At 36.2% G+C, this 72089-nt stretch overlaps 1 protein-coding gene and 1 non-coding gene across 3 annotated transcripts; both read right to left on the bottom strand.

Moving 5' to 3' along the window:
* Positions 1–11919: 11919 nt before the first annotated feature.
* Positions 11920–12026, bottom strand: LOC148211461 (small nucleolar RNA R71). Its single transcript, XR_015791174.1, has one exon. It is a non-coding gene; the product is annotated as a small nucleolar RNA R71 (small nucleolar RNA).
* A 23037-nt stretch (positions 12027–35063) lies between these two features.
* LOC111021806 (Nucleoporin interacting component (Nup93/Nic96-like) family protein) lies at positions 35064–65107 on the bottom strand. Of its 2 annotated transcripts, none has more exons than XM_022298876.2 (16): positions 64864–65107; positions 64021–64149; positions 63393–63484; positions 63193–63259; positions 62489–62548; positions 48307–48396; positions 47356–47625; positions 46936–47031; positions 46679–46813; positions 44839–44892; positions 44666–44749; positions 42710–42796; positions 41726–42628; positions 40977–41158; positions 39893–40184; positions 35064–35625 (listed from the first exon to the last, which is right to left on the bottom strand). In XM_022298876.2, the coding sequence occupies exons 2-16, from the start codon at positions 64120–64122 to the stop codon at positions 35548–35550; spliced, it is 2592 nt and encodes an 863-aa protein (XP_022154568.1). In that variant the 5' UTR covers positions 64123–64149; positions 64864–65107; the 3' UTR covers positions 35064–35547. The 2 variants fall into 2 exon arrangements, with proteins under 2 accessions (XP_022154568.1, XP_022154569.1); XM_022298877.2 differs by having other exon boundaries at positions 64884–65107.
* Between the last annotated feature and the right edge of the window lie 6982 nt (positions 65108–72089).

The raw sequence follows: 72089 nt of genomic DNA, 5'->3' as shown, positions 1-72089 counted from the left end.
AGAATGGAGACCACTCATTCAGCCCATACAATGTGAGGCTTTGGAGTTAGTCAGAGAGTTCTATGCTGCTGTCCATCCCCAATCACATATAGCCATAGTGCGCGGGAAGGAAATACGGTTTGATGCCACTCAAATCAACTACACCTTCAACATTGAGAATATCAGAGACACTGTGGGCAATAAGATGTTAGTGACTCCGACTCTGGAACAGCTTGATGAGGCTCTAGAATGTGTTGGGAAGCCCTCTGCCACTTGGGATTTGACTACTCATGGCAAGGTACGACTAAAACCCGAGGATGTTTCCCTAGCTGCTGCAGGATGGTTATACATAGTCAAAAACAGAATTCTGCCAACGGAGCATGATGAGCATGTCACTCAGGATAGGGCATTGCTGGTTTATGCCATGCTAAAGGGCATAGATGTGAATTATGGAGAATTGATCAATACCAGTATCCATGAGTGTGCCCACCGGACACGTGGTAAGCTTTATCACCCACGTTTGGTCACTTCTTTATGCTTACGACAAGGTGTACAGCTCCCTGAGGATCAAATTAAGAGAGATGCCCCAATTGTGGAAGAGAAGAATATTCGGCGTATTATCGCCCATGCGTTACAAAGAAGGGAAGGTACTGGGATGTCTCCTACATCGGAGATCCGTCGTCTTCGAGAGGAGAACCAACAGCTGCGAGATCAGGTTCGAGAAGTCGTGCAACATATCTACAACTTAAGGGCTTCATTGGATTTTGCGGTTTTACCTTCATGGCCTCCAGCGCTAGCTGCTATCCTTGGTCATCCATCTCCCAGTACTGACACAGATCCTAGTCCACAACCTCCGACTTCATAAAGGGGAGGTTTCTTCTTTGCTATTTTTTGTGTTTTCTTCTTTTTGTTAATGATGTAGTTTGCATATTTTAGCACTACTACGCATGTTTTTTTGTATTGATTATGTTTCGAGCTCAGTTGAAGCATGAATAAATTAGTATCGTTTATCTTCTGATCACTTAAAGTATGCCTTCACTTAACCTTAGTTTAGCTTTTCACATGCCTATTTTGAAGCATCTGTGCTGTGCATGTGATTTCATGTCGATGATGATTATAAGAGATTGTTGAGTTTTCTGTTCTATGCCTGACTAAGCTTGGAGCTATTTCCTTTGTTTAGGTGATAAACTCATTTTCTTTTATGTCTTTTTGATCTTTACAAACTTTAAGCTTTTTCTTTGCCCCTATATAGGAAGTCCTTGTCCTTTTTATTGTTAAGCCTTTTTCATCCGATGCAAAAGTCTTTTCCCAGTGAGGACACTGTCTCTCTTAAGTTTGGGGGGGACAGTCGTTGTATCAGTCGTTGTTTCAGAAAGATAAAGTGTTATTTATATTTGAAAAATCGTGCTTTTGAAAAAGAGTCAGTTGGAAAGAAAGAAAGTGTTGAAAAGCACTTAGCTTAAAAACCGAGAAAGAAAAAAAAAAGAAAAAAAGGAAAAAAATAAGACAAAAGTTGCAAAAGAGTAAAAAAAAGTCTTTGTCAAAGAAAATAAGAGTGGGGAAAAGACTTGTGTTAGAAAGAAAAGAGCGGTAAAAACAATGAGAGTTAAAGAAAATGTATTTATGATTCCCGAGTTCTACTGTAGACACCCATTTAGTTTTAGGTTGGGTGTTGACTTTGAAAATAGCAGTAAAGATGGTGATAAGTGACTTCGTGTTTCTCATTGTCGTCGTTTTATGACCTAGCTGTTAGTTTCAAAGTCTTTCTACGAGTAGCTGTGGTTGAAACCGATGTTAGTGTGTGAAAACCTCAGGGGCTAGTAGCCGGTCTTTCAGATGTAAAAGTCTTAGTGTAAGGAGGGAGTGTGCAGATTCCTTAGGGGTATTTGAAAACGTTTTCTGTTTTTGAAAGAGAAAAAAGATTTTGAAAGAAAAAGTTTTTATCATTTCAAACTTGGTTTATAGTGACTAAGTTTACAAAGGCAATAGAATGGTAGGCTTTGACATCTTTTCCTTGAGACAATTTATGATTGAACATCTCGGTTGCTTTTGCTTTTCCTTGTCCATGTGTTAGAAAGCTGATTAAAGTTGCTAAGTTTTGCTTGAGGACAAGCAAAAAGTTAAGTTTGGGGGTGTGATTACGCTTGTTTACATGCGTAAAAAGAAGGTTTTAGATGCTGTTTTTACTATGTTTCAGCTTTGTTTCGGATTTTTCTCGATCGTTTGAGTTCCAATTCATGCAAAATTCATATACTATGGTTTGTCGATGGCTTATGTTGTATTTATGACATTTTAGGACCATTTGGGAGTGCAAATTAATCAAAAGAAGCGAAAAGACGAAAAACACCTCAGGAGGCGCCAGGCGCCTGGGAAGCCTGCAGAAAACTGGTTTTCTTCCAACTTTGCCCTTAATGAAACGCGTCTTCCAATGCGTTTTGGTGGTTCCAACCGATGCATACGTGTAGAAGAAGTGTTCCACTATCAGTTTGAGCACGATTTGGTCAGTCAAAGGAGTTGGAAATGGGTGATTCACCATCGTTTTAGGACCTACCTAACCAATTCTGCACAGCTATAAATTCCAGCAACTTCTCCACCAAATTCATCAAGCCTTGCTTCCTTCTCTTGATCATTTTTAGTGTTTCTTTGTTGCTTTCTAAGTACTTTTGAGTTGCTTTCATTAGTTACTTTTGGTTTTTAAATCCCGAGCACTTTACATTCTTTTATTGAGCTTGTTTTGTTACCATTTGTACTTAGTCATTTTTCTACTTATTCAAATATATAAAAACCTAGCACTTTGCTTATTCTCTCTTTGCCTTTACTTTATTTTCAGTTAAGAGAGTTGTGTTTTTGGAGGAAAGAGCATGTGACACTCTCCCTTGCTTGAAAGAGAAGGGCGAAGCTCTCAATCTCGATAAAAACTCTCCATTAGTTAACTTTTGTTTTTCACACATGCATTCCACATTCAACCATTTTACTTGCTGTATTTTCTTCAATATGTCTTTCTAAATTCCCGTCTCTAGCCCGGTTATGGATAGTTAGCCTTTTATGTCTAAAAAGAGTTGCTAAGAAGTAGTGTTTTTACTTTCCATTCATTGCTCAACATGTTTTCCCAAAAAGTTAAGATTTAGAGAAGGCCACTGTAAGTCTTAACAAGTCAATACTGAAAAGGTTGCTTATTTGCATTGTTGAGTGGTTAAACCGAGGAGAGGAGCGCCTTAGACATAAGGGTTCCGCTTAAGTAGCCTAGACATAGGACCTTAACCCGAGGTTGCGACTATTTCTATCCTAAAACTAAGATATATCTCATAATAGACATATTAGGGAATGTCTTAGGACTTTGAACTTGCTTAGACATAAGTCAAGTGAAAAGCGTAGTCGTTGGTTCCTAAAGTGAAATGCATATCGTCCTTAGCATATCCTTGATTCTTTGTTGGCTAACTTGAAGTAATTCGGGCTAGGTTTTATTATTCTAAGTCCAAATCCCAAATCCAAACCATTATTTGTGACCACTTCCCATTTTACAAGAATCACTCATTCCAACATTCACTATTCTTTAAAACTTTAGAGTTTGGAAATTGTTTAGAAGTCCTTGAGGATCGATACTTGGATACTCCATCCATTTTATATTACTCTGACAGGTGTGCGCTTGCATCTATATAATTGTTACCACGCTTAGCGCGTGCGTTCAGCATAAACACCCAGTCATGACCATCGTAGATTCTAAGTCCGATCTAAGACTGATTCATCTTCTAACCTTACTCTTGGTTGGAATCATTCGGTAAGTTAGTCATTTTTGTGAATGTTTGCAAGGATCCTAGAAGGACCTCAAGCTTTGTAAACCCGAGCAACCTTGACGCTTATCATTTAAACTATAACAAATGGTAAATATTAAAGAATTCCGACTTCTCATGCAAGAACGCTATTCTTCGATCACTATCTAAGCAGTCACTCGAACCTTCATCTGAAAGCATTTAGAAAATGGAAAAATGAGTAAAAAATACTGAATAAGCAATTACCATATTAAACATTGAAATTCATTTTTCCTTTCGAAATATTTGTAACAAACAAATAGATCAAAACTTTTAAAAGTCCTAAAACATTTAGTACAACTTTCAAACTTTCGAATAAACTAAATCATTCAAACATTCAAAACAATCTTACATTCATTCATACTTTCAAAATCTGAGTGGGAGGTTGCATTATTTGGGTAGCCTACAGAACATATGTGGTTACCCGTCGGTAACACCAATCAATCAGAAACTTCTATTAGAGTTGTCGAATTAATATCGACCAGAACAGAGTTACCGAAATAATATCGACCAGAACAAACAGAACGATTACTTAAGTGTGAGGCCATGTGAGTGAATAACACACACATGAATCTTCATTCCCAAGGAATGTAAAACCACAAAAGTGCCTTCCCACAAATAAGCCATAACGAAAATCAATCAATTCTAAATTAAGCTACTACCCCAAATAAGTGATGCAAGTCCAACCACGGATCCATTGAATGTACCCGAGAGACCAATTACAAGAAGCAAAGCAAAGAAGATTCAAGAGGTTTTCATAATACATCTTCAAAGGCTAGCTAATGCACACGAGGAGACAAAGATTTATGAGGCCAAAATTCTTTACAATGTTAATTTAATGAGTCAAGAAGAGAATGGAGCAAAGATGGCACAGGAAAAGTTGTCTATTTTGAGATGAGATGGCATAGAGGACAAAAAAAGTGTGTAGATTGGTGAACATGTGCCTTTGCAGATTGCACCTCTTGGGAGTTTATGATGTCAAAGTTTGTCAAATCTCATCCAAACATAAAGCGCCTCCTACATGTGATTTCCAAGACAATTTAAAGCAATTCTACGTTTTTGGATTCACATTTAGTTGTCTAGTTTGATGTGAAATCATGTTTTAATTTGCATGTCTTATTTTCTACAATTTGCATTAAATAGGATCTGAAAGAGTTTTGGTGTTCCTCATGTTGAACGACCATTTGGCCTATTTAAAGGCTTGTAATCACCTTGTTTTGGCAGATTAAACATATTGAAATTCAAGAACTTTTGTTCCTTAACACTTTTGGTGTTGCTTCTTTCAAATCTTGCTTTATGTTTGATGTTAAACCGATTCATTGGATTAGTCTCGATCAAGCTAATTCTGGGGTGAGGAGTGACCATCGTAGATTCTAAGTCCGATCTAAGAGTGATTCATCTTCTAACCTTACTCTTGGTTAGAATCATTCGGTAAGTTAGTCGTTTTTGTGAATGCAAGGATCCTAGAAGGACCTCTAGCTTTGTAAACCCGAGCAACCTTGGCGCTTATCAATAAGCAAAACGTTCCTCAAAACAAAAATATCTGGATAGTCCTATCAAATCAATCAAAATATCTTTCAAATAAAATGCAAAACATATACTTACTTTCAATATAAATTAATTCAAAACATTTAACTAATTTAAAACAAACTTTATCAATCATCCAAAACATCATTTCAAATATTTCACAACTAAACAAAATATCAATTTCAAACCTTTAAATAAGTCTAAACAAAACTTTATCAAATCATATAAGAATATTTCAAATACTTTGCAAATAAACATAATATCAATTGCCAAATTATTTTTCAAATCCATAATAAAACTTGAATTTCATATGCAAGTTATCAATTTCAAATCTTCATATCAAAACCAAAATAAATTTTAGTTTTCGAAGGGATATGACAAATTACTTATAACACCTTTCGAAGGGATATGAACACTTTTCGAAGGGATAGGACAAATCACTTACAATACCTTTCGAAGGGATATGGTAAATCACTTACCTCTCTCGAAAATCCTACAAATCTAACTTAACTTATTCCTTGGGTAGTTGTCAACTTGCCTAGAAACAACCAATATCCAAAATCAATCCTTACATCCTATCTAAGGATTTAAAATTCAACAAAAATACTAAGCAAATCTTATCTATCCAATATTCTCATTCAAAACAATTTTTTTATGCAAAACAATTTGAAAATTATGGATTTGGGGCTACAAAACCAGATATGAAAACTGGGTTAAAAAGCCTATAGATTCAACGGTAACAAATTTTAAAATTACAAGAATCGATATAAATCAATACGGACTAAATTTACAAAAAGTTTCTCAACAAAACAAGCTTAAAAACCATCTAAAAAACTGAAAATTTGGGGATTTTAAATCTGGAAAATTTTATGTTTTATAAAATAAAACTTTCAGGAATTTTCCACAAAACAATTAACAATTTACTGATTTTTATAGAAAAATGAGATATGAAAACTGTATAGAAAAACCTTTAAACCTTGGTAAAACATATAACTTTTCATGTAAAAATCATAACAATAAACTATAGTTTATGGGATACAAGTAGGTAAACTTTTTATGCAAAAGAAGTCTCAAATAGCCCAAAAACAGTCTCATGAACAACAAGATTCAAACCAAAAATGCTGGAAAGTTTTTAGGGCAAAAAGTCCTCAAAATCTTTTATTGTAAAAAAAAATACCTCAAAAACTTTTCCGAATAAACTGAATTAAAGAACTACATATCAAGAAACAATAAAACTAAAACAATGAGGAAGAAAAACTTACCGATTTTTTAGAGAAAATACCAAAATTATTCTTCTTTTCTTTTCTTTTTCTCTTAGACAGAAAACTAGGTCTAGCAATTTAAGAAAATAAAACCTACAGTTTAAGGTCTTTTAAAACAAACCATAAAGAAATCTTTTTTTTTAAATGATAACATAAAAAGATAAAGATTTAATAAAAATATTTCTTTTTTAATTCTAAAATCAAATTATCTTTTAAAAACAATTTTTAAAATAGAAAAGGTTGATCTTTGAGAGAATAAAAGGAAACGACTAAAAAAAATCTAAATATTATATTTTTCGGTTGTTACAAAAAATGTAATCCAATGCATTTTTAGTGATGAAGAGTAGTGGGGAGGAAGTAACCTCCACACTCACAAACTACCCACTCCCTTGCAAAATGCAATGAAATGGGTTATTTAATTAAGTTAAATAAAAAAAATATAATTTGATTTAATTTAATTAAATAATAATGAATTAATGTATCAATTTATCAAAATAAGTAATTAACTTTAATTAAATATCACATATTTAATTAATACTTTATTTGAATCATATTCAAATCCATATCTCTCTCATAACTTATAGTTTTAATGTGAGTCTCATGCCCATTAATTTTAACCTGTAGTTTTCATATGAATCTAATTCATAATATTTGGGGATGGAAACCAGGTTTCCAGGTGGAGGACAACGATACGTTGAAGGGCATGTCCCCAGATAGGCCTTTTTGCAGGTCCACATCGGAACCTTCTGAGGTGGATAACTTACTCACCATTTCTCCTATTAAAATCATCAATACTCAAGATAAACTGTTTGGGCATTCCACCAAAGACCCATAGTTGCATTCTTGTGCACTGCAGAACATTTTGGGTCCATGGATATTGACCATTAAAAGTAAGTCAATCCTTCACGAGTGTTCGTAACTTCAACTGGGTTAAATTATCGTTTTATCCCTGAATTACCCTTTTTTCTCCTTTGTAACTTTCAAATTTCTTCAACTAGCTCCAATGAGGACCACCAAGAGGTCTTCCTAACTATTCTCAGGACTTGGAATAGAGTGGTGGGACTCTTTTGCTAAAAGGAGTTATGTAAGCTTTTTCAAAACCATCAAATAGTCAAAGGTTCCCAGAGGTTTCATGTTTGAACAAAGGTCTTCTTAAATAGGCAAATTACATGCAACTCTTGCATGTGAAAGTTCACCAAAAGCTTACAACACATACTCCACTCATTCATGCCATGACTAAGTGTCAAAATGCATGTCTAAGTTCACCAAAAACTTACAACACACATTCCACTCATGCATCCCATGGTTAAGTGTCAAAAAATGGATTTTTTGAGATTATTTAAATGTTCCACTCAACAAGTTAGTGAAATTTTTCACCAACTTGGTTAGAAACATTATTTTAATCTTCTTAGTCAACCTTTGACTTTCTCGGGTCAAAGTCAACTATTTGACTTTTTCCGAAATCCGACTGTTTGACGAAATCCATGCCTCCGATTAGGAATCCACATTCATAATTTTAATATTTAAATACTATTGAAATATTTTGACCAAATTTCTCTATTGAATATATCAATTACTTAATCATATCTCATATGATTGACCTAATGTGTACGATTTGAATTATTCCTTCAAATTATTCTAAGTTTATTCCTATATGATCTAGCTAGAGGACCTTATTGACCTACAGATTATGAGCTCCAACGATATGAGATTAATCAGTTAAACTCTTTCACCTAGTTAACCAACATTCGTTAACTACCGGGTCACTCTACTAAAGCCCGTAGCTGCACTGTCTTCACTGTAGATATATTATGTCCATTTGATATAAAAATGATCGGTAAGTCAACCCTTCACAGGTTGTTCGTAATTACAGCTGGGTCAAAATACCGTTTTACTCCTATAATTACCTTTTGTTCCTTAAGTCTCACTAATCCTCCAATGAACAATGATTTGTAGTCCAACTATTAAATCAAAAAATCTTCTCAAGCCTTTTGATGAGGGTGAGGCCAATTGTTCTAGACCTAGATTAAGTCCTTAAGATAACAACCTCTCTACTATCCCAAAATTTGGTAGGAGTGAATTCTTTCTTGCATCCTATGTCCATAGCTATCTACCTGGTCTTACCCCTGATATGGGAGGCTTATTGAGCCAGTGCTGTTGAGCTGCTCTCACCCATGTAGATCTATGGATAATCCCGAGTAAACAGAAGTTCATAGTTAGCTAAAGATTAAGATCGAGTTACCTAGGCCATCAAAGTCGAGATAGTCAGTTTCAGACAGTAAACGGTGTTATAAAGTAAAAGTGACTATCTCATGATCCGGTTTTATGCAAACTCTTTGCACAGGACGCCCCCACTCGCATGTCTTCACATGAATGAATTAGGATCACATCATTTGTACTAGCTACAAAGTGGACCGCATCCATAGTGTCCCCATAATAAGGCGCCCAACCTTATTCCTATAATATAGATCATTTAGACTGTTAACTCAAACTTGATCCATATTTATGTCTGTACATAAAGTTTGAGTCTCATGTAACAGTCTAGGATCCTTAGTTTATTCGATTTAGATCTAGTAAGAATATTTTATTGGATCAATAACTACTTATTGATTATATATAACCTTCAATAACAATTTTATTGAATGATAAAAGTATGTCTGGTATTTACAAACTATGAGTTTCACGTATATAAAATATATACTGTATATAAATTATATACTATTATAGTTACATGACATAACCTCAGATGTTAGTTCGTTGGATTTGGGTTAATTCAACTTCAATAACAGCTTTATAGGATTAATATTTGTTTTACATTTACAAACCACGAGTTTACAGCAGAAAACCCAACAATCTTCCACTTGAACTAAACTCTAGTAGGATGTAGAAAGACTTAAATCAATGGGTGTTGTACAATATTATAAACTACAAAACAATAAACTAGGCCATACATTATTCCCTTTACAAATATCCCACTTGTCATATATATACTACATTGTACATATCTTGTAGGCCTAACTTTCTAGATGGCCCACGAACACTTTAGCCGTGAAAACCTTCGTTAATGGATCAACAATGTTAGGCTCCAAAGTGATCCTCATGACGATCATGTCCCATCGTTGCACTATTTCACTTATGAAGTGGTACTTTCTCTCGATGTGCTTGCCTCTTTCGTGACTTTGGAGTTATTTAGAAGTTGTCACAATACCAATGTTATCGCAATAGATGGTGATGGGAAAATTCGTATTTAGAACAACTTCCAAATCAGTTAAGAACTTTTTAAGCCATACCACATAATTTTGCTACTTCACAAGCGACAACGTATTCGACCTCTATTGTGGAGTCTGGAATACATCCTTGTTTGATGCTACGCCATACTACAACCCCTTCGTTAAGAGTGAACACTGATCTTGATGTTGATGAAGGGATCAAATCCGGTAGCAGAAGCACGCGAACGCGTGTGCTTCGATCTTATTTGAGAATTACACAAAAGAAAAAGATATAAGCATGATTAAAATGAAGTAGCGAAACATACCTTTGAAGACACTTCTTAAATATAAGCACCAACGTCACCACAAAGCCTTCCACGCTATCCTCTGGATGTTAAGAACTCGGTTTGTGGGAACCGTCTTGAAACCGAGAGAGAGATCGAGAGATCGAGAAAGCGGTTTTTCGCTATAGTTTAAGAAACTCATTTGATCGACTACTGGGGGACGAAAAAATAAAAAGGGGAGAACCACCTCCACTTTTTTTCTTCTTCTTCTTTTTTCTTTTATTTAATTTAATTAAAAAAAATTAATTAAATTAATAATTAATTTAATTAATTACAAAAATAATTATTAATTAAATTAAATTAAATATAATTTAATTTAGCCAAACTAACATATCTCATTAATTTAATTAAATCATATTTAGTTAAATTAGACTTAAATTAATGAACCATATTAGAATTAAATTCTAATATCCATCTCTCATAATTTTGAATCCAATTCGAAATTAACTTTATATCGTAAATGTATCAACATATATTATATCAATTGCATGTCATACAATTAACTTTAATTCCTTTTAATAAATTTGAACAATTAAAATTATTTTCAAGCCTAAATGTTCTTAACTATCATCTACGAGCTAGCAAGGGGACCTAGTTAAAGTTGAATTTTGACTGCATAAATGGGTTTTCGTAGGCCTATTTGACCATAAAAATAAACTCTTTCGCATCATTATTAACTAAAAAGGCTTACGTATTCTTAAAGTATAACATGCATAGAACATTTCTGGATAATTTTCAATACATGATACTTTAGGGAAAATATGACATAATGCGGTCAAAGTTGGAAGAAAATAACAGAAATCTATTTTGTAGGAAAAAGCTCCTGGCGCTTTTTTGTGGTCCACGTATTCAAAACGTGTGTTTCACTTAATGAAGGGCAATGGAGTCATTTCCAACATGTTTAAATCAAGCTAAAACCATGAGTCCATGTCAATGAGAGTTTGTTTAGAGAATCTCGACCCATTTTTACCTAAAATGGCGGGAAGTTCAACAAATTTAAGAGGCTATAAAAGGAAGCCACTCATCCAGCAGCAAAGCTTCCATTATCATCTCATTTTAATCGTCTTTTATCTCGTTATTAGCTGTAGAGTTCATTTGTAGGCTTTAGATTTACGTTTTAGTTGTTCGTTACTTGTATTTTCACTCTTTTACTTATCGTATTGTCTTTAATTCGAGTTTGTACTTTCCTTCTTCATTTATTCCGTTCTTTTAAAGTTCTCAAGTGAGTCTATACTCCCCTTTCGATCAAAAGAGAAAGGGTCAAGCTATAACGCCTTGTACACCCTTATTATTAATTTAAATTCAATGGAAAAGAGATATTCCACCTCGTGATCCGGTTGATCCACCTGCTGTTAACGGTAATATGAGGGATCATGCAAGAAATGATGAATTCAACCATATCCAGATGGCGGACAACAGAGACGTGGCAATGCGAGAATATGCCGCCACGGCTTTTCAGAACTTTGATTCAGGGATAGTCAACCCTATTCCAGCCCACGCAAACTTTGAGCTTAAACCAATGATGTTCCAAATGTTGCAGACAATTGGACATTTTGGAGGGCAGGAACATGAGGATCCACATGATCATCTGAAATCATTCATTCAAATTGCAAATGCATTTCGATTACCTGGTATAACAGACGATGCTCTGAGACTAACACTTTTTCCATTTTCTTTGAAGGACCAAGCTAGAGCATGGCTCAATGCATTTCCACCGGGATCCATCACCACATGGGGGTCGTTAGTGGAGAAGTTCTTAACAAAATTCTTCCCACCTACTCACCACGCTGATATCAGAGAGGAGATCATCTCCTTTAGACAGTATGATCGTGAACCTGTTCACGAGGCGTGGGAGAGATTTAAAGAACTAATCAGGAAATGTCCGAACCATGGCTTGCGGGCATGCATCCAGATAGAACATTTCTTTAGAGGTTTAGAGCATCCTACTAAGATGATGCTAAACAATGCTGCCAACGGAGCCTTTACAAAGAAGACATTCAACGAGATAGTTGACATCCTAAATGACTTAGCTTCACACAACGAACTATGGTGTTCGCAAAGATCTAGGGCAGCACCAAAGAAGCAAGATCCAGCTGGAGTTTTGGCTCTGGACATTGCGACCTCGATGCAAAAAGAGATGGTTACAATGAAGCAGAGGCTAAAAGAGATGGCATTGGGAATAAAAAATCCATTAGCCACGCCGATACAACCTGTGCAGTCGGATTATTGCACTTCTGCCCCTGTTTGCCAAGTCAACGATCTCATTTGTTCATTTTGCAGTGAAAACCATATTTATGATAATTGTCCACATAACCCTGCTTCCGTTTTTTATGTAGGACATGGTAACAATAGGAACTTTAACCCATATTCGAACACCTACAACCCAGGTTGGAGGCACCACCCTAATTTCTCATGGGGAGGTCAAGGAGGTTCGAGCGGTTTTAATCAAGGGCAGAGCCAGCAGAACAAGCAGCCCTATGTTCCACCTACACAGCAATACATCATACCACCGAAACGGCAGTACAATCAGAGAACACAGACTCCACCAGTTCAAAATAACAACTCAAATCTTGAGAATATGATGAAGGAGTACATGGCTCGAACCGACGCAGTGATACAATCCCAAGCGGCATCAATGAGGAATTTCGAGACCCAATTGGGACAGCTCGCCAATGAATTGAAGAATAGACCACAAGGTTCTTTTCCAGGCCATACTGAATTACCAAGACGAGAAGGGAAAGAACAGTGCAAAGCTGTCACCCTCAGGAGTGGACTGGCATATGATGGACCAACAATGCCAACAACAGATGTACAGATTCCGTCCACTGAACCAATTGTAAAGATACCAGAAAATCCAACAACACCAGAAAAAGAAAATATTAGAAAAGGTAATGAGGACACCCTGAGTGTTCCTCCACAGGTACAGCCTTCTTTTACCCCTACTCCCTCGTTTCCACAAAGATTAGTTAAGAAAAATAATGATTCCCAGTTTAGAAAATTTTTAGATATTTTAAAACAACTGCATATAAATATACCATTAGTAGATGCTCTAGAACAGATGCCAAATTATGCTAAGTTTTTGAAAGATATAGTTTCTAGGAAGAAAAAAATAGGAGAGCATGAACTGGTAGCCATGACAAAATGTAGTAGTGAAGCTGTAGGCAGCCCGCTACCCATGAAATGTAATGATCCTGGCAGTTTTACCATTCCATGTTCCATAGGAGGAAAAAACTTAGGTAGGGCATTATGGGATCTAGGCGCTAGCATTAATCTTATGCCATTATCAGTTTTCAAATCTTTAGGCATAGGAGAAGCTAGACCTACTACGGTTACCCTCCAACTAGCAGATAGATCTATCATAAGACCTGAGGGAAAGACAGAAGATGTTTTAGTCCAGGTGGACAAATTCATTTTCCCTGCGGACTTTATCATTCTAGATTGCGAGGCAGACTTAGACGTTCCCATTATTTTGGGAAGACCATTTCTAGCCACTGGGGATACAGTTTTTAATGTGAGGAAGGGAGAAATTACAATGAGGGTAAATAATGAAGAAGTTAAATTTAACGTTCTAGACGCCATGAAATTACCAGGAGACTTTGAAGAGTGCTCTGCTATAAATAGCTTGAATCCTATTATGTTTGATGAGTTTTATGACTTATTAGTTACAGAGATTGAAGAAGAGCTTGATAAGATAGCAGAAGGACCAGAAGATGTGGCTAATCCTATTGAAAAAATACAAAAAGAAGAATGCAAGTCGTTACTTCCGTCCATAGTGGAACCACCCACGTTGGAGCAGAAGCCATTGCCGTCGCATTTGAAATAAGCGTATCTAGGGGATAACGACACTTTACCAGTTATTATAGCTTCCAATTTATCACCTACTAATGAATATTCTTTATTGCAGATTTTGGAGAAGCACAAAAAGGCCATTGGATGGACGATAGCAGATATCCGAGGGATAAGCCCGGCCTTTTGCATGCACAAAATTCTATTGGAAGAAGATGCTAAGAACTCTATTGAGAGTCAAAGGCGGTTGAACCCGAAGATGAAAGAGGTTGTAAGGAAAGAAATTCTTAAATGGCTTGACGCCGGTGTTATATACCCAATATCCGACAGCAGCTGGGTAAGCCCAGTACAGTGTGTACCAAAGAAAGGGGGTATAACCGTGGTGGCCAACCAGGAGAATGAGCTCATCTCAACCCGAACTGTGAGCGGGTGGAGAGTTTGCATTGATTATCGCAAACTCAACAAGGTAACAAAGAAAGACCATTTTCCTCTCCCGTTTATTGACCAGATGCTCGACCGTCTGGCAGGTAAGGATTTCTATTGTTTTTTAGATGGATATTTGGGTTATAATCAAATTACTATTGCTCCAGAAGACCAAGAGAAGACAACATTTACGTGTCCGTATGGTACGTTCGCTTTTAGGCGAATGCCCTTTGGACTATGCAATGCACCCGCGACTTTTCAGAGGTGTATGATGGCCATCTTCTCTGACATGGTAGAAAATATTCTAGAAGTTTTTATGGATGACTTTTCTGTTTTTGGAAATTCTTTCGACGCCTGTTTAGTTAATTTGGAGAGAGTATTGGAGAGATGTGAACAAACAAACCTAGTCCTAAATTGGGAGAAGTGTCATTTCATGGTACAAGAGGGTATTGTTTTGGGTCACAAAATTTCCAAGCAAGGAATAGAGGTAGACCATGCTAAGATTGACATCATTTCAAAGCTACCTCCTCCTACAAATGTCAAAGGGATTAGAAGTTTTTTAGGGCATGGGGGATTTTACCGCCGCTTTATAAAAGACTTTGCTAAAATTTCTAAACCCCTGTGTCAATTGTTAGAACATGATAGACCATTTGTTTTTGATGATGACTGTTTAAAATCATTTGAAATGTTGAAAGTTGCTCTAAGTTCAGCTCCTATAATTATCGAACCTAATTGGGATTTACCTTTTGAGCTCATGTGTGATGCCAGTGATTATGCAATAGGAGCTATGTTAGGACAACGTAAAAACAAGATCTTGCATCCTGTGTATTATGCTAGTAAGACTCTGACCGGTGCACAACTCAATTACACTACTACTGAAAAGGAACTGTTAGCAGTTGTGTTCGCCTTTGATAAGTTTAGGTCTTACTTGATAGGCACAAAAGCCATTGTTTTTACTGACCATTCTGCTTTAAAATATTTATTTGCTAAAAAAGATGCTAAACCACGTTTGATACGGTGGATTTTGTTACTTCAAGAGTTTGATATTGAAGTTAGGGACAGGAAGGGTACTGAAAACCAAGTTGCTGATCACCTGTCTAGATTGGAATCCCCGCTCTGTGATGATGGAACTGTTATACGTGAACAGTTTATTGACGAGCAACTCTTGCGAGTTGATTCAGTTCCGTGGTATGCCGATATAGCAAATTATTTGGTAAGTCGAATAGTTCCTTATGAGTTCAACAAGCAACAGGTAAAGAAATTTTTAAATGAAGTTCGATGTTATCGTTGGGATGAGCCTTTTTTATATAAGCTAGGACCTGACAATATCTTACGCAGGTGTGTCGCAGAAGAAGAGCACGAGGCGATATTAGACGCTTGTCATATGTCTCCATATGGAGGACATTTTGCAGGACACAAAACCGCAGCCAAAGTTTTGCAAAGTGGGTTCTTTTGGCCCACTCTGTTCAAAGATGCACATAAGTTTGCCCAGGTTTGTGACAAATGCCAACGGACAGGTAATATATCTAAACGCCACGAAATGCCTCAAACCCCGATCCTGGAGATTGAAATATTTGATGTGTGGGGTATAGATTTTATGGGTCCATTTCCATCTTCTAATGGTAAGCTTTATATATTGTTAGCAGTAGATTATGTTTCGAAATGGATAGAAGCCATTGCAACTGCTACCAATGATTCCAAAGTTGTCATTCGTTTTCTGCAAAAGCACATTTTTACGCGTTATGGAACCCCGCGTTGTCTGATAAGCGATGGGGGGGCTCATTTTGTGAATAGGTCTATCCAAAAGTTGCTGACTAAATACAATGTGCGTCATAGGGTTGCAACAGCATATCATCCTCAGTCGAATGGGTTAGCCGAAATATCTAATAGGGAGATAAAAAACATTTTAGAAAAAACTGTAAATCTTAACCGTAGGAATTGGTCTTTTAAGCTTGATGATTCACTTTGGGCATATAGGACAGCATTTAAGACTCCCCTCGGCATGTCCCCCTATAGGCTAGTTTTTGGAAAAGCATGTCATTTGCCTCTTGAGCTAGAATATAAAGCATTTTGGGCTACTAAGAAATTAAATTTTGATTTGTTGACTGCAGGTGAAGCGAGAAAGTTACAATTGTTGGAATTAGAAGAACACAGGCACTTTTCTTATGAGAATGCTAAGTTGTTTAAGGAAAAAACTAAACAGTGGCATGATAGGCTTCTTCGGCCGAACAATCTTCAAGAAGGTGATCTGGTTCTGTTATTCAACTCTAGGTTGAAACTTTTCCCTGGAAAACTTAAGTCTAGATGGTCTGGTCCCTTTCAAATTTTTAAAGTCTATCCATATGGGGCAGTGGATCTAGTTGACTCTAAAGGAAATGTTTTTAAAGTAAATGGGCAGAGACTTAAGCCGTATTTTGGAGAACCAGTGGATAGAGGAAAAACCTCTATTCAACTTTCAGGTCAATAAATTTTTGCGAAAAATGTTTTTTCCTTCTTATCCGTTTTTGAAAGAACAAAAGTAAATGAAGGAAGTCTTTGTATCTTGTATTTTCTCTTTGTTTCATTATAACGTTTTTCTTATTAAGAGAATGTTTTTGAAAACGTTGAAAAAAAAAACAAAAAAAAGAAAGAAAAAAAAACGTTGAAAAAAAAAAGAATTACGCAGGCGCCTGGCGCCTGCCCTTTGCGAAAATAAATCACGCAGGCGCCTGGCGCCTGCCTTGTTTTCCAGCAGTTCGAATTTCGTTTTCCTTCACGGTTTGGGTTTTAATTTTCGATAGCATGGGCTTTATTTTGGGTCAAACATTAATCCTCTATGATTTAGCTTTAAAAACTTCTCTTCAAACTCAAATTTTGTTTCCCTAATCCTATTTTGTATTCAAATTTGTTTTCTTTTCCTTTTAGGTTTAGGAAACTTAGTTGAACTTAAATGTCAATCCCTTTCCATTTAGGATTTAGTTTGGGGAAAGCTTTAAATAGACCCATTGCTAAGCTTTACAACTCCACCAAAACCCACACAACTCTCTTCTTCCCCTTGTTTTTTCGGCAAAAACCCACTCCCTTCATCACCCTTGTTTTCGATTTTCAGCTACCAAAGAGAAGAAGAAATTTCCAGCATTTGCTTACATCTATGGCTTCCTCTTCTCAACATACTTCACTTCCTACCTCTTCTACTCAAGCTCCAAATGCCACAAGCATTCCTTTTCCACCATTGGAGAACTTCCAACACCACATAGGTTCAGATTCTAGGCTAGCTGCTGTTAGGGGAGGAAACCCGCTTCAAACATTTGAATGTCCTCCATCCCAAGCTCCTACACAACATCCTATAATAAACCCACATGGTTATGTTAATTTTCAGCAACTACCCACCTTTAATATACCTCAAAACAATGAGTTTAGGGCTGAAAATCCTCAACAACTTCCTCCAATGATCAATCCAGGTATGTACCAACCGTTTATGTTTAACCCGGTTCCTTCCTATCATTTTCCCTTGTCTCAAATGCAAATTCCAGCTAGTGTTCATCCTTATGGAATGCCAAACCCATCTACTCTATTTCCTAGCCTTCCACCTTATTATGGAATGGGTCATTGGGTACCTCCACATAATTATGGTATGATTTCACCTAGAGTTTCCCCACCACCTCAACTTCCATTCCTAGAAAGAGGACCTCAAGCACCCCAATTGAACCCTAACATATCGAGTACCTTCAACATGGGACAACTAAAACCCTTAGAGCCTCCTAGGATGCCAACCCCAACCAATATGCCAATGGATGCAGGAGATGAGCATGGAGGAGAGCAAGAGAAGAGTCATAGCCATAGGCTAGAGCCCGAGGTTTCGATAGGGCAAAAGAGGAAGGGCAATGAGGGTATGATAGACCCAGAAATTGAGGAAGATGGGAGTAGTAGGCGTCTGACGCCTAAGGATTCATCTATGGAGAACAGGGACGAGGAGCAGTTTTATTCATCTCCATTGATTATTACACCGGAAGATGGTAATGATGATTTTCTACTGGTTTCACGAGGACATTGTTCAAATATGCCGGAAACAGAGGATACCGAGAACGAAGTGGTGAGAACAGATACTCAGGAACCTTCCCCATTGGATACACCTACAGAAGGAGCGTTTTGTAGTCACCAAGAGTTGCCTACTGGGGCAACTGGATCTACTCCGTTGGCAACGGATGAGTATGTCACACCGATGGCCACTCTACCAGGGGTAAGGGATGCTCACACTATTCCTTTTAATACAGTTAACCCGTTTGGGTGTGATACAGGTAGATCCAAGGTTGGGGAGAATAGTACTCAAGAACCTACCAGCGAAGAAGATCTTGAGGACACGCAGACGATAAGAGAAATGTTCCAATACAAGAGGCGGGAGAGAAAGAGTTCAAAACGTCGTGCAGTTCAGGCTAAGAAGCCAACAGTGCCCGTGAATGAACCTAAAACGAGAGCTGCGAAAGCTAAAGCAGCTGAAGCTAAAAAGAAGGTAGTGGCACCTGGGCCAGTTGATACAATTGAACTAGACTTGTCTGAGGGAGAGGAGGTCGAGACGAAATGGAACGCGGCAAATTTAGCCACTCGAACTTCATTAATGAAATCCCGTAAGATTATGACAGAATTGGGATTCGATCTCACTCTAGGAGATGTGTCTGATGATTGGAGGGAGACCGCTAGAGACAAAGAGTGGAGACCACTCATTCAGCCCATACAATGTGAGGCTTTGGAGTTAGTCAGAGAGTTCTATGCTGCTGTCCATCCCCAGTCACATATAGCCATAGTGCGCGGGAAGGAAATACGGTTTGATGCCACTCAGATCAACTACACCTTTAACATTAAGAATATCAGAGATGCTGTGGGCAATAAGATGTTAGTGACTCCGACTCTAGCACAGCTTGATGAGGCTTTAGAATGTGTTGGGAAGCCCTCTGCTACTTGGGATTTGACTACTCATGGCAAGGTACGACTAAAACCCGAGGATGTTTCCCTAACTGCTGCAGGATGGTTATACATAGTCAAAAACAGAATTCTGCCAACGGAGCATGATGAGCATGTCACTCAGGATAGGGCACTGCTGGTTTATGCCATGCTAAAGGGCATAGATGTGAATTATGGAGAATTGATCAATACTAGTATCCATGAGTGTGCCCACCGAACACGTGGTAAGCTTTATCACCCACGTTTGGTCACTTCTTTATGCTTGCGACAAGGTGTACAGCTCCCTGAGGATCAAATTAAGAGAGATGCCCCAATTGTGGAAGAGAATAATATTCGGCGTATTATCGCCCATGCGTTACAAAGAAGGGAAGGTACTGGGATGTCTCCTACATCGGAGATCCGTCGTCTTCAAGAGGAGAACCAACAGCTGCGAGATCAGGTTCGAGAAGTCGTGCAACATATCTACAACTTAAGGGCTTCATTGGATTTTGCGGTTTTACCTTCATGGCCTCCAGCGCTAGCTGCTATCCTTGGTCATCCATCTCCCAGTACTGACACTGATCCTAGTCCACAACCTCCGACTTCATGAAGGGGAGGTTCCTTCTTTACTATTTTTTGTGTTTTCTTCTTTTGGTTAATGACGTAGTTTACATATTCTAGCATTACTACGCATGTTTTTTTGTAGCGATTATGTTTCGAGCTCAGTTGAAGCATGAATAAATTAGTATCGTTTATCTTCTGATCACTTAAAGTATGCCTTCACTTAACCTTAGTTTAGCTTTTCACATGCCTATTTTGAAGCATCTGTGTTGTGCATGTGATTTCATGTCGATGATGATTATAAGAGATTGTTGAGTTTTCGGTTCTATGCCTGACTAAGCTTTGAGATATTTCCTTTGTTTATGTGATAAACTCATTTTCTTTTATGTCTTTTTGATCTTTACAGACTTTAAACTTTTTTTTTGCCCCTATATAGGAAGTCCTTGTCCTTTTTACGGTTAAGCCTTTTTCATCCGATGCAAAAGTCTTTTCCCAGTGAGGACACTGTCTCTCTTAAGTTTGGGGGGGACAGTCGTTGTGTCAGTCGTTGTTTCAGAAAGATAAGGTGTTATTTATATTTGAAAAATCATGCTATTTTCTTTTGAAAAAGAGTCAGTTGGAAAAACAAATGCTATTAAAAAAAGAAAGTGTTGAAAAGAAAAAAAAAACACAAAACAATAAAAACAATAAAAAAAAATTGCAAAAGAGTAAAAAGAGTCTTGTTGAGAGAAAATAAGAGTGGGGAAAAGACTTGTGTTAGAAAGAAAAGAGCGGTAAAAACAATGAGAGTTAAAGAAAATGTATTTATGATTCCCGAGTCCTACTGTAGACACCCATTTAGTTTTAGGTTGGGTGTTGACTTTGAAAATAGCAGTAAAGATGGTGATAAGTGACTTCGTGTTTCTCATTGTCGTCGTTTTATGACCTAGCTGTTAGTTCAAAGTCTTTCTACGAGTAGCTGTGGTTGAAACCGATGTTAGTGTGTGGAAACCTCAGGGGCTAGTAGCCGGTCTGTCAGATGTAAAAGTCTTAGTGTAAGGAGGGAGTGTGCAGATTCCTTAGGGGTATTTGAAAACGTTTTCTGTTTTTGAAAGGAAAAAGGATTTTGAAAGAAAAAAGTTTTTATCATTTCAAACTTGGTTTATAGTGACTAAGTTTACAAAGGCAATAGAATGGTAGGCTTTGACATCTTTTCCCTGAGACAATTTATTATTGAACATCTCGGTTGCTTTTGCTTTTCCTTGTCCATGTGTTAGAAAGCTGATTAAAGTTGCTAAGTTTTGCTTGAGGACAAGCAAAAAGTTAAGTTTGGGGGTGTGATTACGCTTGTTTACATGCGTAAAAAGAAGGTTTTAGATGTTGTTTTTACTATGTTTCAGCTTTGTTTCGGATTTTTCTCGGTCGTTTGAGTTTCAATTCATGCAAAATTCATATATTATGGTTTTTGGTTGGCTTATATTGTATTTATGACATTTTAGGACCATTTGGGAGTGCAAATTAATCAAAAGAAGCAAACAGACGGAAAAACCTACATGGGAGGCGCCAGGCGCCTGGGAAGCCTGCAGAAAAACTGGTTTTCTTCCAACTTTGCCCTTAATGAAACGCGTCTTCCAATGCGTTTTGGTGGTTCCAACTGATGCATACGTGTAGAAGAAGTGTTCCACTATCAGTTTGAGCACGATTTGGTCAGTCAAAAGAGTTGGAAATGGGTGATTCACCATCGTTTTAGGACCTACCTAACCAATTCTGCACAGCTATAAATTCCAGCAACTTCTCCACCAAATTCATCAAGCCTTGCTTCCTTCTCTTGATCATTTTTAGTGTTTCTTTGTTGCTTTCTAAGTACTTTTGAGTTGCTTTCATTAGTTGCTTTTGGTTTTTAAATCCCGAGTACTTTACATTCTTTTATTGAGCTTTGTTTTGTTTCCATTTGTACTTAGTTATTTACTACTTATTCAAATATATAAAAATCTAGCACTTTGCTAATCTTCCCTTTGCCTTTACTTTATTTTTAGTTAAGAGAGTTGTGTTTTTGGAGGAAAGAGCACATGACACTCTCCCTTGCTTGAAAGAGAAGGGCGAAGCTCTCAATCCCGATAAAAACTCTCCGTTAGTTAACTTTTGTTTTTCACACATGCATTCCACATTCAACCGTTTTACTTGCTGTATTTTCTTCAATATGTCTTTCTAAATTCCCGTCTCTAGCCCGGTTATGGATAGTTAGCCTTTTATGTCTAAAAAGGGTTGCTAAGAGGTAGTGTTTTTGCTTTCCATTCATTGCTCAACATGTTTTCCCAAAAAGTTAGGATTTAGAGAAGGCCACTGTAAGTCTTAACAAGTCAATACTGAAAAGGTTGCTTATTTGCATTGTTGAGTGGTTAAACCGAGGAGAGGAGCGCCTTAAACATAAGGGTTCCGCTTAAGTAGCCTAGACATAGGACCTTAACCCGAGGTTGCGACTATTTCCATCCTAAAACTAAGATATATCTCATAATAGATATATTAGGGAATGTCTTAGGACTTTGAACTTGCTTAGACATAAGTAAAGTGAGAAGCGTAGTCGTTAGTTTCTAAAGTAAAATGCATATTATCCTTAGCATGTCCTTGATTCTTTGTTGGCTAACTTGAAGTAAATCGGGCTAGGTTTTATTATTATAAGTCCAAATCCCAAATCCAAAACCATAATTTGTGACCACTTCCCATTTTACAAGAATCACTCATTTCAACATTCACTATTCTTTAAAACTTCAGAGTTTGGAAATTATTTAGAAGTCCTTGAGGATCGATACTTGGATACTCCATCCATTTTATATTACTCTGACAGGTGTGCGCTTGCATCTATATAATTGTTACCACGCTTAGTGCGTGCGTTCAGCATAAACACCCAGTCAGTACACGTCTCATATCTTCAACTTTTTTAGGTGTCTTAGGACATTGTTCCTTAGACAGATGAATTCCATGCCTGAAAGGCAATAAACCCTTTTTGGAATTATGCATCGAATATCAAATAAGCCTCTTGTTGATATAATTTGCTTGAGACAAGGCTAGCGTTTTGTTCTTGCCATCCCTTAGAATTTGGATGCCAAGAACATACTGAGCTTCTCCCAAATCCTTCATTTGGAACTCAGTAGCTAGCCACTTTTTTATTTTAGTGAGGTATCCTACATCATTCCCAATGAGTAGGATATCATTCACATACAATACTAAGAAGGCTATTGTGTTGTTGACGATCTTCTTGTATACACAACGCTCATCAACATTTTGGTCAAAATCATAAGATTTGATCGTAGTATCAAACCTTATGTTCCAAGATCGAGATGCTTGTTTCAATCCATATATGAACCGTTTAAGCTTGCAAACATTTTGCTCTTGACCTTGTGCTATGAACCCGTCGAGTTGAGACATATAAATACTTTCTTCAAGATTGCCATTCAGAAAGACAGTCGCAACGTCCATTTGCCAAATCTCATAGTCATAATATGTGGCGATGGACAAAAGCATTCTTATAGACTTGAGCATAGCTACAGGGGAGAAGGTTTCTTCATAGTCTACCCCTTCCCTTTGTTTGTAGCCTTTCGCCATAAGTCTTGCCTTATAGATCTGTACCTTTCCTTCAGCTTCTCGTTTTCTCTTATAGATCCATTTGCACCCTATGGGTCTTACCCGTCGAGCTGGTCTACAAGTTCCCAAACGGAATTGAAGTACTATAGAAGAAATTGCTTACCGCAAGTGTACGGGTCAAGCTTTAATAAAGTGGTAAGTCAGTACCGATATCGTCCTCTGGATTGGGTTTCTAGATCACTCAAGTACCACAGATACAATTGCTCAATTTTATTTAGAGAATCAAAATCAAATGGGAGAATATAATCAAAGAAAATAAACATGCAATAATAAACATAAAAACAATGGGGAGAAAGGTCCTAGGGAATTGATTTCACCTATTGAATCTATGAACCAACTACTTAATTAATCAAGATTGAACAAATTATTAGTTCTATAGGTCAAGAACTCTCAAATCTCAACTGCCTCTCCCGAGCGCAAGCTAATTCTCCTTACCAATTAAGAAGTCAATATCCCTATCTAGTTTCTATAACAAGTAAAGGCTTTATTGAACAAGTCTTTTAACGACCTCTAAAGGACTTCTAAATCTCCCGATCTTAAAACCCTTTTAGTTATGCATCCCAGTTCAAACTCTAAACCACCTCTCCCGAGCGTAAGATTTCAAGTCTAAAATCAATCAATCTATGGCCTGTAGATTCAAGGCATTAAGCATAGAGAAGCATAAATAGAACATTCATAAACATTCAATCAATAAAACTAAACAATCAATGCATAAAGTTCAATCGCTACATCAATCCCCAAGATGAGAGGTTTAGCTTCTCATATTCAATGGAAAATAAAAAGTCACAATGAGAAGTCCATAACAAAACTAGAAAAATCAAGGGAAAGGAGAAGAAACTATGTTTGGCGTGTCAATTGTCCATCTCCGAAGCAACCTCCACGATCTCGAGCCTTGAAAATCACTTTTCTAAGCTCTTCAATGGTCTCATTGCCCTCCAAATCGGCCAAAAAGGCAAACTGCCATAAAACCTCTTCAAAACTCCCCCCTTTCAGCGGCTGCACAATCCTATTTTTATAAAAAGTTGTCGCGGCAGTGCCGTGGCGCTATATACAGGGTCATGACGCTACACTATTCGCAAACGCGAAATTTAAACTTCGGAGCGCTGCGGCGCTCTGGGCTAGTGCCATGGCGCTATCTCATCGGGTTTTTAGCTCCAAATCCTGTTGTTATTCCATCTTGGTCACTTTGATTCCGATTTTTCTTTTGTTTTGATCCAAATATGTCTTGTTTCCTCCCGATGCTTTATTCCTGAAAAATATATCTTATGTGCTTAAATTTGTCATGAAGAAATGAAAACTAACAAATAATTTCAATATGAATCTCATGAAATGTAGCTCACAAAGTGTGCTATCAAGTACATAGACTCCATTTCCAAGTCCATGGCTTTGACCCACTTGTCCTTGTTTACATCTTCCATTGTTTGTTTGTAGGTTAATGGATCCTCGACATCGTCATAGAGTATGCAACTTGAGTTTTAGTTAAACTCACGTAGCAGTCGGGTTGTAACACAATCCTCCCACTACGTCGAGGCACCCTTAATTCTTGAGGTCGATGTGACTGACGTGATGTGTTGGCTTCATCAACAATTCTTGTTGAAGGTGCCAGCTTGATCAAAAACTCTTATTGATGTGTATATAGCCTCTTTGGAAATCTCATTTATCACTACCTTACTTCATGGTTTATGATCTCGAACGTGGTCTTCTTCTAAGAAAGTGGCGTTTGTCGATACATATACTCTGTTTTCTTGCGAATCGAAGAAGATACAACCTCTCGTCTCTTAAGGGTAACCTACGAATAGACATACTTTTGAACGAGGTTCCAATTTCTTTGGGTTATCATGAGCACATGTGCCGGACATCCCCAAATACGAAAGTGGCGTAAACTAGCTTTATGACTCTTCCATAGTTCAATAGGTGTTTCAGAAACACTCTTCGAAGGAACTATGTTCAGAATATAAACCACAGTCTCCACTGCGTAACCCTAAAACGAGTTAGGCTACTTAGCATAGCTCATTATTGATCGAATAATGTCTAAAAGGGTTCTGTTTCTCCTTTCTGATACACCATTCTGTTGTGCTGTACCAGGGGCTGAGAGTTGGGACGTGATTGCATGTTCTATCATATAGTCCTTGAATCTCAAGTCCATATGCTCTCCACCCCAATCAAATCAAAGTATTTTTATGGTTTTACCTAATTGATTTTCAACTTCGGTCTTGTACTCTTTGAACTTTTCAAGGGCTTCGGACTTGTGTTGCATTAGGTATAAATAACCATACCTTGAATAATCATCTATAAAAGAGATGAAGTATTCATACCCTCCCCGAGTTTTAACATTCATCGGACAAAAAAGGTCTGAATGTATAAGTTCTAAAGGCTCTTTGGCTAAATAACCTTTTCTAGTAAAAGGTCTTTTAGTCATCTTGCCTTCAAGACAAGATTCACATGGTGGTAAAGAATCGTCTTCTAACTCGCATAGAAGGTCATTCTTAACCAACCTCTTAATCCTATTGAGATTAATGTGACCTAATCTTAAGTGCCAAAGATAGATATTTTATTTGGGAGAAACTTCTTGCCTTTTAATTTGAGTTTTAGCATTTTTAAACAACTCAGTATTTAAAACTGCTTTAGTAATGGTTGGTCTTAGCACATACAAGTTGTTTTCAAGTTTAGCAGAACAAATATTCACACGATTTCTAGAAATGAACACTTCATTCAAATTAAAGGAAATGGAATACATATATTCTAACAAACAAGAAATTGAAATTAAGCTCCTTTTTATTTTAGGAACTATGTACACATTATCTAATAATATATACAAATTATTGCTTGTAAACAACTTGAGCTCCCTTATCGCCACAATTGAGACGAGCTGCCTCCAGGAACTAATTCTCTTAAACGAACAACAAACGTGATTAGTGGCTCCTTAATCAAATATCCAGGCGGAGTCATCAATCTCTACTAAACATGTTTCCAAAACAAGTGAATCATATTTACCTTCGTGTCTTTCTTCTTCTCGACCAGGTATTTCGGACAATTGTGCTTCCAATGCCCGTCCATGTTGCAGTAGAAACATTCTCCTTTGTCTGCAACCTTGGCCTTGCCTTTCTTGGCAGCGGCAGTAGCGGAGTAAGAATTAGACCCCTTACGAGCAGCCTTCTTCTTCTTGAAAGTCTTACTTCCAGAAGAAGAGGGCGCAGACTTGGTTCCAGAGGTAGAACCTCGGTGGAACCTTTTTGAGGTGGCAACGTTTGCCTCCCCTTCCTGTCAATTGTTTTTCATAAGAGACTGATATGTCTGCAGCTCGTTTAAGAGTGTGGTAAGAGTGTACTCAAGCTTATTTGTAACCGCATTGCTGCGGAATTGCAGGAAACTCTTCAAAAGAGATTCCGGAATGAAGCTGACCTAACTCTGCTCGTCTATGGTGTGACGTTCGACTCTGCCATGTTGAAATGGACCATCAAGTTGAGAATGTGTCCTCGCACTGAGGAACCCTTCTTCATGCGATAATTGTAAATGAACTTAAGGGCTTCATGTCGAGCCTGTGAGGACGGTTGTCCAAACGTGCTCTATAGCAAGTCCATGATCTCCTTAGCGGTGATTGTGTCCTCGTGCTTCTCAGCAAACACATCAAATATGCTCGCCAAGATGTAGACTTTGGCCTTATCATTGGCCTTGATCCACCGGTCATAGGCGTTGTGCACCACCACAGTGGCGTTAGGCGTAGGAGCTTGAGGACAATCCTCTTGCAAGACGAACCTAAGATCATCTATCACTAGTATAGTGTTTAGGTTCGATTTCCATTGTTTGTAGTTCTCGCAATTAAGTTTTTCCATGGTTAAGAGTGCAATTATAGAAGTAGACATGCTGAAAATAAAAACAAACCTATATCAGTTTTATGCATTATCCTTTAAACCCAATCAAATTTTAGCAAAAGTAATTAAGCACCCTCACAAAATTGTTTTGCAACGATGCTTCAGTGATATAGAGCAACAACCACCGTAGAGCCGACAGCTACCCCTTCACTAATCTGAGACGTTCTCAACTAAATCTTATACTAAAATAACTCTTATTCCTACAATCTTCAGTCACCGTTTATTCGGTTAAGAAATTGTTAACTAGCTTAACAACTTCCCGTAAGTGTGACCCTCAATTTTTCAGACCTCAGAGGTCCGCTGTAATAATCTCGCCGTAGGGAAGCAAGATTTTGGAGCAAAACCTAAAAATTCCATATCCATTTCTGGAGTTTGCCTTGTTTCAATTCCATACAATGGACCCTCCGTAGGGATGATCGCACCGTAGGCCATGAATGAAATCCCAGTTACTATGAATACTATCTCCATTCACCTCGATATCGAACGATGCAAACACTTTCCGTAGGAAGGCTGCGCCCAGGGTGACACAAGCCCGAGCATGGAACTCACAGAACGTGAGAGAAAAAAAATGTTATATATACCTTGTATATCAATAATATACGTGGTATATTACACATTTTCTTTTGCTCCTACTTAGTATTCTAAGACTAGGGCATATTACTTAGGTAAATCTAGGCTAGGTGAAATTAACTAAGTGAATTTTTAGTCGGTCCAATATAACTATTTATATTGGAAGTTGTACATAAATGTTTTAGTTTATCAAACGTTTTAATAAACTAATGACATTATTGCATGCATATAAAATATTGACTAATTCAACCCCCAAGTCAGTTCCCAAGTAGAGGTGTTCCCTTACAGTCAGCTTAAATACCTCAACCTAGACAGAACCTTCCATAGATAGGGTTCCCTTATAGGAAATATTTTATATTTAGTCTTTTATAATTTCATTTTAAACCTAGTTAAAATAAAATAAAATACTACCCGCTAATCATATTAGAAGATATAACCTAAGGTCTAATTAATTTCAAACCCCTTTAAAATTAATTAACTTAGACTCTATGTTTGCATGCAACTCTTTATTATAGATTGTAATTTCTATCTACCAAATTTTTATAACTCTTATAAAATTTAAGAAATTAAACCTATAAACATGCATTGACGGCATACATTAATATAATAATTATATTAACTAAAGTAATGTCATGCTCAATGCAACTTTATTTTCATCTAATTAATACAACACTTATATTAATCAAATGAAAATAAAACAAGCATCCACACATTATAACATTTATAACTATATGATGCATGATTATACATACATAATATATATCAAATATATATATGATGCATGTGATGGGATGTAATTCTCGCAGCAGAAGCGATGATCATCGTTCATGAATTTTGAGAAACAAAAACCCATAAAACAAAACTTGAAATACAGGGGAAAACTTACGTTTGAAGAACTATTCTTCAACGATTTCTCGAACACCACCAATAGACCTTGCGTGTTATCATCTGGGTATCGAGAACACGCTTGTGGGAGCGCTTGATATGGAACTAGAGGGAATGGAGGATAGAGAGCTTGATTGAGAGGAATGCTTGAGAGATATTTTTTGTTCTGTGCTTAGCATAACCTTTCTACAAAAACAAAACAAAAAACTATGACGTGGGGAGTTACCCCCATCACTTAACTCCCCACTCCCCTGTATTTTTGTAAGGGAGTTATATATTAATTATAATTATATTAATATTATTAATAAATAATATATATATATATATATATATATAAATCAAATAAATCATTAACACTTAATTATTTATTACAAAAATAGAATCATATTCTATAGCATTTTTCTCCTATAACCTATAGTTCTAATGTATATCTTATGCACATTATTTTTAACCTATAATTTTAATATGAATCATATTCATATTAATTTTATTTGAATCTCATTCAAATAATTTCTCTCATAATATATAGTTTCAATTAGAATTAACTATATATTATAATATATCACTATACATATAATCCCTTGAGCAATTTGAACATTTCAAAATTTTCCAAAAACTTGATCTTCGTTTTACCTGTTATGAGCTAGCAAGGGGACCTAAGGGACTTACATATCAGATGTTCCAACGATGCGAGACTAATCGGTCAAACTCATTGACCGAGTTAATCAACATTCGTTAACTGCGGGTCACTCCACTAAAGACCCACAGTTCGCACTCTTGTTTTCGTGCCCATACGACCATTAATGACAAGTGAATCCTGCACGAGTGCTCGTAACTCAAGCTGGATCAAATTACCGTTTTACCCCTGAGTTACATCTTTCTTCTCAAATACCACTGCTCCTTTAATGAACAACCCGGTTATGGTTCGACCAATAGTCGAAAGTCCCTCTCAAGCCAGTGAGAGGGTGGTATCCCTCGTTCAAGTCCCGGAGTCAGCATTTAAGAGAACACTCATCTACTCCCTAAAGTCGGGGAGGAGTGAATTCCATCTTGTGAAGTTATGTTCCCAGCTCCCCGCTTGGTCTCGTCCATAAAATGGTAGGAATATTGAGTCGGCGACTCGGGCCACTCTCATCCATACAGATCAATGGACGAGCCCTCAGGGCAGGAGTCCATAACTCACTCAGGATTGAGAATGAGTTGTCTGGTCATTCTATAAAATAGCAATCTGTTAGTCAGTCGTTACATCTAAAGATTGGCTATTTCATGGTCCGGTCTTATACAACTCATTGTATAGGATACCCACACCGCATGTCTCCACACGAACGACCTGGATCAAGTCATCTGTAACATTTACGTTTGGAGTCTGTTAGCAAGTCTTCTTCCTCGAACACGGGTTTTGATTATGCACGAACAAACGAACACGAATGCGTAATTGAACACCACCACTTAGCAACCTCACTAAAACTCTAGGATTAAGAACCCGGATTGTGGGATCTTGATTCTTGGAGAAGGAGGAAAAATGGGAATTGTGTTTGTTAGAGAGAGACGTTCTCCAGTTCTATAGTGAAAACCAACCAACAACCAAAGCAAATCGCATACATTTGATATAAATTAGAGGTATATTATGGGGAAGAAGCACGACTTATTAACATGCATTGGGTTGACTCTTTTGACTCATCGATCTTGGTCGGATCCTATTTATGGACCACATCTCAAAATAAATTAATAAGAGGAATAGTTCATGTCTATTATAAACCATTGTTAGGTTCTTTTTCTTTTCAATGTGGGATCATAACTTAAGATAAAGCTATTCAATGGCTAAATTGCAAAATTTGACCAAACTATAAGAACCAAGTTTAAATTTTTTAAAATTATAGGAAACTAAACTCAAATTATAAGGACTCAATTGAAACTTTTAAATTCATAATGACCAAATTCAAATTTGCCCCAACCATGAGGATCAAATTTGTAATGTAAACCTAAATATTATGAGCTTCTATCTAATTGTGTGGATTATATTATTTTAATTAGTTATTATGTATCAATGCATTTTTTGTGTTACTACATAATATTACAATAAAATATAATAATATTTGATATCAATAATTATCTTTCTAATAAAAAATATATAAATCTTTGATTTTGTTTAACCAGCTATTATTTATTAATATCAAATAATTCGTTAAGATCAAATTGATTAGCAAACTATAAAATAATTTAGGATCAATTATCAAGCCGTTGTTCCTTTAATTAAAAATTACATTAGCATATTATGTAGCTAATGTTTTTTTTAATAAGAATTATTCAAGGAGTCCGTATAATTATCATAACTAAACGAATAACATTTTTATTCATGTCGATTTCATTAAGATTGATTTTCAGTTAAATTCTTTATCATTTTTATTCCTAATAAATAAAGAGAAATTTTCTTATAGTTGATGTCTTCAATTTTATTTTCCTTATATTACATATTTTTTCAAATTAATCTCTTGAGTTTGTGTTCTTTGTTCATTATTGGTATGAGTGTTCACTTTGGCATAACAAACTCAGAATGAGAAATCAATTCAAGCAGCCATAGTCGTAGAGCTTGTTGCGTAACAAATATTTTTGAAAATATAATAAAAAAAATTTGAAATTTTACTTATTACAAAATAATATTGAAATGGTGTTTCAAATTTCAATAGTATTAAAAAATGGTTAAAATACTATTTTTGTCCCTATATTTCAACTTTGGCTCATTTTTGTCCTTGTAATTTCAAAATATTCATTTAGGTCCCCGTACATTTAACTTTGGTTCATTTTAGTGATTGTACTTTCAAAATGTTCATTTTGATTTCTTGAATTTTAAAAAATTAAACTTTTGATCGTTGTTTTAAAATTTTTAATATGAAGTCATGATTACATTGTAATAAATATATTGAGTATAATATAGTGTAGAAATTGAGGAAATTGGGATTTCCGACTTGATCTATAATTCATTTGAATTTTTTACCTCTCTCTAAAAAAAAATGTGACCCCTCCCTCAGAGTGATTCCCTCCACCAATCTCTCACCTTAAACCTCACAATTTACTTTTAATTTGATAATATGGAAAAAAATATCAACATTTTTATTTAAGAATTAATTAACAATTGAGAACCAATAACGAAAATTCACAAAAAAAATCCTCTAAACATAATCCACATAAATTCTCCAATAGCTAAATTCTGGTACATTATTAGCTTCTTACAAAAAATATATATATATATACATATATATATATATTTTGCATGATCCAAGAATAAATACCCTAATATTAAAAAAAGAGATAATATCTTCGAGGACTATTTTAGAAACTTATTTACATAAATGTCTAAATTTTTATAAATTTACACTTTTAGATTTCTGTAGGTAGGATTTTAATTTAATTCCGAATTCATTGCATTTTCATTTATTAAGGGATTTTGATTTTTTGAAATATAAAATTGTTATTTCCATAAATTAATATCACAATCCATGTGGGTCCTATAATAATTGCCAATTCAAATTCCTTAACTCTCTCCTTCAAATCCCTAAAAAAAGATTTATTTCATCTCTCCTCCATTGTTTCCGATTTTCTTCTTCCTTCACGTCCAAGGTATCCCGTTTTTCTTCTTCGTTCACTGCCCAGCACAACATCCTTGTCATCTGCTACGGTGCTACAAACACTTTCCCTTCGATTTCTGCTATGGTGCACGGTGCTACAATAATGTTTCAAAATGGTTAAGTAACCTATTACTTCTTCTTCTTTCTTTTTGTTTTGGTAGCCCTTTGTACTTGATCATGTTAACGTAATTGAACTAATATATATCCACCTAAAACATGTAAAATAGTAAAGGCTCATTCTGAAAGTCAATATGAAGTCCTATAAGACATGGTATAAAGTATAATATATTGAATATATAATATATCCGATATAACATAGACTAAACCTTATGAGATATAAAATTTATCCGTATGTATTGATGTAAATCATTAACGGTATATATCCAATAGATTTTTTACTTTAAATCATCATCCGTATATATCGAGATACATAAATCTTGAGATATAATATATATCTTTATCTAAACACTATATATCACCGTACATACGTTACTCAGAACAAACGAATAAAGAAAAATATACTCGTATATACCAATGTAATACCGAAAGTCCTTTGTAAACTAGAGATATATTATATATCCTAATACATTTTCCATGGAAATTGTTTCACTGGTATATATGGAGATACTTTAATCTAGATATATATTATATATCCTAATCAGTATCACTATATTATATATACTCCAATATACACTGTTATAAAGGATAATAGCAGATAGCAAGAGATAATGGAACTAGAGAGTAACAGATTCTGTCAAAAAATGAAAACCTAAATTGAGCATATACAATAAGAACTATATACCTCGATTCTGTACAAAATTGAAACCTAAATATAGCATAAAATACGGTATAAGGAGACATGACGGACTGGATTGCTCATGCGACGGAGGAAGAAGATGAAATTAGAACTTACAGTGTAATGGGTTGACTTAGCCACCAGAAACGAAGGAAGCGTGACGATGTTGCCCTATGAAATGCGACGGAGGCCGCCGGAGATATCTTCTGCAAAGAATGGAGAAACACCCGCCGGAGAAATCTCTTGAGAAACGCGACAAGAACCTTGAAGGTGGAGAAACCTTACAGTTGCAGCAGTGAAGAGGGAGAAACCGACGGAGATGAGGAGGTTACGAAATCGTGGGTTTCTAAAAATCTCAATTTTGGAAATTTGAATTAACTTAATTTTAGGGATTTGATATATTTTAATAATTATTTACCAATTTCATATTTTATTAATGATTTAATATTGAGATGGATATATTAGTAATTTCTATTATGGGTACCATCTATTCCCTTCAATCCTTATAGGAATGAAGTGTTTTCCTTTGAGTGAGAGTTATACAACTTGAGTTATGGGGATAAGAATGAGTTTTTTTTTTCAAAAAAGAATAAAAAATAAACAAAAGAATAAGAAAAAAGTATTTAAATCATAGTCTAATTGATTTAATAATCTATGGATCTATTTGACATTAATTAGAATTCTATACATAACTTTGAATTTCCTCGAGCCGTACGAGGAGAAAACTTCTTATACGGTTCTGGGGGGGGTATTGTTAATTTACATCTATCCCAATGAGCCGTTTATCGAATCATTGCAATTGATGTTCGATCCCGAAGAGAAGGAAGGGATCTTCGTAAAGTGGGTTTTTATGATCCAATATATACAATAAAATATGGGTTTAAATAAATTGAATTGTTACTGTTACTAAGACTTTTTCAAAAACTACCCATGTCATAAGAGTATAGATTACTATGGACCAATTAAACCAATGACTATACATGATTCAATAAATGAATCAATTACATACCAGTTCCAAGAAATTAGAGGTTAATAGACCATCTATGTACTAATCTCTTGAAAGAATATAGAATTGTGCTATCCCAGGCCCCAGATTTATGGAATCGACATTTATGCAATCTTATGTCGTAATTATGCAAAATTGATTTTCCATACTAGACAATTAAATATTTAATATTCTATTATGTAATTTCAACTTTTTTTAAATAGATTTTTTACATATTAGATACGTTATTGAGAATTTGAATTAATTTTTATTTTCAATTCATAATTGATTTTTCAAGTTTAAAAGTTAAATGTTTTAGATTTGTAATTGATTATTCAAAGTTGAGATTTTTTCTATATTAAATTCAAATTGAAAAGAAAGATTTATGGTGAGAGATTGATGGAAGAAATAAAAATTGTGAAGAAATTTGTCTTTTTGAATAATGAGGATATTAAGATAATTTTACAAAGCCAAAAAATGAAAATAGGTAAAAAATGAGAAGAGGGGTTATGAATAAGAGATTTGAAAAAGGGGGTCAAATGTCCTAATTTCATTAAGAAAAATGACAAAAATCCCAAATTTCTCTTGAAATTGTAATAGAAAATAGAGATTAAAAATAAAATTAAGATATCAAAATAGTCACCTTTTGTAAATAGATCAAAACAAACACGTTGAAAATGAACATTTAGGGAGTAAAGGAACCCAAATGAATCTTGTCACTGAAATTTGTGGCCTTCAAAAGAAAACCCTTTTTAATTGGTGACGATTACTTTTGCTGTCTGTTTTCGATTTTTATTCAGGCTGATTATTGGTACAATTTTATTCTTTGTATTTGCTGATTTTGATGATTCTTTTCAATGGATTACTGCAAATTTCACACAACACAATGACTAGATGAATCAACCATATGTTCTCAATACATTTTGTCATTTACAATCAACAAAACAGTCTTTTTCATGACATTCCGAAACAGATACACATCCTCAACACATTTGATCAAATATAAACCCTAAATTTTGCACAATGTTTCCATCCCTTCTACTTTTAGCTCTCCTTACAAACATGATGATAAAAGGGCAAGGAAAAGAACTGAGAGGGAAAAGAAAAATTTGGGAATGATCTTGTTATTGACTTACAATTAGTTTTCCGATTGTGAAGCAAAAACTGTGCATAACGGTGATTGAACACGAGAACTATAGAACTCGCCATGACCCGTCCTTCCACCGTTACCTTAATCCCAACATTCCTCAACATCATTCCTTTTTTTCTTTTCTACTTCTACAGAAACCTATAACTATGCTAAACATTTCCCTTTACTCGATCGTCAGAGACTTTTTTTCATGGCTAGCTCCCCTAATGCTGAAGTCTACATGCTTCACAAGGTTTGAGCAACCTTCTCGTACAAATCGCGAGGCCAATTCCTGTTTAAATTATTTGCTATGAAGTTCGCAATCTGCAGAAGTAAAAGAAATCCATCATGAATCAGGAGCAGATTAACCCAAGAATATACACAACAGGCTAGCTTTAAATCTCATCACCATGTCACAATATATTGCCTAATGCATTTCTACTCTGATTAGAAATAATATTTTATTCAAAAAGTGAGATCTCATTTTATCATAAAGTTCAACTCTAACGATGCAATACTTAAAGTTCGGTCAATTTCAAATCCGTAACTATTATGCTTTGGGATTTATTATTTCCTTCCAAACCTATTACTTTGAATCCTATTATTGAGGCTTGGGGTCATGGGGAAATATCTTACAATCTTGAAGATGTTGATTGTGAGAGGTTTTATTAGTAATATTAATAGTGGAATAGTTGTAATTCAAACATTAGTAGCACTGTATTCGTAATCACTTGAGAGAGTGGATAGTTATTAACAAAGACTCAAAGAGTGTACGAGGTTTGCCAGTTAGATGGAACTTTGGGGATTAGCCCATCGAGGGAGAGAAAACTCTCTCAAAAGACTATACTAGGGCACTCTCTCTTCAATATTGCAATATAATTTTAGTACCTGTTCTTGTAATCGGGATTCTATCATTGATAAACTATGGAGATTGAAGAATTGGTCTTTAGCCCTGGTATTGGGTATAGAGGAAGCAAAACACCTCAGATAGTTCTCTAAACAATAACTAACTACTTCTGATTGCCTGTCAATCTGTGGTGGTGCATAGCGCTGCATCCAAGGACAGTCTCTCAACATTTAAAATTCTCTTTCCAAAATGTGTTCATGAAAACCTTGTTCCGAGCTTTATGATCCTTGTTAATGCCAAAGCCACTAAGATAAAGAGATGCCTCTGGGGTAGAAAGTATGCATATTTAGTCAAGACATCCACTGCCACCAGAATCATCACTCCTTTCAAATTGGAGTGCAAACCTCGAATAAATCCATGACTACATCAAAATCTGAGGGAAAAACAAAATGGCCTAAGGACAGGGGGAAGAGATAGACCCCTCCGAGACGGAGGTAGATCACAAAAAAGCCTTTCAATCCTTGAGGATTGTGGAAATAGGATGCAAATGAAGGATGGTTCCAATAGATTTGAAAGCAATGGTTCCTTTTCCTGCATGAAGGACAGATCAAAATTTACTTATTACAACCATCATAAATTCCTTACAAGTCTGAAAAGGCTGCCGACCTGACCTATCATCCCACGAAACCATGATAACGCTTCACCGGTCAAGCTAATAACTAATTACAATTGCTTCAATCCTCTTTGCCTTTAATATTCGATTAACCTCAAAACGTCGATCTGCTTGAAAATCCACCGACTTGGAGTTGTTACATCAAACACTTGTAATTCCAACTTTCATCCTCCCACCTCCAATGCACTGACATCACCTACTTCAATACCAACCATTTTAATCGAATGGTCCTTTATCTTTTCTTGAGTTCTCATGTACTATCAATTGGATGATTTCTCAGCCTCATAATATTTGCAGTGTGAGGTATCTTTTCTTGAGTTCTCATGTACTATCAATTCGATGATTTCTCACCCCACCAATTTGAGAGGGTGGGTAAACTCTCCTTTCTCCTACCCCTAGCACAAGACACAAAAACATAGACTACCCTGGAAGGTCTATTTTTATCTCCCAAACAAACGCTCCCCTCTATCCTGGCCCACACTCTCTGTCCTGGCCATTATTCTTTCTCAGCCTGCGCATTTACCATTCTACCGCTTCTAGAATATGTCTTCACTATAGGAGGCATGTTGGGGGTCTAACACACAGTAACTGGTTCACTCTAGCAATGTCGATGGATCTTCTGCACCTCCTCTAGTAACTCCCAATTTTTATTCTACAAGTTATATACTGTCATCCATTTTCCTCCCTCTAGACATGCTCAGAAAAGGTGATCGGACACCGATTTGGTAGGACTTAAGCAATCTATTGGAGTTTTATTGCATGTAATAGATTAGTTTCAAGATTCCCAAACTTTCAAGAGGTCTTAGAGCTTTTTCCTTTAAGTTTACTCTACAGTGCACTTCCAATTAACAACGTACCTCGTTTCTCCTGCACCTTCCCTTAATTTCAAATAATTCTCTCCCTAATAGAATATTTTGTCTTATTACAAAATGACATCCTACCCTCCTCAAAAATATATCCTAACTATTTTGCTCACCATTTTGAGGATCATGTGGTTCTGAACAAGAGGAATTTTGGAAGGGGTGGTCAATGCCTCCTTTAAAGTTGAGGCCTCCGTGACCAAAGAGTTTTGTATTTATCCTTTGTCAGTTTTTGTAATAGGACCTTCCGCTCTGATACCATCTTAATAATGAACAAACCACCACTCAACCCAAAAGCTTAAGCTGATGGGTTGGGTAAATTTAATTCATTTATATGGATTCTAATAGGTAAGAAGTGAAAGATTATATAGATTTGTGAGAGTACAGCCTAAGGATCAAGGGATGACTCGATGAGAAACCCCCTTCCCAAAAGACCTACATAAGTACAGCTGTCCAATCTTTATTGATAAACTGTAATTATAAAAGAATTTTTGGTCGGTAATCTGCCTTCAATTCTTTTGTTGGGAGCTTAGTCATGTGGCCTTAAACACACATGATAGGATACAGAGGAAGCACCCACGGTCCCACACATGTCGACTCTCCCCCAATTGCTGTCACCTTTTTTTTTAGGCTTCAGAGACTCAAGGCCGTCTCTTTCATCCAATGTACATTTGCCACACGTTTTTGGAATCATCTGCTCTTGGCTTTTGGATGGACAACAGTCCTTCACATGCAGCCACCCCTCTTTCTTGATTGCCTACTGACAGGACACCCCTTCAGAAAAGAAAAAGCTACACTATGGGTTCAATTCATTTGGGCATACCTATGGAGCTTATGGCTAGAAAGGAACCCATAGTGTGCTTTTTTTTCATCTTGCCTACTATGGTTTCTCATATGTATGTATGTTAAATTATACTATCTGTGAGTATTTCCTTTCCTAATAGGCAAGAGTTTCTTTTTTCTTTTTAATTATTCCCTGTAGCTGCTATTTATATCCTTGTATCAACTCTTTTTTTTTTCTTTTTTCTCTTGATATCCGTGTGTCCGGACCAGCTTACGCGCACCTTGACTATTCACGGTCAACCGCCTGACCCTACTACATTTGGTTGACAAGAAGACTCGTAGGATATTAAATCCTAGGTAGGTGGCCACCATGGTTTGAACTCATTCCCTCTAAGTCCTTTGCTATTTACATTGACCATCATTGACCATTGGGTCATCCCATGATGGTTCCCTTGTATCAACTCTTTAAAAGTAAGAATTATTTATATATAGACGTATACACACTTCTCACACCAAATAGCAGAATCTCATGAGACATTGGCATAACTACATGTTATCTTTTTTAAATCTAGGATACAAATACGGCAAAGATACATTTTACTAAAATATACATTTTAAGAAAATATATATCGTGTTTATACAAGGACATTTAAAGTCGTAACTTATATATTTATATGCATAAAGAAACTAGCTTGATACATTTCACTCTCAATTTATTATTTTTTTCGTATATATCTATTTATGCCAATTTATTATGCTTAACAATTATTTGACATGAGTCTAACCAATATCGAACTCATCGAACTCATGTTTAATTTATACAACTAGAGTATGACATGGGTTTATTATGATAACAAATATCTAATAGCTGTCCAACAAATGCCAAACATAGATAAATGACGGAGTGTTTGTGCTTTATAGCTTCTACTTTATTGGAAACATTGTTTGACTCTCTTCCCTCTTAGCATTGTAAAACAAATCTGAGCCAAACAACTAAACAAATAAGTTAAAGGTCTAAAATGTCTCTTTACAATTCAATTCATCCCAACACATGAATACCCCACTTTTTGAACATCAACTAAACTCATCTAAATTGAAGAAATTTAATTGACAAGAACCAAAACATTTTGATTAGCAGATCAGCAATATTGTGTCTTGGTTAGGGAGAGGAATTAATAAGACTTGCTATAGGTTTGTGTTGGATTTATCAATATTTGTGTAAATATTAGTTGTCAATATTAGTTGTTAATATTTAGTCTTGATTGTTGATATTTAGTCTTTATGGTATTTATTACTTTCCTTGTTTGTAGTAGGTCATTCTCCTATATAAGAAGACCTAAGTTACATGTTTGAATATAGCAGAATATTTTTTACTCTCAAATTCACGTGATGTTAACATAGCATTAGAAGTAAATACTGTTAGCATACCTTGGCCCTCAAGGCACGCAGAGATCCATCAGAATCTGCCACATTGTCCAGACACGTAAGTGCAACCTTCAAAAGATCCGGTACACAAGCTTGAATGTGAGGAGATAAGTTTTGAAACACATCAGAAGTCATATCAGGTCCTCGTGGATCCAATGGAAGAAATGGAATTCTAGCAATCTCCCTTAAAGCATCTAGATGATGACCCAATCTGGCCAACTTGTGGATAGAAAGAACTGCCTCAAGTTGTCTTAACACGGTCTGTTGCTCCATGACATATTCTCTTTCCTGAAGGCTGCATGTTACATAACAATCAATTTGGGTGAAGGTCGTTATGCTGCTCTCTAGTTAATATATTGTAGAAGCCACCGTTATAGGAAAAAATTCAATAAAGAACAATGTTCTTGATAACTCAAAACATTTTTAGCACATCAAACTTAACACATGTTCAAAAAAAATGATTCCCAATATTCCCTTCCCCAACCCAAAAAAAAAAAAAGAAGGAAACCTTGCTTTCATTGAGAAGACAAGGGGCATGCAAAAAGATAGTCCTAGAAAAGGGAGCCAAACCAAAACAAAAAGAATCTAACAAAATAAGACCTTAGGGTAATTACAAAAATCCTCGACCACAAAATCCCAGAGAGAGATATGAAACCTAACAAGGGTCAAACCTCCTCCCAAGACCTCTCTACCCCTCTACAAGTTCTATCGTTTCTCTCAATCCAAAGACTCTTTAACTTAAACTCTACATGTAGAAATTATGTGGAGCTCAACTAACAAAATAGTTTAGTTTCTAGAAAATTAGAAATAGAAAAGGGTAAATAATCCGTGCATATTTACAGGATTGACATTTATTGATTTACATCCAAGAACGGACAGAAGCTTCTTTCGCAAATTCTATGTTTCTAGATAATAAGGTAGACATGTACAAAAATCAGACTAACTAACAGAACGGTACCACCCAACCTCAAACAGTTTGAAATAAACATTCACATGAAACAGTTTATAACATAATTCATAAATTTAGAGAAGCATTGATAAAAAGAATTGCTACATGTTTGCAAACTATTATAAAATAATCAATGACCTGATTTCAGGGTAATATTTGTAGGTTTCCAATATGTCATTGCCTGAATGAATAAGGCCAGCAGTCCGGCTCTCCCCATCCAGTCTACCACGTGACAGGGCACAGATTGCTTCAGAGAGACACCTATTAATCGTGTCCAGTGCCATTGAAAATGCCCCAACTCTCTTGTGGATCTCTATTGACTGATATTGAGTAAAAAGCAGAATTTTAAAATGATAAGAATAGTAATACATTGAGTTCTTTGTCTTTTGATTCTCTTATTTTAGTTCTACTCTCTTCACTCCTTCGGGAGTTTGTATCCTAGAACAATTTGTTCATTTTCATTACTCAATGAAAAGTTCGTATTTTGTTTAAAAAAAAAAAAAAAAGAAGAATAGTAATACATCGAGGGATAAGCCAAGTTCCAGATGATAGGGCACAATCAGAAATAAGACAGTTGCTAATAGATATTAGAGAAAAGAATCAGGAAACCGAGCTCCCAGAGTAAGACTCAATATCAGAAATTTGAAGATTTTTGGAACGCTTGATTGGAGGTTACTTGTATGATATCCAGTGTCTCGATATAAAATATATGGAAGCCTTTCTCTTCAACAAAAACAGCCGCAAGGCAAACCTTGACTTTTAAACATTGGTCTAGTTAAATAAATAATTCCAGGGAAGTTATGCATATGAATTGATAACGTGATGTGACCACCACCAAGTTTTAGAGAAGTGGGCATTTCAATTTTTCAGATAAGACAAATTATTACCTTGTCATAAAGCCCAGCTTCCTGGCACTGTCGAGCAGCTTCAAGTAGAAACTGTTGCCTTGATTTCATGTCAGTCATAAATCGTCCTAATTCACCTTCTTCTCCAGCACCCCTTGCACCAAGCAAGAGATAGATACCTCCATCACGTAACAAAAGTTCAGTAAGAAGTTGCTTCAGCATCAAGGTTCTCTGCCTCTGCTGATCCACACTACCCCTGCCAGACCATGACAACAGTCCACCCCCCACTGCTGCAGCAGCTTGGGCATAGTACTCAAGTGCCATAGATAAATTACCCATTCTTAAATAAAGAGAACCATACTGCCTAATTATGCTAGCTACCTCAGCATAAGCATCCATCACACCCAATTTTTGTCCAGCCCCAGATCCTTCTGAAAGAACTCCATGGTCTGCCAGCGCAATTGATATGTGGGCAGCATCAATATTTAATCCTTCTTCTCCTGTTTCCTTTGACAAATACAAGACCGCCGGCAGCAATTGGATACTTAAAAGCAGAACATATGGATATACCAGGGGATCTTTTCCATTTTTTGTATAATATGACGGTTCAAATTTATTGAGGTAAAACTGCAAATCATCCAAAGTGTAAGGTACTGAGCCTTCACTCAGAATGATAGATGAGGATTCCCCATGGCTGTTACGTACAGCTGACAACTGAAACCATAGAAAATCCTCGATTGTGTTAAACAGTGTGGGAAGATCTCTCAACAAGCGATCAATTTGCCGGCGTGAACCTGAAATAATAGCATATAACAACAACTTTTTCTTATCATATGCAGCTCGGCCCATCCTATCTCCCATTCTTAATAACTTCTCACATTCTTCTGATGCAACAGTTGCTATCTCCACTGGTACCATGCCCCCAGAGTTAATCCACTCTGTAAGCTGTCGAGAAAAAAATAGTGACTTAAGGTTGAACTTGAATATTGCATTGGTTCCATTTATGAGCAATAAACGAAATTATACCAGAGGAGCAAACTGATTTGAAGCACGAGATGACAGTGCAATGTTTCTGGCTTCGTCATAATATCCAGTTCTCAAGCAAAAATAGATCTGTTGGAAACAAAAATACAACTTAGGACAACATTCAGGGAAAACCAACCTTTCTGTACTCTGTTTTCTTTAAAAACCACTCAACTCTATATTCATCCATACCTTCCTGTGTAGTAATTTCATAAGTTTCTACTGAACATACAATGGCAAGTATAAAATAGAAAACCGAACTTCTAATATCGTGATGATTACGCAGAACACTAGCAACAAACAAATGTTATTTACAAATAAGTCCGGCAAGGACAAGGTAAAGAAAATAAACAAAATATAAAGTACATAAGATTTGAGCATCACCCCTAACATAAAATCTATCTAACGAATAAGTTTCAAACAGCATCTTTCTCTAGTCATTAACCTTTACTTATTCAAATTAATCCTACGGATACGTATAATTCAGAAGAATATGTGAGTAGAAAAATTAATACAAAAAGTGGGAAATCAGAAAGGCATCTTGCCATTTGCCTAAACCTGTAGAGATGAGTAAAATATTAGTGGAAGATATCATTGAGTTGTTCATTACTCCTTTACCTGCTCTTTGGGAAAGGCTCCTTCGACAGAGTCAGGAGGCTAGTTGTCCCAGTTTTAAGAACAGAATAAGATTATATGGAAAATCTTAAGGTCTTAATTCTTGGGGTCATGGAAAGAGTGGGTTAGTTGAATATCAAACCCCTTACTCATTTCTTGTTGATACAAATATTTCAATTTTAATTCATTTTCTTAAAAAAAAAAAAAGTAATGAACAAGAAGATTTTGGTTTTGCCAAAAATATGGGAAAAATAAATTTGGGAGTAGGTGCTCCAACAGATTTCATTAATGTAATGAAATAGAATAGATGTACAAAAGGGGAAGATCCCAAACCAATGGAGTTACAAGAAAGCTCTCCAATTGGTTAATAGAGAGACAAAGCTATAGTGCTTAAAGATGGGGGAACATTTGCACCATGAAACAACCAAATGAAAATTTTCAGCCTGAGCATATTGAAAATTTCCTAAGATTTCCTTCGGGCTATCATTCAACAGAAAAAATAAAACCTGCCAGAGTTGTTTATGCAGTGCAATTCTTTTGTGGCTATGGAGAGAAACAGATGAATTCTCAGATGCATCTAAAGAGGATCATCTGAATGTACAATGGATAGAACTTCTTGTCAAAATCCGGCTTTCATTACACATAAACTGGAGGACCTTTCTCTAACCACTGGGGTTCAAAAGGGAAATTCCTGTTTCTACTTCTCTTTGTCTATCTATTTCATATGTGTCCTTTTTTGTAAATTATTTTTAAATTTCCCTTTTGAACCCAACATGCCCTTACCTAATATCTTATGCAACAAAATCTTACCTTCCAACATTTGGCATTTGGGATGCTGATAGATAACTAAGGTGGCTACCAAGAAACCCATGACAGAAAGTCTAGATCTATGATCTGTCTCTCAGAACAACTCAAACATTTTTGTAAAACTAATCATATTGTTTTACAAAAAAACTCAAGCAAAAAGCATCTTTACTACAATGTTCACCAATAAATAGACCAGACAAGGCATGTGGCTTTCATCTCCTGCTCCTGACGAGAGCTACACAATAATTCAACCATTATAAAGGCATCACCGAGAAAAATGTTATAGTCCAGAAATCTTCCACTGAACCACTCAGCTACACAGGCTTTGGAGTTATTCGTATATTTTCCAAATTAATTTGAAAATTGAAACTGAGCATTGATTATGGATAGAATACAAATTCAATGATCATTCGTATGAAACTTGAATATGAATAACCAAGTTTGCTGCTAAACATATCAATTAAGAACCTTTTTTTATGAGAAACATATTAATGCAAATTCTTGTAAAATTGCAAAGCAACAGAAGTGTATCAACACCTGTTGCCAGGTAGTATCAACAGGAGGCTGCCTGCGTACATCATTGGCATCAAAATCTAGAACTCCACAGTCTCTCAAGCGAATCTGCAAATACAGAGAACTTAAAACTAGAGTAAAATATGTTATATAGCATGTAAAACATTTCTAATTCTTTGAACACATGAAAAACAAACCCGAAGGAAGGCCCGAACTCTTTGCAGATTTCCAACGACACCGCCAAGGGCAGCCTATAAGGAAATAGAGATGACTCAACAAATGAGTGATGTAAGAATTAATGTCAACTACAATATTTTCAAGAATAAAAGCATACATACATTGTATATATGCATAAGTTAATGTTCATTACGGTTTTATTTACAAATTTCTTATCCTTTTCACACTGCTTCTCCACCACCCTAGAATTCTTCAAAAAAATTCCCTTACCCATCACAACTTTTCCTTGCTTTCAAAGGCTTTCATCTCATTTTTTCCTTTGAGCACCTGTGTTTCTCCTCAGAATTTGAGACCAAAGCACTTCCTTTCAACTGTTCTCTTCCCCTAATACTTTGCCACAGTTATTCCTCATTAGAAATTCTTCCATCATCTCCCAGAAAACTCTCCCATCCCATCTTTTTTTTAATAAGAAATAATTTAATTGATATGTGATTTTTTTTTTTTTTTGAGAAACAATTTCATTCATGGTATATGAAATTTGAGAGCATGAGGGGATACAAAAGGGAGAAATACCTATCCACCGGCGTTACCAAAAACATTTCCAATTGGATATCAAGCTGTAAAGCTATAATGATGGAAGAGAGGTGAACATTTGCACCATGAAACAACCAAAAACACAATAGATTCAAACAAGCAATCAAATGGGAGTTCCTTTTCTTGAAATATCTGATGATTCCTTTCCATCCAAATAGCTCAAAAACCAGCTCGAACAAAATACATCCATAGAAGCTTTTCCTCCTTTGTGAAGGGGTGACCTGTAAGCAGGTAAGCCAACATATGGCTAGCCTTAGAGGGTATGCAGGTATGCCATCCAAAACTAGAGAGGATTTTGTTCCAAAAGTTTTAGGATTGCAAGTATCAAAGATGTGGCCCTGTGATTTATCATTTTCCTCACAAAGAACACACCAATGAGGGGAGATTTGCATATAAGGCATTCTCTGCTACAGCTTGTCATGGGTATTTATAGCTTTTAGACTAACCTCCCTCAACAGAAACTTCGCCTTTTTTGGGTACTGATTGATGATCGCTCAATATATATTTACAGAAGAGGGGGGCTTCATCATTCAGTGAGATATTTGACAAGTCATGAATCAGGGAGCTGATAGAGAAAAAGCCAGAAGTTTCCAAGCTCCGAAAGTATATATCATTGTGATGTTGTCCATAGAAGGCTGTTTTCAAGCCAAAGGCTGTAGGAGGGATGCCTGCTCTGTAATTTCTGCTTCCTTTAGGTTCGAAACCTAATGTCCCAGTCCCACAAAGCCAAAGCATCTTATTCATCCCTGTTGAACCGCAATGTGATTTATCATCCCCTCATTTGATGTGGATATAATCTCTCCACAAATCGACCATATTGATTTGATAATTTTAGCATCTATCTAACAAATTCCACCATTAGATCTGGTCGTCTTGGAGAACTTTTAAAGAACGGTGAAGCAACCAATTGTTCTGTCCATCAAATTTGCTCCCATTGAACTTTGATGAAAAAATTTTAAAAAATGTTCCATTTCCTTTAATTTTACCCCACCTCCATAACCATAACCACTTACTAAATTAATCCAGAACAGAAAAAGAAAAATGTTCTCAAAGCAACTACAAAATGCCATGTTCGCACCAGCAGTTAAGTTATTAACTAGATACTCTCACACTTGAGAGAACGTGTCCAATTTGAGATATGTCATTGGTCATGGAACATATTGGAACACTCCCCACCTTGTCAGTTCCTTTTTATTAACGCAAGTGTTGCTCATCCCAAAGAAATAAATAGTAAAAAAATCATACTAGGGAAAAAAAAAACATTACCTGTGCAGGATGGCTTTGTATTGTATCCATTATATATTTCTCGTGTCCCCATTCTAGATGGCGCCTTGCCCCAAATATTAATGACATCTTTTTTGAGACATTTCGTTTTGAAGTTGAGTCCTCACCCACTAATGTCTACCATTTAAAATAAATACATATCAGTTATCAACAATTCATCAAATCATAAAGAAATGAGGCAGATAAGATGGTTGGGTATTCATAATGTAGATTAATTAAGGAAAGGATTATGGACTTACTTGGATAAGATGCCAAATCTTTTGCATGTTAACTGACTTTCCAGCAGATGCATGGAGGTCTAGACTTTCATAAGCACCTTTGAAAGCTACAGCAGGCTAATAATGGAGAACAATTAGTAAAGAATCATAAATTAAAACATGTATTCATCATTCATCGCCAAATGGTTGACATTGAACAAATGATTAGAGCCAAGAAAATACATCAAAGCTGGCCTTCCATCAGTGCACATGTCTCTTACGTGTTATTATGTGTGAAATGCTAAAGATGATCAAAAGACAAAGATATCCCAAGTTTCATAAATGAAAACAAGCATTGAAATGAACTAAATTGGTCCATTCCAACAAGCTATTAAGATGCTCAACGAGGATGTAATATAGTAGTGCGACTACTAGCCGAAGATAGAAAGAATGAGGTCTTACTTTAAATGGTAATCCACGTTCCCTTGCATCATTCATCTTCTTCACTACTTCAGCATATGTTGATGCTTTTTTCTCAATAGTAGGCTTGTTGGCTAGAGATACATGCTCGAGGCTAGGTAGACCAGATGAAACATGTGGACTGGATACAAAGGAGGCTATTTGACCTGATTCTGGACCCCCAGTTTTACCATCAATCATATTAGTCCTGGGTAATGTAGATATTCGGCTTAAACTCTGAAGGAAATCACGTTTTTCCTTTTTCCAATCCTCCTGTCATACATTTGATTCCATATACAACTCATAAACAAATGCGCAATCAGTAAAGAATTAGCCCAAGCAGATTTTCTCTATTCTATAGAAACGAGCGCTCTTTTCTATCTATTTTAACACAAGTGGCTAAAAGTATGACAGAATTCAAATCCACTAAACAGAAATCAACTTACCTCCATCATTTTAATTTTAACCTCACAAAGGGGATGCCTATTCAAAGTCCAAGAAAAACATAAGAAACTAAACAAGCATCTACAATTTGAATGGAGAGGCACAAATTTTTCCATAGTTAAACTGCAAAAGCTCTTGAACAGCAACCAGAACCAGTAATCCAGTGTCACCATGAAAAGAGTGAAGATATTAAACAACTACAACATTAAGAGGACCACCAAAGGGCAAACAAAATACATTAGTTATCTCTTTAATGCTCAACCTCAAATGCAGAAACATGAAACGCCCAACTCTTCTAAAGAATTCATAAGTAATCCAATCAGAAATTTGTTCTACCACTTGATTTTTCACATGCCAATATCAGATACTAAGCAAAAATGATGAGTAGAGTATGGAAGAAATGAAGAGTTAAAGTGAAATATTTGCGGAATATGCGTATAGCATTAAAAAATAAAAGGTATCAGAGAAGAAATTCAAGTAACCTCTCAAAAATAACCCAGTCAGACTAACCTCTAAAACTTTCATCATATAATCATTAAAACTTCTAACGTTGTCCTTCTGAGCTTCCTGTATGGCCGAGATCATAGCCATTTCATGTACCTAAGATGAATGCATAATGCACAAAGATCAGAAATATCAACATAAATGACTATCCAGGAAAAGATGTGAAAATAGCATCAGAAAAGTCAGAAAATTTGCTATAACAATAATAATAGAATTGTCCAGCTGTTAAATGAAATAAAACAACACAAAAAAGCTAGGAGATCAGTTTTTACAGCTTATGAGACAAAAAGCACGTGATTTTACACTCTGAACTACAATGTTCCAGTGAAATTCATTTTTAAAAAAGATTTAAAGTGTTTCTCATCCCGATCGATTTGATTCCATTGATTTTCATTCCGATTCATTCCATTTTCGATTCCTGGTAAGTGAACAAGGCATTAGTCATTGGTCAGATGGTTTGAATCCTTAGCACGAAAGATTTATATGGCATCTCCTGATTTCTGGTTCAGTTTCTTATCAAAACATTAACGGCGACCTTCCAACTTCTCTTTCACATGGTCTGATTAATTCTACCAAGGTTGGGGATCCTATTCCTTCATCTTCTCATCTCCCCTTTGTTGACGATTCAGGTTCAGAGATCAGTATCAACAGTCCGGATTCCTCCCCCATTTCCAATTTCAATAGAAGTCTCCAGTGAAGTACTGTGCGCATCTTCCTTCGTTCAAGACATTCAATCTCTTTTTATTGAAGATAAGGAAGTGCAAGAGTCCGCAGCCGTTCCATCCTTTTTTGAAGAAGTTGAAAAAGGAGTTGGGATTCAATTAATCCCAATTCCTAATTCAGCATGAAGAATTTGGCGTGGAATGTTCAAGGCATTGGTAAGGATGACAAAAATCTGAAGATCAAAAGGCTGATCAGAAACTTGTGCCCTGATGTAGTATTTCTGCAAGAAACAAAGCTTCAACAGACAGACTCCGGTTGATATTGGTTGGTCAGCCATTGATTTGATCGGGAAATCAGGAGGAATTTTGATTATATGGGACAAAACAATCTACATTAAGGTTGTTATTAAGGGGGTTTATTCCCTTTACATTCTGCTTTCTTTTTCTAATATTAATGACATTTGGTTAACAAATGTTTATGGCCCAGATGGGAAGGAAAGAAAGCATTTTTACACTGAATTAAGGGATATTTATTCAAAGAAATTGACAGTTGACAGTTGTTTGGTACTTTATTCAAAGAATTAAAGAATCTTTTTTCAAAGAAGGCATTTTCTCTTACAGGTTTCTTTGGTATTTTGATTTGCCTCCCTAAACAAATTGACAGTTGGCTATTAGAAGTTCTCCATGGTTGGCATCTCCCTAAAAGGGCTAAGTTCTTATGGAATTGTCCTTCAAGAGCCCTCCTTTGGCATCTATGGTTAGAAAGAAATGCTCGAGTTTTTTGGGACAAAGCTTCTACTTTTGACATTTTTTGAGGAATGTACAGCGGTGTTGCATCAATTACAGGAAATTTTTTTATAATTACAACCTTTCCATGGTCATGAACAATTGGAAAGTGCTGATTTAGTTCTCGGGTGGGGCTGTCTCTACCCAGCACTTAGTTTGTTCCTCTTTTGTCTAATATATAGAAGCTTGTTTCTTATCTAAAAACAAAAAGATCTTTATTCTCTTTGTGATGGCAGCTGGAGCATTGGCAGGGATTTTAATATCATCAGATGACCTTCAGAAAGATCGTCAGGCAATAGATTTTCAAAAGCTATGAAGAAGTTCAACCATATGAGTTAGAGATTGCAGAGGTCCCCTTATCGAACGGAAAATATTCTTGGTCTGTTAGAGTATATATTAGTATATTTCTTGCCCATTCGGGTTTTGATGCCCATTAGGGTTTGCGCCCATTAGGGTTTTGTGCCCATTAGGGTTTTGTGCCTTGCTATCCAACACAAATCACCGCCACTGCCCCCGACCACCGCTGCCGCCGACCACCGCCACCGCCGTTTGCTGATTTGCCAGTTGTTTTTCCAATTGCTATTCGTGGGTTTCGTCTCGCCGTCCTTCGCACCTTCGTCGTGGTGCGCTTCCGTCACCGCCAATCGCCTTCGCCCCTCTGGTTGTCGTGGGGGAGCACTTGAGGTTGCTGGTTTCAGAAAACACCTAATCCGGTTTGGTTCCAACCGTTTGATTCATTTGTTTTGTTTGGTTCGGGTGGTTTGGTCTGGTTCTGTCGTTTTGTTCAAACAAGTTCGCTTGTTTGTTATGGCTGAGAAGAAATCAATCGTAACTTCTGAAGTGATCCCAATGATATCAAAAACCACAGAACACAAGTTGAATGGATCAAACTATTCTTCATGGAAAATCAATGTTCGTCTTTTTTTGCGAAGTATTGATATGGACGATCACATAACTGAGGATCCGTCTAAGGATGAGAGCAAGAAAGCTTGGTTGCGGGATGATGCTCAACTGGTTCTGCAGATCAAGAATTCGATCGAGGGTGACATTATTGGCTTGGTCAATGAATGTGAGTATGTTAAAGAGTTGCTTAAATATTTAGAATTCATTTATTCTGGAAAAGGAAATGTTTGTCGAATATTTGAAATCTGCAAGCGCTTCTACCAACCTGAGTTTGGTGACCAATCTCTTACAAATTACTTTATGGAACACAAACGAATTTATGCAGAGTTTAATGCATTACTCCCAGATAGTAATGATGCAAAAGTTCGGCTTGCCCAACGCGAACAACTAGCAGTTATCAGTTTTCTTCTTGGTCTTCCACCTAGATTTGATGTGGCCAAAGACCAATTACTCTCTGGTTCGGAAATTCCAGCTTTAGAGGAGGCATACACTCGAGTACTTCGAGTTGAGAAGTCACAACCTGTCTTGTCATCTCAGTCTAATAGTGCTTTGGTTAGACGTAGTACAAATGCAAACAGAGGTAATACCTACCAAGGGAATTCCACGACTTCGAACGCTCAACGTTCTAGTGCTCCAAAATCAAATTCAGGAGATATTATTTTTTGCAATTATTGTCATAAGCACGTTCATACAAAACGAGAATGTAGAAAGCTATTGAATAAAGGTCAGAAAACACAGTCTACCCATGTTTCATCTTCTCCTGATAATGCTGGCAAGTTAGTTACAATTCCTGCGGAAGAATTTGCTAAGTTCCAACAGTATCAAGAGTCATTGACAGCATCGTCCTCTAATCCGATTACCGCCATCGCTGAGTCAGGTAACACCAGTAAATGTCTTATTTCCTCCACATCAAAATGGGTCATTGACTCTGGTGCGACAAATCATATGTCAGGTAACCCTAACTTATTTGCTAATTTCTCCTCATCTGCATCTTTGCCTGATGTGTTACCATAGTAAATGACACAACTTCTCCTGTTCTTGGCTCTGGCACAGTTCATCTTTCCACATCCCTTTCACTAACATTTGTTTTAAATTTACCACAATTTTCTTTTAATTTGATCTCTGTTAGTAAACTCACTCGTGATCTCAATTGTTGTGTCTTATTCTTCCCTGGTTATTACCTATTTCAGGATCTTACGACGAAGAAGACTATTGGTAAAGGGCGTGAATCCAATGGCCTCTACACGTTTGATACACAAATACCTACAGCCACTGTTTGCACTCGAGTGCCAATTCCTTTCGAAGAACATTGTCGTTTGGGTCATCCATCTCTCTCCATGTTAAAGAGTCTTCGTCCTCAATTTCATAGCTTGCATTCTTTAGATTGTGAGTCATGTCAATTTGCTAAGTTGCATCGTCTTAGTTTGTATCCTAGTGTCAATAAACGAGCTACTACCTTTTTTGAATTAGTTCATTCTGATGTTTGGGGTCCGTGTCCTATTGAGTCCAAAAGTGGGTTTCGGTACTTTGTTACCTTTGTCGATGATTTTTCCCGTGTAACTTGGTTATATTTAATGAAACATCGTTTTGAGTTACTTTCTCATTTTCGTAACTTTCATGTTGAAATTCGAACTCAATTTGGTGGCTCTCTTAAAGTTATACGAAGTGATAATGCTAAAGAATATTTTTTTGGAGCTCTTGGCTCTTATTTGAGTGAATATGGTATTCTTCACCAATCCTCTTGTGTCAATAGTCCGTCTCAAAATGAAGTTGCAGAAAGAAAAAATAGACATCTTCTCGAAACAGCAAGGGCCTTAATGTTTCAAATGCATGTTCCAAAATATTTTTGGGCCGATGCTATTTTGACGGCTTGCTTCCTGATTAATTGCATGCCTTCATCAGTTCTTAAGGGTGAGATACATTATCGTACTCGATGTCCTATGCAACCTTTATTTCTTATTAAACCTAAAATATTTGGTTGCACCTGTTTTGTTCGTGATGTTCGCCCTCAGCTCACCAAATTGGACCCTAAGTCCTTGAAATGCATTTTCCTTGGTTATTCTCGTGTTCAAAAAGGGTATCCATGTTATTGTGCTGATCTCAATAGATATCTTGTCTCTCCCGACGTTACATTCTTTGAAAATACTCCTTTTTCATCATCTTTGAGTACCAGTCAGGGGGAGAGTTCACAAGAAGATGATGACTTTCTCGTATATTTCATTGTCTCTCCTTCCACTGAAGAGCATCCTAGCAATACATCTTCCTATGTGTCTGATCCTTCTCTTCCCACCATTACTCAAGTTTATTCTCGTCGGCAACCTCCTACGGACTCATGCCCTATACCAGCAGCTTCTTCGTCCGAGGATCCAGGAACAAGCGTAAATGTACTTATCATGTTTCTTCTTTTGTCTCATATAACCATTTGTCCTCACCTACTTGTTCGTTTCTTGCATCCCTTGAGTCTGTATCTGTTCCTAAAATTGTTCATGAAGTTTTGTCTCATCCTGGTTGGCGGGCTGCTATGTTGGAGGAAATGACTGCCTTAGATGACAATGGTACTTGGGATTTAGTGTCTCTTCCTGCAGGAAAAAACCTATCGGTTGTAAATGAGTGTTTGCTGTTAAAGTTCATCCTGATGGATCTATTGCCCGTTTGAAAGCTCGCCTTGTTGCTAAAGGATATGCACAGACTTATGGAATTGATTATAGTGATACTTTTTCTCCGGTTGCTAAATTAACTTCTGTTAGGTTATTCATTTCCTTGGCATCTATTCACCATTGGCCGTTACATCAGCTTGATAAAAAAAATGTCTTTCTTCATGGTGATCTTCAAGACGAAGTGTATATGGAACAACCACCAGGTTTTGTTGCTCAGGGGGAGAATGGAAAGCTATGTCGTCTTCGTAAATCCCTATATGGGTTGAAACAAAGTCCACGAGCATGGTTTGGAAAATTTAGTCACGTGGTTGAGAACTTTGGAATGAAGAAGAGTAAGTCGGACCATTCTGTCTTCAATAAACAAACTGAGTCTAGTGTTATCTTACTGGTTGTATATGTTGATGATATTGTGATTACTGGTAATGATTCATCAGGCATCCTATCACTCAAAACTTTCCTTCATAGCCAATTTCATACGAAGGATTTGGGAGTGCTGAAATATTTCTTAGGAATTGAGGTAATAAGGAGCAAGAAGGGGATTCTCTTATCACAGAGGAAATATGTACTTGACCTGTTAACTGAAACAGGAAAGTTAGCTGCTAAGCCGCGTAGTACAACTTACAAAGGAAGGGGAGTTGTTGAAAGATCCTGAGAAGTATAGGAGATTAGTAGGGAAGCTGAATTATCTTACGGTTACGAGACCAGACATAGCTTATCCAGTCAGTATGAGTCAGTTTATGAGTTCTCCTACGACTGACCATTGGATCGCATTGGAACATATTCTATGTTATCTGAAAGGTGCTCTTGGACATGGTTTGTTATATAAAGATCATGGTCATCTTAATATTGAATGTTTTTCAGATGCTGATTGGACAGGTTCTAAGGAAGATAGAAGATCAACCTCAGGATATTGTGTATTTGTCAAAGGTAATTTAGTTTCTTGGAAAAGTAAGAAACAAAACGTGGTGTCGCGTTCGAGTGCTGAATCAGAATATAGAGCTATGGCACAGTCGGTGTGTGAATTAGTATGGATACATCAGCTTCTGACTGAATTGGGATTTGGCATCACCACTCCAATGAAACTTTGGTGTGATAATCAAGCAGCTCTTCATATTGCATCTAATCCAGTATTTCATGAACGAACCAAACACATTGAAGTTGATTGTCATTATGTACGTGAGAAAATACAGCAAGGATTGGTGGCTACAGGGTATGTGAAGACTAGAGAGCAGCTAGGAGATATCTTTACTAAAGCATTGAATGGAGCACGAATAGATTATTTGTCTAACAAGTTGGGCATGATTAACATATATGCACCAACTTGAGGGGAGTGTTAGAGTATATATTAGTATATTTTATATTCTTGTATTAATATTAATTTGTCATTTACCTTCTCCTTATAGGATCAGGTCAACCTTGTATATTTGTCTATATATATAGACTTTAATAATGAGAATACATTACATTGGATTCTCTCCAACCTTAGTCTCTACATGGTCCAAGTCCGGTAATGAAGCTATTCACTCTCTATTGGATAGGTTCTTTGTCTCAAAAGGATGGGATGCACCCTTATCAAATTCCAGAGTTTCTCGCGTTGAAAGAATCACATCCGATCACTTCCCAATTCTTTTGTAGGCAGGGGATTTTAATTGGGGACCCAGCCCTTTTTGTTTTTTCCATTCCTGGCTAAAAAATAAGGACAGCATCAATCTCATTGAAACCAAGCTCGCTGAAGATCGATCCTATGGGTGGGTTGGTTTCTCTCTATCCTATTTTTTGGATAAAGAAACGATTCATTCAACATGGAGCCGAAATACAACCAAAGGGACAGGGGTCGAGAAGACCCCCTCCAAAAACGAACAACGACTAACAAAGCAAAGCTCTCCAGTCTTGTAGGATCATAGAGAGGCTGTAGTTACAAAAAAATTTTGTATTTCTATGACACCACCAAGAAGCTGTGATATGTATACTATTACAAAAAGAATCAAAAGATTTAGACTTATCTTCGAAAGAATGAAGATTCCTTTCCATCCAAATATTCCATAGTAAAGCTCTGAAGGCACAACTCCACAAAAAATAGGCTTTTCCTTTAAGATGACATCCGTGAAAACACTCAAGCACCCAATCTTTGATGCTCCTAGGCAGACAAACCGAGAGCCCAAAAATGTCAAACAAGACCGTCCACCTTTCTTAGCAAACGAGTAGTAAATAAACAAGTGGTCTAAAGATTCTGCTTCTTTCAAACATAAATAGCATGCTGAAGGGGAGATCGACCACCCTGGGCATTTCTTTTGGAGCCTCTCATAAGTGTTCAATGCGAGGTAGGCCAACGTCCATAAAAAAACCTTCACTTTCTTCGGAATAGGATCTTTCCAAATAAAGTTAACTAACGGTGCCTTGAGTGTATTGTCATTTGAATCCAGAAGGTCCAAATAAGCTGATTTTGTAGAAAAAAGTCCATCCCCCTCCAGGTTCCACACTATTTTATCCACTTCCCTCCCTAGAACAACAGCGTCCAACATTTCCACCAGCCTCATCCATTGCTCCAACTCTCTATCAAATAATCCCCTTCTTATGCCTAGGTCCCATGACTGATTGCCCTCATTCCAGCATTCAGAGACCGATGCATTCTGTTTAAAAGAGAGAACAAACATATCCGGGAACTCATGCGCAAGGGGCACTTTGCCAGCCCATTTGTCTAGCCAGAAACTTAGTCTAGTTCCTTGACTTGCTTTAAAGACCACCGCTTCTTTGAAAGATCCAATATTTTTGGCTATATCAAACCACGGCCTTCCCCAAGCTTTCCCTTTGGGAACTTTTGTCAGCCACCCGTACTTATCAACACCATAGATGCTAGCAAGAATCTCCAGAGGGCATTGTCTTCCTGAGTAAAATGCCACAGCCACTTCGTTAACAAGGCAGTGTTTTTATAACGGAATCCACCTATCCCCAAACCACCCAACTTCACAGGAAGAGAGGAAATATCCCATTTCACCATATTTCTGCAACCATGACCAGCCCCTGCCCCCCCCCCCCCCAAAAAAATCTCTCACTATCTTATCCATCTCCTTCGTAATGCTCGCAGGAGCCTTCAACAACGAAAAATAGAATATAGGCTATTAAACACTGATTGGGCCAAAGTCAATCTTCCCCCCTTAGACAGTAATAATTTTTTCCATTTGGCAAGCTTGATTTTGAACTTTTCCACCATCGGTCTCCAAAACTCAATCGCCCTATGATTTCCACCAAGCGACAGCCCCAAATAGTTAAACGGCAAGGATTCAACTCGGCACCCCAAAGAGGTTGCTTTGGAAGCAACTTTCTCCTCATTTAGATTAATACCAATAAGAGAAGACTTGGCTAGATTGATACGCAACCCAGACCCCTTAGTAAACAACCAAAGCAAAGCCCTCCATCAGTCAAGGTTACCTTTAAAAGCCGGACAAAAGATGATAGTATCATCCGCATATTGAAGGTGAGACACCAACACCCTATCTCGACCCGTGTTTTCAAGGCGCGCCCAGGCTCTCGCCTCAGGCGAGGGGCGAGGCGTTTTCGCCGGGGCGCGCCTTGGCGCCGAGGCGAGCGCCTTCAATCGGGCGCTCGCCTTTGTGCGCCTTTGCCTCGCCTTGGTGTGCCATCGCCTTAGGCGAGGCGAGCGCCTCTTTGAAGGAGGCGACCCTCTGTTTTTTTTTTTAAATAATGTTTAAAACCCACGAAAAAGCAACCCTAAAAACCTAATACCCACACCTGGAAGTCTTCGCTTCCGTCCTTTGCTGCCACCACCGCTTTCGTCCTCGTGTTGTAATGTTTTTTTAGTTTCTCTTTGATTCTATACACTGCTTCAATTCTTCAATTCTTCTTCATCGATTCTTTAATTGAGAAAAGAACCAAACAATAGAAGAATCAAAATTTCAGAAAAGAATCGAAGATGAAGAAGAGTCGAAGAAAAAAGAAGAATCAATGAAGAAGTAGAAGAAGAATTGAAGAGAATTGAAAAACCTGAAAATTGAAAATCCTACCGCTCCCATCATCCTCTTAGCTTCAATCCTCCTCTCCTCTTCTTTTTCTTTTTTACATTTCCAAGCCGCACTTAGAAGTGCTAGTGCTAGAAAATACTCCCATGCAATAAAATTGCCATCTGGTGGCAAAACTTCCAAATGGCAGTAAACACTCACCATTTTTTTACTATTTTTATTTAAGTTAATGCATGGTTTAATTTTTTGTTTAATTTAATTACAAATGTTTTCATATCTTTTTATTTAACCACTGTTTACTAAAATTTTTTAGAACTTTATATTTAATTTCCCTAATTGTTTAAGTTAAACTTTATTTACTAAAATTTTTTAGAAATTATATTTAATTTTTCCTAATTGTTTAAGTTAAACTTTATTTACACATTAAATAGTTCTACAAATATTTGCCTCTGAAGAATCTGAAAAAAAAAAAAAGTGCTTCAGGTTGATTTGCTCAGTTTATATGTTGGAGAAGAAAGGAATTGCTTCAAAAAAGCAAAGTCAGTTGGCTCAAAGAAGGGGATGACAATACAAGTTTCTTTCATAGATTCCTTGCTGCTCAAAGAAGGAAGGCACTGATTTCAGAATTGAGAGATGATCAGGGTATTTCATTAATTAATCAAGGGGATATTGAAACAGAAATTATATCTTTCTTTGAGACATTACATTGCTGACGGTCTGGCCCTCGATTCTCTCCGAGGGGGATCAACTGGCACCCCATTTCTTCTATGGACAGATTATGGTTGGAGAGGCACTTTGTCGAAGTAGAAATTTGGTTGGCGTTAAACGGGCTTGGGAAGAATAAAGCCCTGAGACCTTATGGGTTTATATCCTGATGGTTGCCACCAAGGGAGAAACCCAAGTAGGAGAAAGGAAAAGACTCTACTTTGCAGCCAAAAGAAGAGGCCAAAAAACCTATCTCTGTGGAACTGCAATTAATGCCAATCACCGTCGTTTTGGAAACATTTAAGGAAAGACCCGAACTCTTCTGCTTGAGTCCTCACATCTTGGTGGATAGTTTTGTTTGTAGTTAGCTCGATCTTATTGTTGGCTTTTATCATTCTTAATGCTCCATGTTGAGTCTATTCTATGTTTTCATCTTTTCTATTTTTCTTTCACTCCTCTAGGAGTTTTTTCTCTTTTTCATATATCAATGAAAAGTTGTTTCTTGTTCAAAAAAATTTAAGGAAAGACCCAAAGCCATCAAGAAAAAATTGATCACTCCCCACCAGTTACTGCATACTGAAGATGGGTAAACCTCTAGACCATTTGTTCCGAAGGTGAACCCCTTCAGGATTTTCTTCTCATGGCAAAAATAGATCAACCTACTCAAGGCATCACCCGCCAAAGTAAAGAGGAAAGGAGTATTGCCCCTTGGCCTTTCGTTTATAATGACTGAGAAGTTCGTTGTGCAAATGCACCCATAATTCAATTCCGCCATTTCCAGTCGAAACCTTTTGTTTGTAACATTGCATCAAGGAAAGACCAATCTACTCTGTCATATGCCTTCTCAAAAATATAGTTTAAGCAACACACCCTTTTTTCTTCTAATTTTTCCAATGACCTACTGACTCTGAAGCAATCAAAATATCCAAAATTTGACGACCCTCCGTAAAGGCAACTTGAGAATCTGAAATGATAAGGGGGAGAACTTTCTTCAAGCGCTCAGCTAATACCTTGGCCAAAATTTTGTACAAAGAGGAGACCAAACTGATGGGCCTTTCTTCTTCCTAGGGAAAAGGCAAATATAGGTTTCACTAGTGCGTTTGTCCACATTGAATTCTTTCATGCCCAGTAGCTCGGTGGACAGCAGATACTGGTCTATGGAACCTTTGGGTTCGTTCTCAGTAGCTCTTTATGTAAGTCTTGCTCACCAACCTTAATGCCAACTAATATTTATCAGGCAATATGGAAAACAAATTGCCGAAAGAAGGTTTATTTTTTTATTTGGATCATCATATATGGGAAGCTTAACATTGCAGATGTCCTACAAAAGAAGCTTTCAGCCTCTTGTTTATTGCCTTCAATCTGCATGCTCTGCGAAGCAAGTGGAGAGAGTGCTGCTCATCTTTTCTTCCATTGCCCCTATGCTTCGAAGCGCTGGTGTTTTCTGTTCAAAGAATTCAAATTATCTTGGGCATTTAATGATGTGGTGGTGGATAATGTTACTCAATTGCTCCTTGGATCGAATTTGTCTCCACAAGGTCGCCTATTCTGGCTTAATGCTATTAACGCTTTGCTACGAGTTATGGTTTGAAATGAATCTCAAAATCTTCGAGGGGCAGCATAAATCCTCGTTCGACTGTTTAGTATAGTTATATTTAAAGCCTCTCAGTGGTGCTCGTTGTCTACTCCTTTTGGGAATTATTCTTCCTCTCTCATTTGTTCTAACTGGGGGGCTTTTTTGTTGTGATGTTTAATTGTTGTTTACTTCTTTGTTTTCTCTCACTGTTCCAAGAGTTTGTATTGTTGAACATTTATGTTCCTTTTCACTATTTCAATAAGAAGTTCGTTTCTTGTTTTAAAAAAAAAACAAAGGCATCATTATTATTTTCCTTTCAAATTTTGACTTTGCAAGACTGTCTGGTATTGTCAAAGTTTTTCTAAGTGGTGTTGCCAAGGGATGTTGTATATGGCAGTTGATTAAAGGCATGTCTCTTCTGTTATGATGTTTACTGTTATAGCTCCCTGGAGGTTATGATGGTTCTTTTATTCTTTTCTGGTTGTGGATTTTTATTTTTGGATATTACTGTGTCTGTATCTTTTAGGGAATTAGTCGGGATGATTGTCCATTCTCCTTTTAGGAGTTCCTGTAACTTTTCATAGATTCAATGAAAAGTTTTTGTCTCATTGTCAAAAATAAATTTGAAAATTTGCCTATTATATTTTAATTATTTTGTGCCTCTGTTGTGCCTTACCTCACCAAGATGTCGAGATTCCCAAGAACTATTGCAGCTTAATAATACTTGCGCTTAATTTAAAAAAAAAAAAAAAGAAAACTATACATGCATATCAAATCTATACTATATCTAAAAGGAGCTATGGAGGAGAATCTTTACCTCCCCATTCTGCCCCCAACTTTTTAAGATATACCAAGTTTACCCTTCATCTATATTATATATTCTTCCATGTACCTCTTCTACGGGATGCTATTATTTTAATGAGGTGTCTGTTTAGAGAACCAATACGTTGAAGAGGTATGACTGTTCTTCACAAACCATTTATAGAAGCAGTGCGTCCGTTGAAAGGAAAGAGTGTAAATTAAAAACTCATATCTTCTTTCTCCCAAAATGTCTATGAAAATCTCTTTCTTTTTATCAAAGAACTCATACATTTCCAAAAGGAGTGGAAATTAAAAGTTGTTGTTCTTCGTAGGGAAACATTGAAGTAGGTCAAAATCAAGATTTGCGAAGACAAAAATTAATTTTAGCTGATGAAGAGGTAAAGTATAAAAATTGATGTGAATTCTGAGCGTTATGTTTTATAAATTTCAGTGAATTATTGTACTGTTGTCATATTCTGCTTATTATTTTTTATAAACTGACATGGAGTGATTGTTGTTTTCTCTTTAATTTTTTTTTTTTTTGAATCCCAATAAAATTATATTTAATATTTGTATTTATCCCACTTATTATTGTTTTCATGATCTTTTGGATTTTTTGTTTTATGTTTATAATATTTTTTTACCTAAGAGAGGAATAAGCATGTCAAAACACTTTCATGGCCAAGATACAAGCATCTTCCTTCTTCATTCCTCATTTAATTGTAAATGAAGATCCAGGTTGAGATAAATTTAAGAATAGACAGAAAAATTGACTATATAACATATTCTTTTTTTTTATCTTGCAATTCAAACTGTCCATCTTCATCAGTCACGAATGTTGAGACTTCAAAAACAAAAATTGTATTTAATTGTTGGATTTCTAAATTGTATCTGTTTCCTAGATTGATGTGGGTGGTTGTTGTTATCTTAACTACTTTTAGATTCTATGTTGATATTTTTTAATTTTGTACGTAGATAGAATCTGAATTCAAAAATCTATTTAATCTATTAAAGAGGTAGAGTATAAAATTATGTATTCTTGTTATCTTTAACTTTTAGTTTTTTAGATTAATTTAATCTTTTTATGTAGATTATTTTTAAATTTTATACATTCATGATACCTTCGTGTTTTAATATTTAGTTAAAGTTATTTTCAAGTTTAATTTAATATTCAGTTAATCTTTTTTTAAGTTTTAAAATATATTCATGTTATATTTTAGTATTAGTTTTCCTATTTATCTTAATACGTCTTTTTGATTGATGTAGTTCTTATTTTATTTTTCGTCGTGTGATTCTTCATCCCACATTTTTTAAATGATTTCATGGCAGTACAAATTATTCAGTTTCTTTCTCAAATTTCAATTCTTTAATTTCTCTTATTGAGATTTTATTTTTATATTTTAAAGGTGCAATATCATTTATATTTATCATTTAAAAAAATGATATTTGATTTGTCAATTTTCAATTTTAAAAAGTAGCTTAAGAGTAATAAACGAACAATTTTATTTATTCCTATTGTTATTTTGACTATCTAACAAATAATTTCATTGTTTGGATTTTTAGTTACATAATTTGATTTAATATATCATGTCGTAGATTTGCTTGTTTTTAAATTTATAAAAATATTTTTAATTAAAAGTTGATAACCACATTTATTATTTCAAATTTATATCATATTCAATGTTTTCTACCCATCTTATTTTATTGTCTTATTTTTTAGTTGGAATACTGTATTTTTATATAAAATACCAACAAATACTAATATATTTTATTTGAAAAACTAAATATTTAAAAATTGGGTTTAGTTGGCATTCTAAACATTAAATGTTAGAGACATTATATTAAAATATTTAAAACCACGTGCATTGCACGTGATATTAACTAGTTATGACAAAAGACATGTTTAATAAGTCCAAGAACTCTAAAAGTTACCATTCACATGTAAGACAAATATGTATGAAGTATGAATAACCACATCAATAACAGCATGGAATGTCAGCAAGATCCACAAACAAAAAGGAGTATGAAATAGATATTTCAGAAACATTTCATACATAAACCAATAACTTCTTGAGTAAAATTTTATCAACCATATTAGGTTAAATTGTATAAAAAAAGTACCTGTTGCAAGTATTCTTCAATACTTGTTGCCTCAGCAGGAAACACATCCTCAAATGTAGTCTTCAAAAGAAGAAATGAACAGGCAAATAAAAAGATTAAAGAGCAATAAAATACCAAAAATAAAATTCTCAATGTAAATTTGATCAGGATAGCAAAGATACACACAACTTCAAAAGAACAAACATTTTAGGACTATAAAGGTATAAGCCAATATTTATTTCTAGCCATATTCTCCTTTGGACTGTAAAGGTAAAAGCCAATATTCCTTATGTCTTTACTTATCACCCTTACAAGAAGAAGGCAAAAAAGCTTTTGCTCAACCTCATCAAAAGCTCTCTGTGGTGCACTTAGATTGACAGAAACCACCTTATTATTATAGGCGCAGACAGATATTTTATTTCCTTTCTTGATAATGTCATTTTTGTTGTTGCTTCTTGGTGTAGACTTACTAATTGTAATTCCTTTTGTAATTATTCAATTTCTAATAGTTTGCCTCATGGAGGGTTGTGTTGTAAGTTGTAACCTCCCTTAATTGTGGGTTGTGACTTTCCTCCCTCTTTTTGTTTATCTCATTATAATAATGAAAGCTCCTATTACTTATTATACACACGCACACACATTATAAGTAGTAGATCAAAATTCAAAGACAGATTATAGTCATTAAGAAAGGTTATTACAACTGAGTACAATAGAAAGATCTTCACCTTCAATTCAAAAGACTTCAAATCTCGAGCAAGTTGCTCTGCATTTATTCCCTCACGTGCAAGTAACCTACAAACATCACAATACAAGTAATAAGATTCGGAATTGAAAAATGTGTTCTTTTCTTGGTAGCTAAAGAGATGATAGTGACAGAAATTTTGAATTTATGAGGTGAGAATTCTGGTAGCAGCAATAGAACTACCTTGTGGCAGCAATAGATTGTGTGGGTGCCTCAGTTCTCAGGGTCTTTGCCTTGAGCTTTTTAGATAACACTTCTAACTGATCTAAGTTCCTCTGAAACAAGCACGCATCAGGAACCTCAGAGATAAGAACTGAGACATAATGTGCAGACAAGTACCTAGAAGTTTTGTTTCTTGTTCATTCTTCTCATATATTTTTTCAAAAAATTTAAAGTTAAAAAAGAGTAAACTTTCTGAATCTTTCCTCCCCTCTTCGTCCAACTATTATTCAATATTTCGTTGCAAAAAATCATTAATTCCCTATGTTTTCCAGTTAGGGTAGATGTGGCGCAGGTTTAAGAAGAGGGATTGCAGATAAGAAGATATCAAACCTCATGTTAACTTCAATGTTCGATTTCTACTGACACCTATTCCACCGCCTCGAATTTTAAACGAAACAGTAATAATCATGAAGGGATGATAATAATAAAGCTTGAAATACATACATTACCAGATAAACAAATTCATGTTTAGAGATTAGTCCATCAATGAGACAATTAGCGGCGAAAAGTTTGAAAATGCAGCTATGTAATCAAAAGTAGGATCCTCAATTTCCAGCAGATTGATGGAAAATGGGAGAGAGTACGAAACCTGGAGAGGAGGGAACTGCGCTGAAGGAGCAGCTTGTTCGAGGAGCTTTGTAGAAGAGTGAAGCAGATCGGTCCAGCCACTGATGTCCTGATCGTTCGCCATGGCTCTCACGAGAAGGCAGCGGGAGGGCTGTGAGAAGCAAATGGGTTTTAGCGGTTTAAGCGAGAGGGGAAAATGGAGTGTGAGATGAAAGACGGCGGGAGAAGTAAACCTAGAATTTTTTTTTTTTTTTAAGAAAGATGCATTTAATTAAGCCACTCGGACAAGATTCATAAACCAAGAGGCGAAGGGAAACTGCCATAAATCCAAGATCAGAATGTCATCCAAAATTCCAACCACCAAACAATTATTACCCGACTTCGGCCCTAAGTTAGTTGAATTTGAATCTGCTACCAATAAGAATTTGTTTTTTTTTTTGTTTCCAACAATAAATAAACTTAGGTCGTGGGTTTGTAATTTGTAAAACAACTATCTAGCCATATAATTTTGACATAAATTAACTCATAACATACTTAATACCATAATCTAAATCCTTGACATGACAAGCAACACAATTAAACTCAAGTTTCAGAAAAAAATACCAAACATTCAGCAAATATAAACTCATAAAGATGGATTAGGGAAACATAAACTCATGATATGAAATGGCTCTAGTCCAAGAAATCCAAAAAATTTCAGTAAACATAAGCTCACTCCCGAGAATCCAAAAATTTCAGAAAACAAACTCAAAAGAACAATTCAAAATTGGAATAAGAACAATGTTACTTGAAATAGACTCATATCTAACTGGCATTGAATGTTTGAAAAAAAAAACAAAAAACAAAAAATAAAAACAAAAAAAACCTTGATAGAAGACAAGTTACTGGAATTGAGGCGGCAGCGGGCGAGGGGACGAACAGCGGCGACTGGCGGCAGTGATAGGCGACGGCGAGGGGCCTGGGCGACGAACGGTGGTGATGGGAGAAGGCAGAATCAAATTGTAGGGCAGAAAAGGTGGGTGTTCACAGCATAACGAGGAAGAAAGGGAATTATGGCGCTTTTTTTCCCTTCATACAAACAATGGAGTCGAGGATTCAAACTATGACTCCTTTGTTAGAGGGGTTTTTGGGCTTAATAACACTTTTACCGGGCACGATCGTTTTTTACCAGTTTTTTTCGAAATATATATTTTATAATCTTAACTTACATCATCATTGATACCGAATTACTTTTGTTATCACTCCACTCATTTCGTAGATTTCTCTCTGATTATTTATCCCTCTTTTTTCATATCTTCAAAAAAGTCATCAGTCTTTCTCTCTCCTCATTTTTCTTTTTTAAACATAAACAAAAACCCAATTAAATTGATAGACACACTTTCTTGATTTTTTTTAATAATGTTAATTTTAAAAATATTTACCAAAATATGCCCCGTCTCAAACTAATTACGGGAATAATGCTTTGAAATTCATAGGTCGTCTCTCGACCTATGAACTGGCAAGAGACGACCAACTAACGTGGCGCTTACTCAGTGCCACGTTAATTTTTTTTTAAATTAAACATGGTCGTCTCTAACCATGTCGTTTTTGCTTCTTTTTTTTTAAATAACCTAACATGTCGTCTCTTGTTAGGTTTTATTTTTTTTAATATCTACTTAGAGACGACCGACATGTTTTTTTTTTTGGCTTTCTTAATTGCTATATTTATTTATATTTAAAAGTTTGTTAATACCATACTGTAATTAGAAAATAATATTCTTAATTTATCAAATTAGAGAATTATAATTAATTTAACAATACTATCATTCGAGATATGAATAAAATATTAATTAATATGTATAATTACAGCTGAATAACCATAATCAAGCATTGTAGTCTATCAATCAATCTAATGTGTCCCACATGAGGGAGGTCGTCGATGACGATGCAGCTGTCGACAACGAGCTCTCGGTGCCTCTGGTGTCTGTTTATCCTCATTAGGATTGATGTATTGTCCATAATCTCCACGCCCACGTCCATGACCGTCGTAACCATACTATACTGGTGTGTGAATCTGGCTCGAACCAGGAGTCGGTATCATAACCATAGGTGTGGATGAGCCGACATCATCTTGTGTCTGTGTGAAAGGTGGAGCATCATCAAAATTATGATACATAACTTCAGGTTCAGGAATGCCAGGTTCGTCTAGAGCATCCTGCTCTATTTGACGACGTCCTCTACGCATGGGGACGTGAGTAGGTGTAGGTACTCGATACAACTGATGAAGTCTTTGAAGATATTTCCCACCAGTGGTACACAAGCTATTAATATCTTATGACGATGAGAGGATACTAATTTGTTCAAAACATGCAGCCTGCATAGAAAATGAATTAAAATAAATATATATTTAAATTGAAATAGTTTGTAAAGCCAAATTGGAAAACATACCGTAGCACCAAACGCTGCTCCTTCTTGAGTGATATAACGTCTAGTAATTGATAAATACCAACTCATGTATCCGGGATCAGAATCACCATCATCATCCACCAGAGGACTAATAGGAATATAATCTCTACGCATGCGCCACCTAGCCACATAAGGTATTGTATGGTCCTGCCATCCCCGATGTCGAAGGTCTATGTCAAGTATCTTCGGGTCCCAACTAGGAACATCTGAAATCGATTGTTTCATCCCGAATTGCCTAGCAACTCTATCTGGATGATGCCACTCAACAACATGAAAACAAATGAGTGGACTTACTGTGCACCTTATCTCATGGTCGTTGCTGCAATAATCTGGTAGAGATGTCAATTCCTTATTGTATGGTTCCCAAATCAACTGAAATATTTGGACAAAAAATATTATATCAAAATTCAATCAAGTTATATTTATAAGTTTAAATATTTAAACACATACCGATCCTGGTGTCAGGAGATCCAACATGTATTTGTACTGAACCAATACATGTGTCGATAATTCAGTGACACAAAAGTGATCCACTTACAATAATACTCTAAATTTGTAAAATTATGTATATATTAAAAGAATTAATGTCATGGCACAATGAAATAGTTAGATAGGCATACTGTGCAGCTGATGGTCGTCCCACTAGTTCATGTTCCGTGATGTGGCGACGAGCTGGAGCCATGCTTGGGAACTGATCCCAAGCCCATACTTGAAGGAGTATGATCGGACTAGCAATGTCTCGTGCATCAGATCGACATGCCTTGCATAAATGTCGATACAACCATGCCAAGCATGTTCCTTCCCAACTGAATCGTCCAGCAACCTCAAAATCAGCCAACAACGGAAGGAACATCAGGTGGACCAAGTTATTAGACTTATCGGCAAATAGGCTTCCACCGATAAGTTGCAAAATGTAGGCACGAGCATATCTAGCAATGGTATGCTCGTCAGAATCGTCATCTAAGTTCCGGAACTGTGAAGCCAACCATGGTACACTGAGTCTAGATCCTCTAATATGTGAGTCGTCTGGAGTCACACTAAGAAATAATTGACATGTGGCTTTCCAATCATAATGTACTAGCCCTGTTACTGGCTCACCATCTACCGGTAACACGAGTTGCACCGTTACATCTTGGAGAGTTATCGTGCATTCACCACCAGACATGTGAAAAGTATGAGTCTCCAGCCTCTACCGCTCCACAAGCGCAATGATTAAGTGCCAATCTAATTGAATAAATCCAACTTTGGCAAATCCATAAAAACCGGAAGCACGAAGTGCTGGCTCAATCAAAAGATGTAATGGAATAGTGCGACCAAATACTGCCTCTCTACGCCTACAGTGCAACTCCTCGTTACACTGACCTTGTCAAACTAACTCTGATCGATGACGCGCTTGACAATACAACACTGATTGATCCATCGAACCTGGATTACCATGTTCTATCTCTATAAAATATGTCATTATACAGAATAAGAATCATGACATGAAATCATTGAAAATTTAAATCATAATGTAATCATTAAATAAATAATGTCATCATTCACAATTTGAACAAAAATAAATTATAATGTCATCATTCAAAATTAAACAAAAATCTAAAATATTACAGAGACGAAAAGCAATCAGAAGTACAAGATGCTATGACGGTACTTCCCTCTGTCTTGAAGGACAACTTCTTCGATTGTGACCAAGTTGATTACAAAAGCTGCATCTTTGTTGGGCATTCGGTTCTCTCCAATCCATCTCATTATGAATAAGCGAACTTCTTGGTCGACCAGGCTGTCTCAATAAATCTGGATTGGGATGCAGGATAGGCATATTTAGATTAACAATCCAGTAATCTTTGTGTGAAACTGGTTCAAATTGATGAGCGTAGCATGCAACATACTTTGAAAGTTTGTAACAATCATTGACATAATCTTCGTAAGTTTAAGTTTATATGGGAGCAAACTGCCATGAAATGAGAACATTGGATGTCAAATGATTGCCGTTGCATGTACATGTACGTTCATTCGCATTGAACCTCACTATTTGTGTGTTTCCTCCTTTTGAATTGTAGTAGTGAATTCCTGTCTTCACATTAAGCACACCAACAACTCGATCATAATTCACTACTGTGTGTTTGCTAGATCTCATTGCCCATTTAAGAAGTTTATCATAAGCATACCTGTTTCAATATATATCATCATAAGCATACCTATTTATGAAGTATGTCGAAAGTATTAACAATGAACTACAGATTACCTTGTATATTTTTCATTTCTTGCTTCATCCCTTCTCTTCTCAAAGTACTTAACAAATCTGTAAAATGTAAGGTCTGCCAATGCAGTGATAGGTAACATACGAGCTCCCTTCAATACCCCATTAATACACTCTGAAAGATTGGTAGTCATTCACCCATATCTGTACCCACCATCATGTGATTGAGTCCACTTTTCAATTCCAATGTTTTGAAAGAAATTCATGCAAGTGCTATTCATTTGATTAACCTCTTCAACACACTTATTGTACTTTCAAACTTGGGATTGAGAACCAGCACGATATACCAGATTTTTCAATTTCTTACTCTTGTATTTTTTATTGAAGTTGCTCACAACATGTCGTAAGCAAAATCTGTTATGAGATTTATGTCCTGTCCAACCATTATCTGGATTATTAAAGGCTAATATAATACCTCCGTGTCGGTCAGGTATCAAGCATATTTCTTCGTGCGTAACAATCTTTCGTAGGTTTTTTAAAAACCAGCCCCAAGTCTCGCGATTCTCCTCGTCAACAATGGCAAAAGCATGTGGCAGCAAATCTCCATTGGAATCAACTGATGTTGCAATCAAAAGTTTCCCTCTATACTTCCCATAAAGGTGAGTTCCATCAATTTGAAGTATGGGGCAAAACGTTTTAAAAGCTGCAATACAAGGACCAAATGCCCAAAAGATGGAATGAAGAATGACATGACCCGGCGTCCCATAATTCTTGAGTTTCCACTCAATGATCGTTCATGGATTGTGTGTTTCACCATATACATCCAATTCGATAAACGCTGATATGACTCATCCCAATCACCAAATACTCGAGACAATGTCTTCGTTTTCCCGTCCCAAACTCTTCTGTAAGAAACATGATATCCAAATTTTTCTTTTATCAAACCTTGATGTGTCATTATTTTTATGGTAGGGTTATCTCTCACTACATCACAAATTTCGAGATTAATCATATTTGAATCCAATTGAGGATGGCTTTGATTGAGTTCAGAGTAAACACAAGAATGTTGATCTTCGTATTTTGTGATTTCCCAAAGGTAATAACAGTTGTTTAGGATCGCACGGAGTCGCCACTTGCATCCATCTTCCCATTTCTTGCATCTAATTACCCACTTTGATGGTGCCGACTCAACTTCATATGGGTGGTGACTTTTAATAGCAAACCGTTTCACAATATGTTGCATTGTTTGTTTATCTTTGCATCTGAATCCCTTGTACAACATATCATGTTCTACAGCCACTGGCTCAACGACCAGATCATGTTCTGTAGTACTATTCATGATGTCCATTCTCAAGTCGTTGAACATGTCTGAAGGGATATTATGTTCACGATCCTCGAAATCCAACTCATCAAACTCATCATCTGTCGCTGTTCTCAACGACCAGATCATGTTCTGTAGTACTATTCATGATGTCCATTCTCAAGTCGTTGAACATGTCTGAAGGGATATTATGTTCACGATCCTCGAAATCCAACTCATCAAACTCATCATCTGTCGCTGTTCTCAATTCTATAAAATTATTTTCAGCAGGTAAGTCTATATCCTCGCCTACATCATCACTTTGGGGAATAGTTGGTTCAGTTTCAGGGTCAAGGCATTGGCTCTCGTTGAAACATTGACTAGGTGTGTCATTAACTATGTTTCTAACACACACAAATAATTCCACTATCTCTATGGAGGGCACTGCAATTGAGAACATCAACTCTAACGCATTGTGATTCGAAATAGAAATATGAATGTACTTAGTTGATCCTGAGGGTGTGAGAGTGGGGTGTCTATAAACTATGTCTAATTCATTGCCGCTCACATCTATGTTCAATGATAATCCAACCATTTCAACAAAATGTCCAAAATCAATACCACTATTAACAGTGAGACCTCCACATGGCGGTCGATTATATTCAATCTCATTTACACCTTCCACCATACAACCATTCATATACAAAACAATTGCCAAACATTTAGATGTCATATTCTATCCTATAATAGAACAAACAAAAGTTAAATTTGGTAACTAAATCTAATTACACAAATTAATAAAAAATAAATTAAAAAGTTTTAGTTTTAGTTCACTAACTAAATAATAATAGTAATTAACCAATTAATTACATTACTTAATAATATCTAAATCTAACTTTGTTAAAACATGTATAGACTATCTATCTACTAATGTAATTCTAAATTTATTAATGTTACGTAATTCATTTATCAATACAACGCAATTACCAATTTAATATAATGAAAAAATAAAAAATAACAACATAAACAATAAAAAACATAAAACTATTTTAAAAAAATTGAAAATCATGTCATAAACATAAAACGACAAAATTAGTGTAATTCTAAATTTATTATTGTTATGTAATTTATTTATCAATTCAATATAAATATCAATTTAATATAATAAAATAATAAAAACAACAAAATAAAAAAAACAGAAAATTTGTTCAACAAAAAAAAATATTGGAAAATCATGCAATAAACATAAAACAAAAAAATCAAAGTAATTCTAAAATTTTTATTGTTACGTAATTCATTTATCAATTCAAGTTAATATAATAAAAAAAAACAGAAAACTCGTTTAACAAAATAAAAATTGAAAATCCTACCCTAAACGACAAAATCAATGTAATATAATATACATATCCTAAAAATCAAATCTAATCATGATATGAATAAAAAAAAACCATTAATAATAAATAAATGCAAAAAGAAAAACTAACATTTTCTGTAGGTGGTCCCAAATTGAAATCAATGAAGTGGTGGTCCCTATATGTTGTTAAAACTAAATTATTGCAAAGAAAAAAAAACAACAAAAAAAGAGTAGAATATACTTACCAAAAGAGGCTGCGACGGCTAGACGCTGGAAAGATCGGCGGCGGCGGCGGCTAAACGCGTTTTGGGGAGATAGGGCGATGAGGGGTAAGGGGGTTAGGGTTTTTAAAACAAAACTGTTTTAAAAACCCACCCAGGTCGTCTCTTTAAGAGATGACCAAGGCGCCAGTTGGAGAGACGACTAAGCGGGATTTGACCGCCTAACATGTCGTCTCTTGAAGAAACGACATGTTAGGTTATTTAAAAATAATAATAAAGCAGCGTGGCGCCACGCTGTGTAAAAAACGACATGGTCGTCTCTTGTTTAATTTAAAAAAAAAATTAACGTGGCGTTGAGTAAGATTTAGAATGGAACAAAATTTCAATTAATTTCACACACTTTCTCTCTCTAAAAATAAGATCGTCTGAGAGGGAGATCCGGCCCTTGAGAGCAAGATTAGATTGTGGGCAGCTCCATTTTCCTTTTATTGGTCGCTAGCAGTTTCGCCGTTTTCCTCTCGCTCAAAATCAATACTCGCGCTCTCGATCTTATTATCACTCTCGATCACGA

This window comes from Momordica charantia (genome assembly GCF_013281855.1).
Source record: "Momordica charantia cultivar OHB3-1 chromosome 5 unlocalized genomic scaffold, Mcharantia_2.0 BLBB01000005.1, whole genome shotgun sequence".
NCBI lineage: Eukaryota > Viridiplantae > Streptophyta > Magnoliopsida > Cucurbitales > Cucurbitaceae > Momordica > Momordica charantia.
Note: the sequence above shows the minus strand (reverse complement) of the source record. Positions and strands in the feature narration are given on the sequence as shown.

Excerpts from the sequence above, each read along its gene's own strand:
- LOC111021806 (XM_022298876.2), bottom strand. The coding sequence starts at position 64,122 with ATGGCGAACGATCAGGACATCAGTGGCTGGACCGATCTGCTTCACTCT. Across the intron at positions 42,797-44,665 it reads TTGATACTACCTGGCAACAG|ATCTATTTTTGCTTGAGAAC; the intron begins GTGTTGATACAC and ends TGTTTCCAACAG. Across the intron at positions 41,159-41,725 it reads AAGCTGGGCTTTATGACAAG|TCAATAGAGATCCACAAGAG; the intron begins GTAATAATTTGT and ends ACTCAATATCAG.